Raw genomic sequence first — 72,089 nt, forward strand, 5'->3', positions numbered from 1 at the left:
TCCTGTTGCACTACAGTATCTTTTAGCAATTAGCATTATCCCACGAATGCTGCTTGTGGCTGAAGTGGCCACCGTTAAGCAAAAGTGACATGGTCTTCATTCAGTGGAGAGCGTGCGTGCCCCGTGATAGTTTCTGTGCCGAGTTCAAAGACCAAGCTGGGGACAATAGCTGTCTTTGTCCAATGGCTGCTTATGAAACATTCCAGTGGAGGCCCAGGTGGTGTTAGCATGTGTTAGCATGCTCAGCAGGTCAATAGAGATGACAATAGACTGTAACAAACATGGTAACTCCACCGTGACAACAGCGCTTTAGAGATGCTCACCTGTTGATAGCACCGTCACACTCTAAGAAATAAATCCGTAAAAGAACAGAAAAAGTTCCGGCAGCTCATTATCCGGACTTTGTCCTGTGATTCAAAAACGTAAATTTTGTGTGTAGCTTCAGTTAGAAAACAGAACATTTTCTGTTATCTTAAACTGTCACATACAAAGCTGCTCAGTAAAGTTCTAAAAAAGAAATCTGTTATACTTTTGATGCATTCAATGCTTTTTTTCCAGCTTTGATGCTGGCTGATCCAATAACTTACTGCTTGAAATGCAGACGGATGAAATTGTGTTGCTTTCGCATCCAAGGCCGCCAAAAGTTGTCGGAGCATAGATAAAGGTCCCGTAATGCAATTCAAAATGTAAATAAACAGAAATACAACTGTGAATCACATTCTATGGACAATTTCTGTTAAAAAATACAGCCATACAACTGTTAATACACAGATATTTCTTAGAGTGAGGGTTCCATAAACACCACATGTGATAATAATGAGCCATTCACAAGTGTGTGTTGGTTCAGTGAAGCTAGCATCCCGTCTCTTGCTAAGCTAGGCTAACAGCCTGAATGTCAGCAGAAAGTGAACACAGGTTCAACTGTCAAGCAGCTCCTTCAAATAAAATGGCAACACACAATAACAACTTCTAATCTGAAACATAAACGTAAACTGATGTCTTTTAATTCCCTTTTTAGTTTCAGTATCAGCTGCTTCTCGACCTCACTCACCGCTGGGCTTCTCCGACTGACTCCTCGCTCTATCAGATGGTCATTGGTGCAAATCTTTTGCAAAGAGGCATCGAGTTAAATGCTCCATATCAGTGCGGTTTTAAAAATGATTTACATGTTTTGGAGCATACTTTTTCTTTCCTATTTCTTGCATCCAGTGTAATCGATCGAAAGCAGGGATCCAAAGGAGCCTGCAAGAGTCGAGGGCAAAAGCTGCAGGACTTTTAGTTTAGACTGACTGTGCAGATTTTTGTTTATCTGCGTGCATGACTGAGAAATGTGAGTTTGCGTGTGTGTGTATGTGTGGGCCGATGCGTCAGGACCTACAGAGTGTGAAATGGAGCAGGGAGATTCAGGCTTCAGCTGCGACATAGAGCAACACACACACACGCATGCATGCACGCGTGCACACACACGCATGCACGCGCACACACACACCTCTCTGTTTCTATCTCTTGCTTGCTCGCCCATCCCAACCAACCCCTGGTCTTCCTCTTCTCTCCCCTTCTCTGCTTTCGGTTTCCTCTCCGTCTCTGCTTCTCCCACTCGCATTTCCATCCCCTTCCCCCTCGTTTTCTTCTTCTGCTCCTTCCTCTCTTTCCCCCCTCTCTTTCCATCTCTTAAACTTCTTCGATATCTCTCCGTCGCCGCTTTATTCCACGGCTTTATCTCCCTGGATAAAGCTCTCCCTGCTGTGGAGTTTGTTTTCCCCTGCTCTGCCTTTATCTTCCGTTTGGATGCCGTGTATGTGCAGCAGCATGGTGAGAGACAGCATCCCCGTGTCAGGCCAATGATGGATTAGAATACTAAAATACTGGAGAGAGAAAGCAGACACACTAGACGCTCAAATCTGACATGCTGTGTGTGTGTGTGTGTGTGTGTGTGTGTGTGTGTGTGTGTGTGTGAGTGTGTGCATGCTTTCGTGTGTAGATCTACTGCATGGTAATAGAACAATAAAAACTATGCTTCTCTTTCCAAGCACACGTACACACACACACACACACACACACAAACACACACACACGCACACATCCTCCCTCTGTATTCCTCTCTAACCCTGCAGTCTTCTCTCTCTCTCTCTCTCTCTCTCTCTCTCTCTCTCTCTCTCTCTGAGTTGATTTAACGCATGGCTTCTCTGCTTGTTTATTTCAGTACATATTAATGTAAATCACGGGTGTCCACTCCCTCTTCTCTCTCCCTCCGCTGTCTCCCGTTCTCGCTCTGTCCATCCCTCTTGTCGTCCTGCCACCGGGTGTCGGCCTGACGACAAACAGCCGAGACAACAATTAAAAACGAACAACGGGGTCCCGGTGAAAGGCCGCCAGCTCCGGCCACGCCAATCAGACACCCGCCCTCCCCTGCTGATCTCAATTAACCCCCGCTATTGGCTGCGAGGAGGCGAAGCCAAAGCAAGCTGACCTGTTCCAGGCATCATCATCCCTGACCACTGCCCTGTTCACACTCACCAAACTGTTTTTGTTTCCTCCACTGAGTCTGCCTTTTTATGTCTCAGCCCAGACTGCTGACTTGAAACTAGCTAATGATGTCTATAAAACTAATCACTTATGAATATCAGTGAGCTCATAATGCAACGACAGTTTTTTTTTTTCTCTCTAACAATATAGCAGTTCATTGCAAAACAGAGCAATTCTCACAAAAGCTGTAGCAAATGTAGGTAGGTTAGGCAACAGTCGTTAGTAGAGGTGTAAATCACAAGGTTTATCACGACACGATGCTATATTGATTCTTTGGACAACGATACGATATTTACTGATATCTTAAAGTCTGTCACAATACAATTCCGATTCTATTGAATTCAGCGGCCTGTGATCGAAATGAGACGATATCAGATAACACAGTTTATCACTTTAACACAGTTACATTTATATCAACTCAAAAAAAAAAAATAACAGTATGATATGAAATATGATTTGACAATTTTATTGCTGAGCTCTTCTAGACATTTAAAGTTCAAAACAAACGTCTCGAATATAAAGTGGGAATCTAAAATGAAGGGGCATCTTACAGACGATATTTTCACTTTGTATCGACGACATTGGATCGTGGATCATTGTATCGATATATCGATCCAGATTGATGTATTGTTACACCCCTAGTCCTTAGTCCTGGTGGGACTGAGAAAAAAAGGAAAAACCTGCTGGAAACATGTTGCATTATCTTACAGAACTGGCAAAATCCTTTCTTTGAACTACAGTAACGTATTCTCATCAATGGTCCGTATGATATCTTACCAAATTAAGGCGAACGGTGAATGTTAGACCCACATGACAGACATTCAATTAGAAAAAAGTTGGGTTATTTTGGTTTTAGTTTAACCTGAACCCCATTTCCCCATGCATTTGTGTCTAATAGACCAGTGGTTCCCAACCTTTTTTCCTTGGCGTCCCCCCTACTTATGTCTAAGAAAAGCTGAGCCCCCCCCCCCCCGAAACCAAAGTTGAGGTAACTCTCGAGCTAGAGCCTTACATTCTTTTTTGATACAGAGCAGTTATCAGCACTTTGAAGTTTCTCCGCCATGTTTCATTCATAAAATAGTGATGCCGTGGCGGCAGGAAAAACGAGGATACAACAAAATATATAGTTTTCATATAGACTTTTGTATACATTATATATTGTAGTGGATTATCATAATTTGTTTAACATGTGCAAATATTTTTTTTTTTACCTCAACCTCAAACCAGATAAAGACTTACGCCCCCCCCCTGTGATCTTTGCCGCCCCCCCTAGGGGTGCCCGGACCCCAGGTTGGGAACCACTGTAATAGACTGATGTGACCAAAACTCTTTAAAATTGTTGAGCAAGACGGACTGGCGCAAACCGAGTTGTAGTCTATATCCACGACATTCCACTTCCGGGATTGTTCCGTTGCCGTTGGAAATTCCACCGGATTTCACTCATTTCAGCCAGATGTCCGTCACCTTCCTCTTTCTTTGTGTTGGCGTTCTAAACTCCGATAGATTTCTGAGGACTATGGTTAACTGCTCCACAGATCTCTGCCGAGTAAATCCAGACAGCTAGCTAGACTATCTGTCCAATCTGAGGTTTCTGTTGCACGACTAAAACAACTTTTGAACGTACACATGTTCCACCAAAACAAGGTCCTTCACGAGGCTATTTTGCAGCGGCACCACGGCTCCGTCTGGCGCTAAGCACAGCCCAAGACGATTGTGATTGGTTTAACGAAATGCCAATAAACTAGAGCATGGTTTTCCCCCATCCAGGAATGCTGTGTGGGCTAGCCAGACCTTCCTGCGCAGCGCTGTGGAGGAAGGTCTGGTAATGCGAGACTAACCGAGCTGCAATGTAACCTAATGGGGCAATTGTGAAGCCTTGATTTTTGTACACTAAAAATTTTTTTTTTTTTTGGCCAAGGACTAGCCTGGTTGACACCAGTGTGGGTCTGGGGAAGGTTCATTCACAGCCCATTTCCAAAGGGGCGTCACCAACGGACGCCGCTCAAATGCTTCTGGGCGCAATTGGATAGACCTAAAACCAATCAGAGCGATGAGGGAGATGACGCTTCAAGGTTACTGCGCTATCATCATTGTGTAAAGCCTATCTCAACGGTTGTGATTGGTGCCTCGATTTTGGAATAATTGGAAATGGGCTTGAATGGGCTTTTGGCCAGATGGACTTGCAGAGCAAATCTCAAATTTGCTGGAAGTTCGTCAGGATTTTCCCAGGCTAGCTACCGACCGGCTCAGATTGTAATTAAAAGTGTTCTGACAACAACATCGAGCTCATGATGATCAACCCGAAATTACCCGTTAAGTACTGTAGTACTCCCGGGACACGTACTCCCGATTGAACGTTCTGTGTTTTAGGACCCAGCTCCTCCCTGCAGGTTTTTCACTCTCCGGTCATAAGAACTTCGGCCAATAGCAGTCTCTGCCTTACAGCGGAAGTCAAAGTGGGGCAGACAGTAATAAACAAATTGATTACATACACATTTACAGTGCATTACTTTTGGTCCCTCTATGCAGGAACGGTTCATGAGAACAGCCTGGCTGGCTACAGAGTGTGTGTTCATGGTAAGGAAGGAACATGTGAATGCAAAGACACACCGATGTGTGTTTATGATACACACACAACACTTGTTATATATACAGTACAGGCCAAAAGTTTGGACACACCTTCTCATTCAATGTGTTTCTTTATTTTCATGACTATTTACATTGTAGATTCCCACTGAAGGCATCAAAACTATGAATGAACACATATGGAATTATGTACTTAACAAAAAAGTGTGAAATAACTGAAAACATGTCTTATATTTTAGATTCTTCAAAGTAGCCACCCTTTGCTTTTTTATTAATAAGGGGAAAAAAATCCACTAATTAACCCTGACAAAGCACACCTGTGAAGTGAAAACCATTTCAGGTGACTACCTCATGAAGCTCATTGAGAGAACACCAAGGGTTTGCAGAGTTAGCAAAAAAAGCAAAGGGTGGCTACTTTGAAGAATCTAAAATATAAGACACGTTTTCAGTTATTTCACACTTTTTTGTTAAGTACATAATTCCATATGCGTTCATTCATAGCTTTGATGCCTTTATTGAGAATCTACAATGTAAATAGTCATGAAAATAAAGAAACACATTGAATGAGAAGGTGTGACCAAACTTTTGGCCTGTACTATAATTTCAATTTATCCATTACATAAGAGAGCAAATGACTTTGGTCGGATATTTGAAGGTGCTCCATGTGTCTCTTGTGTGCAAGTACAGCTAAGTGAGTGAGAAACAGAGATGTTTGACTATTTCCTTACTATGAATGAATGTTTCTTTGTAATCAGTGGCTGGTGTTAGACTGCAGTGCCTGGTTGCTGCTTGTTGCTTAGTTAAAACTCCTCCTCGCAGAACAGCAGTATTTACTGCCAAATGTTCAAAGAAATGTCTTCACTTGCTCTCTATCTCTGTTTCACTGAGTGACAGAGGCTTTGTCAGAGGGGTGTGTGTGTGTGTGTGTGTGTGTGTGTGTGTGTGAGACAGAGGACAGGAGAAAGAGAGGTCACAGTACACTGCACACCTGTTACTCTCTCTCTCTCTCTCTCTCTCTCTCTCTCTCTCTGCAGTTTGTTTCCTCCGTGGCTTCAAAGAAAACCTCCTTCTCCTCTCCTTTTTTCCGTTTCTTATTTTCCTCCTCTTTCTCTCCGCTTTTCATTTATCCTTCTTTCATCCTTGCATTCCCCTCACTTTCTCTTGGTTTCCTTCCATGAATTCTTTCATTTCTCTTACTTCTCTTTTGTTTCTCCCCCTCTTCTGCCTCCTCTCTTTTCCCTCTCCTCTCCTTCCTTCCTCTTTCCATCCCTCTCTTTCCTCTCTTTTGTTTTTTTTCATCCTCTCCTTTTTTCCTTTCTCCTCTTTTTGGTTCTGCCTCTTTTCTGTCTCTGTCCTTTCCTTCTTCCTGTTCTTTCATCATCTTCTCCTTGCAACTTTCTAATATATCTATGTCCTACTTTGACGTCCTTCATGCTTCCTCACTTCTCTTTTCTTCGTCTCCCTCCTATCTGTTTCCTCTTTTGGTCTTCTATCATCTTGTCGTGCTTTCTTTTCCATTCCCTCTTTCTCTCTCTCTCTCTCTCTCTCTCTCTCTCTCTCTCTCTCTCTCTCATAGTTTCCCTCTTCTGTCTCTTGCCCTCCACCATCACAGGCATCTACATGGAAGTTGATTTTCCAAATTCCAAGAAATAGGAAAGAGAAAGAGAAAAAACAAGTGTCAGCAAAAGATTTATAAGACAAAGAGAATCGGAGCCGGCGATTCTCTCTGCTGTTTGTGCTCCAGGGTCTTTTCTCTTCTCACTATAGCGCACTATTTCTATCACTGCCTGATACCCAACACACACACACGCACACACACACACACACACACACACACACACACACACACACACACACACACACACACACACACTCCTCTCCCCAAGGAGTCTGTCAGATGATAAAGAGATGTTGTCAGGGACTGATTATCAGCCTCCGTGCTAAAAACAAGTAAAAACATCAAACACACAAAGACCACACGGGGACTTGGCCTTATTCTTTTACCTAATTTCTCCTCCATTCATCTCTCTCTCCCACTCCTTATCTAAGTCTCTTCATTTTGTCTCTGCGTCGGTGTCAGAAGTAGCGCCCGCGTGTTTTTTTCGCCTGCTGGGGAGCTATTTGATTTGTTCTGCCGTTTTAGAGCTCATATTGTTTCTGGTGTGTTGTTTTTATGATGACGGCTTTATTCATATCGCTGCCTGTGGCAGCTCGGGTCCCGAGCCCGAGTCACCGGGGAGGGAGATAGGGACGGGGATAGAGCAATAAAGCAAGAAAGAGCTGCATCGGCTCAATATATGGCAGGCAGTATGTGTGCAAATGTGTGTATATGTGTGTGTGTGTGTGTGTGTGTGTGCGTGTGTTTGTGTGTGTGGCTATGCTGACATTGTTGGGAACTGAAATTATAACAAAAAGCTTTACCCAATTTTCTCTGCAGTCTCTCTGCCTGATCCTGCACGCGCGCACAAACACACAAACACATCACACACGTGGCACTTGATGTTCATTAAACAATGAGAGACGAGTGTGTGATTTGTCATTGGTCATGGCTATAGAACAGGGACGGGAGCAGGGAGAGGAGCATCGCTCCATTCATCACCTTGATGAAGTTAGACCGACGCATCATATATCAGTGCCCATTCCCCCCTTCAGTCATTGTAAGGTTGACCCAGAGACAGGTTGGTTGCAACCAGTGTGACAAATCATCATCCATCAATGAGTACATTTACATCCACACTACTATTTCTAATAATATTTCGAATATGACAATTTTTCCGAATTTGATTCAGGTCATGTAAACAGCATATTCTGTTTGGATATTTTTTTGGGCCTTTTTCTGAATATAGCATTTTCTGATTAAGACTTGTGTGATCTGTCGGTATTATTCAGGTTTTGGAAGCATTCTTTGGACATGTATACAGTACATTCAGACCGTTACTGTACACAAACCAACCAGCCAACAGTTTGCAGGGCTCCGGTAGAGATGCACAGCCAAAAGAAAAGAAGGAGAAACCCAGCTACTTTTAAACTTTATCAAAGACTTGGATATCAACATGGTTTTTGGACACGAGCCGGCCTTTTCTAGAAGCTGGTTTCAAAGTCCTCCACTGCTGGAACACTTTGAAAAATCCTATTTTTCCATGGCTGCATATGAACGGGAAAATTAGTGGAATATTCACTTTCATTAGCCATGTCAACAACTCAGTCGGAATATTTTCTTTTTAGAATAAGGTTCAAAAACAAGAATATTACGTGCATGTAAACATAATCATTGAGTTAAAAAAAAAGTCTGACTGCACTGTACTACTGTTACTATGGTACATATTGTAGCCTTTTGCTAACAATTTAAACCACACATTAACTGCGCAAGCTATGCGTCCCTTTTTTCATACTTGCGTCTGGTTTAATATCATTTGTTTTATTGTGTTGAACTGTCAGCGATTGCAGCCATTTTGGCACCAGTTTGTGTCTTTGGGAGATATCATTGCTGTCAGAAATGTATATTCACTTCTGATGATTAGGAGGCTGATGTGAGCAGTTTTATATTTTTCTACTTAGCTCCTGCAGTTAATATGTGTATGATATGACAAGCCAATATATCATCCTGCTTACACACCTTGGCCTGTTTGTCTGTCTGCTAACAACTGAGCAAGCCACGCAAATGAACATTGTTCTGAGCCTATGACGGGAGCTGCTACGTTATGCTCGTTGGTGGATGGCTGCATATGACACCTACCACGACTAGGCCTTTTGTTAATTCACCGCTGCAGCTGCAATCACACTACGTTGTACAAAGTGCCATTTTCAAAACAGGTTTAGGAAGGAAGCAAGGACAGAAGTGAGGACTCAAGAGGATGCTACTGACAAAATGTGAAGTCCATTTCTTCACTATGTGTCCTATGATTTTACAGCAATCAGTCCAGGATTGTTGGCAGGTCCATCATACGTGAATGTGAACGTGTGTGTGTGTTTGTGTATGTGTGTGTGTGTGTGTGTGTGTGTGTGTGTGTGTCTTTTACGTCCTGGGTTCTAGCCCCAGCTGAGCGAGGCCAACAGAAGCAGGAGCAGTAGTACGGCGTCAGGAGGGCTGGCGGTGACGGATGCAGCCCCGGCTGTCCCCGGGGAGCCCAGATTGGAGACGGTGGCCCTCTCCGAGTACAGCGGGATGACGTCAAACTGGTCCCCCTCATCCCCTTCCTCCTCTGTCTGGGTCAGTTCCTCCTCTTCCTCACTCTCCACCAGCTGACAGGGAGAAGACGCTGTTAGTAAAAATATTTCTCAATATACACCTTTTCACAGTTAACAATGTCCCAATGTCACTTTTTTGGACCCCAAAACCAATCCGATTTAAAAAATATGTAATATCTGCCAAAACCAAGTCCCATTCCGATACTTGTATTTGCATAGATAATAGCACATTGTTTTAAAGTAAACAAAGTAACAAAAGATGTCTTCAGCTTAATACATTGCACTTAGTGCAGTGGTTAGATATGCCAATGTCGGCTCTGATCCGATACTTTCCGATCCAATCAGGACATCTCTAGATACAAGCGTCTAACAACGGTACGGAAGTGTTGACCCAAACTCTCAGATGGTAAATAGTGAAAAATAAGATTGAATTCTTTGGGCAGATATTTGTGCCAGACACATAAATCAAATTTGGTAATTTAAAATTTTTATTACATAATTTTGAATTTTGAAATTGAACTTGCATAAGAAATGTTTCATGCTAATGAAAAGGTAAACAATTCTTTTGTATTTTAGAATTTGAAATTAGGTTTTGAGACTGAATTTGACCAAACAGAATTTGGATTAGCTAATCTGAATTTAAAATGCACTTTTATTAAAAATGAAAAGGAGAAACCAATCGAATGAAATGTAGGTGGTGTAAATGAATGTCTCGGAGACACTGTGAGCAGAGATTCAACCGATTCATCCTAAATTCTTAATACTAATACTTTATACTATTTAAAGTGATTCACGGTGGATGGTCTGAAACCATTCTTTATGGCGAGTCAAAGTATTGTTGGGGCCCTAAGCAAAGTTGATTTGACCCCCAACATACCCTTAACTCAATATTGAAACCACTGACAGGAATAGAATAAAGTATCATGCTAAAAGGAGCACGTACGATATGTACACGCAATTTGTTTTTTGTTTTTAGTTAGTAATTTGTATGGGAAGTATATTATCATTATGTAAGATAGCTTAAATTAAAACAAAGGACTTTTGACAAATGTTTGCTCTTACGGATGGTGGCCCACAAGCTAACGGGAGCCTTCGGTCTAGCACCTAGTTTGCTCGAGGGTCCTTCGACCTGGGAAGGAGCTGGGTCTGAGCAAACACATTCCCCCTTCCATGGCATCAAAAAGCGACACCTGGTCGGGTGCCTTTGACGTTTGTTAAATACGGCAAAATACTTATTTAGCATCATATTTAAACGCGCACAGTGAGGACTCTTGGTGTCCCATTTTGGCGCTCCGGGTCGGGACGTAGGTTTAACTGACATGCGGCACAAGAATGTTACAGTTAGTTTTAGGAAAAGATAGTGGGTGGGGTTACAAAATGTACGTTTCAGTGACATGCGGGACTAACCTGGATGCCAGCCGAATTTAGTTTGGTTAGAAGTTTGGTCTGGACTTGATCCGCTGTGGAGCAACTATGCTCGAGCCAGAGTTGTTCTGAGCAATGAAATTGTCAGGGCGGGCTTTATACGATGATGGACAGATGATCAACAGTAACATAATCAACCACGTCACCTCGCTTGGGTTGAATTTTTTTACGACAAAGATGGCTGCCATCGCGTCTGTTATAGAAGATACCGACAGCGCATTCATTTTAAAAGAGGAACAGAGAACCGAAATCATGTATGTATATACATTGCCGCACTGTCTGCACCTCTGCCTTTGCTCTGTCGAAGCTTGCCTTTGACTTGCAGCTTCTGTGACGTATGTCTCCATTGCTCTCATTGGCTGTAGGTCTATCTAATTAAGTGCAGAGGCATTTTCTACCCTGGTTCGGTTGAAACACGCCCCATAATCATAATAAGCCCAATGGAGCAGCATCAGACTCATATTCTGACTAGAATCTGAGTATGACGACGTCAGGCTAACATGGGACAAGAACAGGACATGAATCCCGGTCTCCTGGGTGAAAGTCCTGTGTTGTTTGACCCATCCACCCCCCCAACCTGCCTCCTTACGAGGATTTTCGGTCTTTCATACTACTCTCTACCGTTGTCTCTCTTAATACTACGTCATCTTACTGCGCCACTGTCGAGCTGTTGCTCTGTCCGGTACGCTCCATACAGACGCCGAAGGGGGACAGGTTGTCTGCGCAAGGCACGGTAGAGTTAAGTTTCCCTTCAGCTGCGATAGCATTACCAGGGCTCAATGTAACCAGGGATTCCTAGAGCTTAACCCAATAAAGGATGGATATTCTTTGTTCCAGTTTGGCGATTTTCTGGCTGAGACTGAGACCACTTCGCTGTTGTTTTCCAGTGAAATGGTGGATATACCCACAGATGTCATGTGTTTTATCACATGTTAGTGCGTGATCATCCATCCATCCATCCATCTTCATCCGCTTATCCGGTATTGGGTCGCGGGGGAGCAGCTCCAGCAGGGGACCCCAAACTTCCCTTTCCCGAGCAACATTAACCAGCTCCGACTGGGGGATCCCGAGGCGTTCCCAGGCCAGGTTGGAGATATAATCCCTCCACCTAGTCCTGGGTCTTCCCCGAGGCCTCCTCCCAGCTGGACGTGCCTGGAACACCTCCCTAGGGAGGCGCCCAGGGGGCATCCTTACCAGATGCTGAACCACCTCAACTGGCTCCTTTTGACGCGAAGGAGCAGCGGCTCTACTCCGAGCTCCTCACGGATGACTGAGCTTCTCACCCTATCTCTAAGGGAGACGCCAGCCACCCTCCTGAGGAAACCCTTTTCAGCCGCTTGTACCCTGGATCTTGTTCTTTCGGTCATGACCCAGCCTTCATGACCATAGGTGAGGGTAGGAACGAAAACTGACCGGTAGATCAATAGCTTTGCCTTCTGGCTCAGCTCTCTTTTTTTCACAATGGTGCGATAGATTGAATGTAATACAGCACCCGCTGCACCGATTCTCCGACCAATCTCCCGCTCCATTGTCCCCTCACTCGCGAACAAAACCCCAAGGTACTTGAACTCCTTCACTTGGGGTAAGGACTCATTCCCTACTTGCGTGATCATGTATTTTCCTAAAACTACGCACATGTGTTGCTATTAAACATGATGTCAAAGGTATCATGTGTGTCCATGTGTGAGTCCATTTGAAGTCGTCATTTAAAAGTTCAAAGCTGTTGATGAATATGATTCACTGCAGTGTTATGGCTGATGAATGTTGAGGACGCCCACATGTTCAGATTCAATGATATGCACCAACATCTGGAGGAGCCCAAGGCCCGTGCTGGGTTATTGTGTGCAGATTGTTCTTCTATCGATAACAATACAGCACTCTTGTCATTTGGTTGAAATACTGCCTCCCATACCTGCTCGTTTCACGTTTGTGACTGACATTTTTTGACTTATTTTGAACTTTTCATCATCTAGTCTGACAGTTGCAGTTGCTGTAAACACGGCTGTTGTCTTGCTCTCCTTCAGGGCACACAAACCCATTATGGGTTGGCTTATCTCACTTTTGTAAAGTGATGTGAAAATCACTTTGTTCATTAGCAGTGAAACCCATTCTAACATGAATGGTGTGCAGTGTTTGACAATCATTTAAAATGGGATGTTAAAATTAAGAGCACCTTCTTTCAAAAGCTTAAACTTTTCTGCACTTATTCTGAGTGATTATCCTGTGCTGAGAGTCGTGTGCCCTTTCCTTTGATCTGCTACTTTTAGAACACATTGGTGGGGGGCAGAACAAGCCTGAAGCACATTGTTAATATTTCTTTGAAGATAATTGGAATGAAGAAGACAGACTTGGGGTATTTTAAGGAACAGCACTTGTCCAGGGAACTTAAACATATACTTATTATATACAGTGTTGTTACAGTACGTTGAATATTGGTAATGTGTTGGGAGTTGTCATGTTCAGTTGCTCTAATAAGAATACAGTACTGTACTGTATTTCATTGTAAGTATTAATATGCAATCAGTAGATACTGATCTGTGAAAACTTATTTCCCCAGTGGACAATACAGACTATCTATCTATCTATCTGTATAAGGAAACATGACTGACAATGACAATGTGACTGGATCCGACATCGTCTTCAAATCTCAAATAATTAACTTAACCAAAAAGGCCATTGTTGCTCTAAATTATGTCATTTTCATGTGTTATCTCACTGACTGGAAGGCACACTGGCAGTAAAACAAAAACCAATGTCTGCAATTGCGAAAATGTACAAACTACTGGTATTCACAATCACAATAAAATCCTACCGCGCTACATGTTTGACTGCATTCCTTGTTAAAATGGAACATGGGAATCTAAGAGCAGTCATCTGTATTACTGAGTGTGACTTTTGTTTTGCGGCCTGAGCGCTACTCAGCATTGTGAAGTGAAAAACTTTCAAATTCTGGGAAATTGACTCGAGATAAACAAGGCGCAGCTCCTCGGAGAGACAAGATAACAGCTGAGAAGATGTGGGGGGGGGAGTGGGAGGCTCGAGGATTTCAAGACTGAATGAAACAAGAACAGAAAGAAAGGAATGAATGAATGGGTCAAATGAAAAAAAGGATGGAGAAACTAAGGAAAGGACGGAGGAAGGGAAGTGGGGGATTTGGGGATGGAAGAGAAAGAGGGAGGGAGACATACGGGCATGAATAAATTCCTACTAATGAAGCCTGACTGATGCACTGCTTCCAACCAACACCTCATCTAATCCGCTCACTGGGAGAGAGACACAGATGGACAGAGAGAGAGAGAGAGAGAGAGAGCGGAGGGAGCAGGGCAACTGAGGAGGAGAGAGAGTTGGAATCCCCTCTTGTCTGGCGGCCCAGATTATCTCTGGCAGCGAGGCATGCTGGGAGCCAGGGAGCCACAGCCACGGCAGATTGTGGTCTGGCCAGGGTTACAGTAGCCAGGACGGCGATTGGATTGGACCACACTTAATGGTCAGTGTTGGACAAGGGCAGCCAGGAGCTGTGCAGCTCTCAGAACATATGTGTTGACGGCAGATTTGAGCATGTCTGCGTGTCTGCTGTCTGCACATTACGGAGCTGGCAGACTCCGACACAGTCCAACAGGACGGAAATCAGAGCACTGCTGGGCCAGGACTGGTCTGCGTGCCACAGGCTGTGTGGAGTCTGGTCAGGACTGTTGGAACATTTGTTTGGTTGAAGGTCTGACCCTGATCTCCTTGCCACTCCCCTGCTAGGAACCAAATAGCAGGAACATGTCTGTAGATTATGAATTAAAGGATCACTTTTGATCGTTTGAGAGAGGCTGCTTTCTGTGTCTATGCCCCAATGATAGGGAACACCCTGCCAGTGGAACTGAGAGAGGCTTCCACACTGAACACTTTTAAAAACAGGCTAAGAACCCTGCTTCTTACAAAAGTCTATGAATAACTGAGTTTGTCGCTGTTCAATGTTAATCCTTGATTTGTGTGTGTGTGTATGTGTGTGTGTATGTGTGTGTGTGTGTGTGTGTGTGTGTGTGTGTGCGTGCATGCATGTGTGTTCTATACATGTTTTGTATACAGTATATTTTATCTTATGTCGCTTTTGTACGAAGCACATTGTGTTACATTAACTTGTATGGAATGTGCTATAGAAATAACATTTTATTGATTGATTGATTGATTAATTGAGACTGCAACATTTTCAAATCTAAGCTGGCTCCATCTGAAAATGATGTGTAGAAAAACAACGTCTAGAGGTTTTCAGACTGTGAAGCTGTGCATGCAAATAAATTCCCCCCTCTGTACTCTACTCAACAATGGTACAATTTCCCCCAACTATAGTGGCACACTGCCATATCTATCTCCACATTGTTGCGGAGGAAGGTCTGGCTACTCCACAGATACATTCTGGGATAGGAGAAAAAAAAAAGAAATGCATTGCAATTCTTGAAACCAATCACAACCGTCTTGGGCGGCGCTAAGCTCCAGACACAGCGACGGTGTCTCTGCAAAATAGTCTCGGGAAGGAACTTGTTGTGGTGGAACATTTGCTACCCGCAAAAGACAACTTCTCATACAATATTAAATGAAGTTAACTGTTGACACACTACAGCAAGGTGAGCTATTTGAATTTAAGCTTTTTATTTTGTCTCATTTTTTAGTATCTGACATGTACACAACGGTAAAGATCTATAGACGTGGAGCTGTTGGCAGCGGTTTTCCATTCACATTGCACTAGTTACAATTGTATTGTTCATAAGGTTTTGAGCTAAGCTATTGGAGCTAGCGTCACCTGTTGTCATAGTAATGGTAAACGGTCAGTAAGCAAACTTAATGAATGAAATGATGTGCAGGATAAATAAATGAAAACGAGCGAATGAGGCATGCCTACAATGCTGCAGAACAAACAGCTGTGACCACTGGGTCCTCGATCGTGTCGGGGCGGTAAAGCCAGCACTGTTGTTTTCAGCAAAAGCCCAGGTATGCCACTGTGACATGACGTCAAGGACCTACTATGCTATTCACAACTGTTTGAACAGAGAATTCCGTGAAATGAACACTTACACTTACATAATTGCAAAAGGGCTCTCTAATGTTTTCTCAGTTAGCCTTTTAAAATGATATCAGATTAGTAAACAGAATGTGCCTTTGGAACATTGGATGAATGGTTGCTGATAATGGGCAATGTAGATATTGCATTAAAGATCAGCCACTTCTTTCTCCAACAGTCGAGAACCCTTTTGCAATTATGTAAGCACATAATGTAATGTGATAACTGCTGCGCTGGTTAAAAAAAACAATGCAACTGATCTCAGCTGGTATTCTGTCTGGAATGGAGTGGAATAGAAATTTAGAAGTGACGGCAAATTTTTGACCGGTAGCGTATGTTGACGGAAACAGTTGGGATGTATGAAATGTCGTGTCGTTACTGACATTTAAGCGCTACGAAACTAGAATCCTCAGTCTTGTACCAGGTCTCCATGGGTGATTTGGGCCCTGATTGTAAGACGTAAAATGTGTTTCAAGTAAATATCAGCGCGGCTCCAGTTTTCATTTGAATTGTGTGTTTCGATGACCAGTTGAGTCTTCTCTCAGCTGTTGCTGAAAGATTGTGAACATGGCAAATCATTGTTATATTTCTATATATCAGGCATTGCCCAGGTTACAGCTGTTTTTAATTGTGAATAACTTAAACTGGATTCACGAGGCTCCCATTATTTGGACCTGAAAACACTGCTCCTGTTGGATGGAACCCACTGGAGAATCTTTCGAAGGCTTGCCAAAGTGTTCTGATAACTCCTGCTCCTCTGCTGACTCACTATTGTGTTCTTCTAGGATGTCAATAACAGCCTGATCAATCAAAACTATTACTCAACTTATCAGTGAAAATAAATACATTTCACTCTTTAAAACTTGCAACTTCCCTCATAACATTTCCCAAGTTTTTCTACACAGCTTTTATATTTCTATTTTCTTTTATATAAAAAAAAAACTCCCCTATAAATAAATAAATCCATTTTAAAACGTGTGAGGTCACCCCAATCTAAAGTCACTGGCGTGCTGCAGATGCCCAAGTAAAGATTATAAATATAAATGAATACTACAATATTAATCTAAATATCAAAAGGTATAATTGTGGGACAATGGACATGTGGTAGATTATTGGTATCACATAGAATCGACACATTTTAAAATTTGAAAGACGTGGCAGACAAAGAATATCTGTAAAACTCACATTGTGTTGTCACAAACCAAAAGTGAAAAGTAACGGTAAAATAATGAAACAGACAAAAAGCGCCGGCGATGGAGATAAAACCAACACGAGAAATAAACAGCACACTGTGTGACAGTGACAAGATGAGCCCAAAGCAAAGATAATAGAAAAGGCCGGGGGTATAAAAGTCTGAAAGGTAATTTAAAGTGCGGAGGCGATGAGCGTGTACTCACGATGTTGTTGTGTTCAGGCAGGTGGTTGTTGCTCAGCAGCTCATCCTCCTGAACCAGCGGGGAGGGCCTGGGAGCTGGGGGGGGGGTGATGTCTGCCGGCAGGGAGCCGGGGCTCCCCATCCAGCTGATAGAGTTACCTGCACAGAGGAGACACAGCCCCATCAGTGCCTCTGTGGGTGAGTGTTTGTGTGTCGTGCGTGCGTGTGTACGTGCATATGTGTGTGTGCGTGTGTGTGTGTGTGTGTGTGTGTGTGCGTGCGTGCGTGCATCTAGTGGGCGTGAACCTACATATCTATTTGGCAGCTTTATTGTTCGAGCTGTCGGCAGCTTGATAAACAACCGAGCTTTATGGGAAGTGCATCGACGCATCGATCCACGCTTTAGTGTTTGGACATACAGACTCAGTGTGTATCGACAGCCGTATTGACAGCTGCTGTGACTGAGTGACAGCTGGAGGGCTCTCCCTGGAGCTGCAGATACACACCGTCAGGCTGGTGTGAATGCTGAGGCTGAAGCATGTAGCTGACATACGTATAAGGAGGCAGAGTTGGGTTCATGCTGGGAACAGTGCTGCAGGAAGCAGCCACCCAGACACATTTCTTCATTTCTTCCCTTTGAGCTGTTCCTCAGAGAATCTTTGATGGTGACACATTCATTCTGTTTTCAGAATTCTGGTCCTCAGATATGTACATTGTTTAAAACAGGGTTTACAAAACCAACGTGGATAGCAGTGTTGGTGGGTTGTGTTTTAAGAGCAGATGGTATAGGCAAAAACATCATTCTTCAACTTTAAGGTTTTGGGCTCTTTATCTTCCATAACTTCTTTCAGACTGGTGGAAAGAATACATTTATTTTATCAAATGTTGTCTATTTGTGGGTATGTAGATTTTCTCCTAAATTCACCAACAGTTAGCATTAGACAATGCCTCATTTGAATAACATAAACATACAATCTAAGGAAACTTGTTATACAAAACATTATTGTTAGCTGGGGAAGTTTCATGCTGATATCCGTTAGTTGAAATTTTTTCCCCTGTTGAAGCTTTTAACACACAGGGCTTTATTCAGATATCACTCACAGCCTGATTTATATAACATTTATTCACAAAAACATGCAGAAAATAGATTTTTATTTTATGGCTGTTGACAGTATTTTCTGATTTATGGAGTGATACGAACAGCTATCCAACATTCCCTCATGTTTGGTGGATGGCTTCCCAATCAGTAGTTTCTCTATCAAAAGGCAGTGTCTCCCCTTAAACGTGATCTAAATTCCAAATAATTGATGATTATATTTAAACCACAAATAATTGATTGTTGTGTCTCTGTAAATTATAGAGCGTGGTCTAGACCTACTCTATATGTAAAGTGTACTGACATAGCTCTTGTTATGATTTGATACTATAAATAAAATGTAATTGAATTGAAACCATAAACAGTTATATAGTTATCAAAAAATAATTTACTTTAATTAGAAAAACTGATTGCATAAAATTAACTTAAGCTAACTCCTTAGGACACGTCTTTAATTAAATAAATAACAAATGTTCTTATATTATTTATTCCAAGAGTGACATAGAAGATTGATTCAAGTCTCATGTCAGTACAGTGCTGGAGACAAGATGCGGTTAGCTTAGCTTACAATTAAGACTGGAAACAGCTACCACCGCTACCATCAGCTCTAAATCTCTCTGATTACCATGGTGTTTCTCTTTATATTTAATATTTACACTAGTCTATATCCACAAAGTTACACTTCCGGGATTGCTCCGGTGCCGCCGAAAATTCCGCCGGATGCCCTTCATTTCGGCCGGATGTCCGTCACCTTCCTCTTCCTTTGTGTTGGCTAAGCTAGGCTATCCACGTATCAACTCGCTCCTTTTTTACATCGACCAACAGAATGAACATGTGCCAGTCGTATCCGTTATTTCTCACCACATTTGTTGCTTGAGGGCGTTTTCACACATACCTCGTTTGGTCCGGACTTTCGGACTTTTTAGTTTGATCCGAACCAAAATTACAGGTGTGAAACCTCCCCCGGACCGCGGTCCGGATCAAAAGACCAAATTTTGGTCCGATAAAAAGAGGTGGTCTCGGTCCGGACCAAACTGAACCATGGTCCGGTTCGTTTATAGTGTGAAAGCATTTTTTGGATGGTTCGGACTTTTGGACCAAATACAAAAAGCTCTGGCAGGCTTTCCTTGTGTTACAAGACCAGGGAAGCTCCTTTAAGGTGCTTAGTGAGAGAGAGTGACGGTGAATGCGTTCAGAGAAAACAGCTGTCGGCTATCAGAGCAGAGAATACATCAGCAGTTTATTTGTTAAGTGGTAAATGTACAGCGTAGGTTTCAGTTTGTCTCTGAATAAATGCTCCAGAAAGAAAGTTCCCGTGTCTTGCTTCTCAACATCACAACAAAACAAAAAGGGCCGCGGCAGTAGGGGGAGAGCATCAGTCAGTAGGGGGAGAGCAGCAGTCAGTAGGGGGAGAGCATCAGTCAGTAGGGGGAGAGCATCAGTCAGTAGGGGAGAGCAGCAGTCAGTAGGGGGGAGAGCAGCAGTCAGTAGGGGGGAGAGCAGCAGTCAGTAGGGGAGAGCAGCAGTCAGTAGGGGGAGAGCAGCAGTCAGTAGGGGGAGAGCAGCAGTCAGTAGGGGGGAGAGCAGCAGTCAGTAGGGGGAGAGCAGCAGTCAGTGCAGTCAGTAGGGGGGAGAGCAGCAGTCAGTAGGGGGAGAGCAGCAGGGGGAGAGCAGCAGTCAGTAGGGGGAGAGCAGCAGTCAGTTGGAAAAACTCCGACACACAGAGAGGATATGAGAGGACGAGGAAGCCCTTCAACAAACCAATCAGTTAGAAGTATCTGGAGACGTAGCTCACGTATGTGATGACGGCAGGACGTAGGTTGGTCACGTATAGATCTTTAGTGCGCTTGCAAAACTGCAGTGTGAAACCACAATTAACCGGATCAAATGTATACAATGTAACAAAAACATGAACCTTGATCCGGACCTTGGTTCGGACTTTCATGTGTGAAAACGCCCTAAGACTCAAACACTTGCACTTTCTAATCCCATTTACTTTGTAGTTCTGCTTCTATGATTAGATTCATGTCCAAAGGTTCACCTCCTCAGTGCAGTGTGGCTATTTATGTCTGATTTCCGCCAGACATTTTAATAACTTCACAATAAAAACAGCAACGATAGAAATGAGCGAGGGCCCTTATTGAGTCCCCGCTCTTCCCAGTCTATGTGAATCAGTGTACACAAGTATCCATCCACAGTGCAGTGCACATATAGAAGAGTCCCGATGGCATTTAAATTAGATTTTAGTCAGCCACCAGTTCTCATCTCTTGAAATACTTCCTGGCCCAGGGTCGTTGATACATGATTATGTGGTCATTTGATTTAATGCAGATTTATTGTGCTATAGTAATGCATACTCCAAAACAAATGTGCAATCAATTACCACAATCAAACTGACACACTATGAATCAAGGGCTTAGGTGGCCCCTCGCCTACACTACCCTAACGCCAGCATCCTCCCTTCACCGCACATTAAAGACAAATATAAGTAGCCAATTTTTTTTGCCCTCGTTGCTTTGTGGTCAACTTTTGTGATCCAGGCTTAGGTCACTGATGTGAAAGCCCCCTTACTGCTTTACATTCCAGTATATTTTTTGACATATTTTGAATGTTGTGTTATCTGAGGGCTTATAAGGTTAAAGTCGGTTATAAAGCTCAAATGTGCTAAGTCATCATGAGCACTGTGGTAGGGAAATAGGTTTAATAATTTACCTCTCAGTGGCGTGATATTTTGAAGGGGATGTTCTGTGTTGTGCGCTGTGATTGGTGGCTGAGTGGGTTCAATTACTTTATGTGTAGTGTTGGAGCGCCTCAAATGGACTGTGACCTTTACTTTGCCAACTCACATCTTTTTATGTTATCATGTCATCTAAACATATCCCTTATAACCCTGTTCTCGATGCAGCAAGAGAGAGTGTGTCCATCGGCTGTGTGCTCTCCGGGCTCTGCAGGGCTTGTAATTGGTGCTGAAAACTCTTCAGACACATCATCACATCATCGCTACTCAAAGATACCACAATGTCATCTGTGTTTTCCTTGTCATAGGATAAATAAAGGTATTCCCACCATAAATTGGTGCATAAACGTGTATCGGAATGCAGGAAATGAAGTCTTTGGCGCTCAAAATAACGCTGGGGGGAGGACACCCACAACCCACACTAGGGCTGGGGCGATATGCAGAAAATCAAATATCACGATATTTTTGACGAAATACCTCGATATCGATACCACAACGATATTGTAGTGTTGACTATTGGTGCTTTCACAAAATATTTACACAATGAGATTTTTGATAAATAATCATCAGTAATGTGGATATAATGATTAAGTTGGTAAAGGCAAATAATAGAACAGTTACAACAATCGGGTAAGTTCAGAAAATGACATCACTTTACGGTAATGCAGCCTTTAAAACCAGTAGAAGACACCACTAATACCATATTACCATATTACGTTATTACGATATCCAAAATCTAAGATGATATCTAGTCTCATATCACAATATCGATATAATATCGATATATTGCCCAGCTCTAACCGACACTATATATATATATATATATATATAAATATATATTGTATTGTAGTGTGTACAGTAAACACACTACAATACATTAGACTACACCACTGTAGTGGAGGTGTAGCAAAGATGTAGCCGTGTGCACTCACGCAGGCAGCTGTTGTGGGTGAACATGCGCTGCAGTCTCAGACATTCCTGCCACTGGTTGCCGCTGCCTTCGCAGTTACACCACAGCGCCACGTCTGCAGAGCCGTTGCTGATGTAGTTGGGTGTCATGATGGTACCTGCAGGTCAGAGGGTCAGAGAGGGCGCACGTTAGCTTCGGACAAGTCAGAGGACCTACGCGCTTTACTTTAAACGTTAATGCTTATCACAGTATTCCAGCGATGTTAACACGATCTCCGGGAGCACATTTGGCCAAAAAGCCCTGGAGGCCTCTCCTGGCTACTACTTTGCTTTTTTACTTTGAGCAATTTGGGAGGAAATCAGCTCGCTTTATGGCACGACACAGACAGAGGATTGAAACAAAGCAGAAACACAGCCTGTAGAAAAACACGATGCAGACTCTGACTTTTCCTCGGGGAGCTGAAGGGACATTTTGGTGTTTTTCTGCTCAGTGCCAACCTGGCAACTTTTTAGAGGCAGAACGCCCAAATGTGGACAATACGTTAAAGCCTGGATGAAGCTGAGGTTGCAAACACCACGGCTGAGTGCGACACACTCCCAAAACAACCCACTTTTACGTCTTAAAGAAACAATTCCACATTTTGGCAAATACTTTCTTTCAAAGTGGGGAGACGAGTGAATTCCTCTCATGTGTGAGCATACACACTGGCAGCAGAGGGAACAAGCAGCTTTGCTCCGTCTTATGTTCAAAAATACACCGGCCAACATAAAGCTCACATACTAACACGTTTGATCTCATTAATTTGGTCCGTACACAAACAGAGATGATATAAACCCACCTGTAGGGCGCCAAATAAAAAGAAATCCTACCAGTAGTTTTTCCTTCAGGGAAACATTTCACTGCATTCTTTTGATTACCTCTGGCAGCTACCCTTTTGTAAATATGTATTGTGCATGTTGTTCCTTTAAGAAGATGATCCTGATAGAGAAGTCATCCATCATTGTCAGCGCGAGCAGAAAGCCACTCGGTGCCTCTCTGTCCACATCTCTTGTCAGCTGCCATGCGTCTATCTCGCGTCTATCTCGCTGCTGCTGCTTCTTCTCCCCCTCTTCTGCTCTGCGTGATCACCTCAGTCACACTCTTTCTGCCTCTCCACCCATCACTCCCCTGTTCCGGCCATCTATCCTTCCACCCATCCACTCCACTCCATTCTGTACAGACCCTCTTATTTGGAGATTTGTGCTTTATTAGCTCTGTTTGAGAGAGAGTCTTAGGACATTAATATACTGTACATTCAACCTTTCTTTTTGCTGTTGGGTTCATGCAGCTGTCACTCATGACGCACATTTTAGGTTTAACCCAAACTTTTTTGTCATATGTCTTCATTTCATCACATCTCTTTATCAGCATGCCCATGTCATGTCATACAGCGAAACATATCACTGATGGTATGTATAAGAGCCATGTATATTATGTTTGTTTATGGTTTAAATAGTTTTCACATATTACGTAACGTAGGATGTCATGGGGGTTGGTCTCACAATAATCAATCTATTCATACACCTGGACACCTGCATGGCGGAGGCTAGGTGGGGTTTTTGCATTTTCTGTTGACCGCAAGTTTTTCCACATTTATGTTTAACTTTTTGCAGTATTTTCAGGCAACTGTATTTTGTTTATTAATGTTTTTTCCCACTTTCAAATGAACAATAAATTCTCGAAAGCATATCTCGGAGTGGATCTGAATTATTCAAACGGCGCGTCATACAGGTGATTGTTCCCTGACTCAGCCTCTCGGCGGCTTATGGAGGTTGCAAAGAAGTCGCTACAGTATGGATGTGTATTAATAGACATAAAAGAATTGGGAAAAACAGTGAAAAAAAATCTAGCTTGAATCAGCCTGCCAGTCCAAATACACTAAATACAAAATACACAACCTCCATGTAATGATCTGGCCCTGGTTTAAATCGTTAGCTAACATGACCGCGGTTATTGTGGATGTATTGTTGACATACCTTAGTAGCCTAGTAGCTCAGCTACTTAGCTTAGTAGCTAAGGAGCATAAGAGCTAGACTTAGCGACGATAGACTGACTAGTCCAGCCTTACCATTTTGATAATTTGATGATACATGAATATCTTCCATGCAGCTAGTCGTTGATTGGGGGACGACAACATGAAGAAATGGATTGAAATAAACAGAAAAGTTTTGAAGAGCTTTATTGGTAGTTTACTCCGTTATAAATTATTATCGGTTCTTGATACTATATGTCCTCAGTGGCACACACCGGCAGTAGCCTGGTCTACAGTAAATCAGCCAGCGGGCTCCAACAGCATCATGCTTTAATTCCTGGTTGAATGTGACAGTGACCATGGGGTTAGATTGGAGCATGACCGTCAGTTGTGATCACTATTCTGTCCTTTAAAATCAATGTTTGCATGCTGCCATCTTGACCTTTCGATTGGTTACCATTATGTTTTCTTTGATCTACTTATAGGTAGATAAAACATGTAATGGTGCCCAGTTTTCAGATGGTGATCAGAAATCCAAATCACTGCCTAATTATAATCCGTAGTTTAACCCTCCTGTTGTCCTCTGGTTATTTGACCCATTTTCAAAACGTTTCTGTCCGAAATGTGGGTTTCTTTCAACCAAATTGTCAAAGAAAGTAACGTGGATGGTTCTATTCAACACTCTGCACAAGTCAAATAAATGATCTGTTCTAGTTTCATTGAATTTTGGTGTTTTATTCAATTTTATAGCGTTTGAAAAAAGCTTAAAAAATGTCTGAAAAAGCTTCCAAAATGCAGGAAAAAATTCGACAAAAACATTTTAAAAAAGTGACAAAACATCGGGAAAAGCAACAAGTGTTGCAAAAAAGGTTGCAAAAAAACTTTAGATTAAAAAAATGTTGAACTAAGTTGCATGGTCGACGGGAAGACAACACAAGGGTCAAATGCCCAAGGCCTTTTCAGGGGTCTGAATTACGAGTTCTAAACATTCTACAGACAAACTGGATAACACGCCAAAACTCTGGTGGAGGTAAAATGCAGTCTTCTATTTCATGTCATGCTCATCATTCCTCCTTTCCCAACTCCACCCCTCCCCCACCCCCCCACCCATCGTACCGATGAGTCCAGCGTAGGCTCGGAGGCACAGGCCTGCTGAGTCTTTCAGGCAGCCGCTGGCCGTCGCAGTAGACGGCTGGCAGTTATTGAGGAAATCAGCCAGTCTGGACCTGGCAACGACACAGACAACAACATCAAACACAAGAAGTGGGCAGGACATCTGGGTGTGTGTGTTTTGGGTGTGTCTGCATGTGTGTGTGTGTGTGTGTGTGTGTGTGTGTGTGTAAATGTGGGCTTCAGTCCAGCACCAATGTTGTTTAAAGAAGTACTGGCCCGTTTTAGTGCTTGTACATATTGCCTTTTCGCTGTCCTTTCATCATTACTTTCCGCTTGATACTTTTGCTTTAGATCCACTGCTCCTTCAGCTTCTGTCCACGTATATAAGACTGGGGGACGTATATGCATTCACAAGGGCAAATACCAGCTTGCCATATTGTGCCGATTTGTTACATCCTTCAATTTGTTTCAAGTGTCACTGTTTTCACAACTTCATTTCATGAGCAATCATCATCATAAAAATCCCATCATACAAGCATGAGTGAAATTTAGGTGAAGTCTATTCATTGCATGCAATATAAATCCATAAATCCACTCACAGAAGAAAAATAAATTGAGAGTAAAATGAGAATGTAAACATCTCCACAAATGGGGTTAGAAAATAATTAATATTATGATTTCATTATTTTATAACAATGTTGACTGTACCATGCCATTCTAAACAATTTGTTCTTGTACGTCAGGTCTGATACATCAGCTTTACCCCTGAAGTAGCTCTCCATTAGCCATATGTGTCCTCAGGTATTCAGCACTGCCTATTCCGCAGACACTGCTGTGACCAGAGATGAACTGCAGTTACAGTTTAGTCATGCAGACCTGATCCAAAAACTCTGTTCACATGTATCTGTGGTCAAAGGCATTCAGTGGCTGGATGATGTTAACCAGTCCGACCCAAAAAAAACAGGATATCAAATACGTGATCTTTCTTCTACTAACGCTATGAGGCAGCACTGTGGGCGATCAATTAGCTCCCCGGCAAGAGGCTACCAAAACCTCATTGCCACAACAACAGTTTCTTCGCCTATGCAGTCAGCCTTACCAACAAGGCTCCGGACCCCCACTGACAATGACTCTTAACCCCCTCCTCCCCCCATCCCTAGTCACTACACTTGCACTAACCTTCATCCTGGACTTTACACCTGCACATTGCACTTTTTATTCCTTACAAATGTTGCACTCAACCCATTCAGCCTCTTTTTTCTTATGCACCAGTAATTTGGTATGTATATATTTGTTTTTCTGTATTGATTGTTTATTTTATATTCATGTTTAATATGTATGTTTGTCTGTTACCTGCACATACCGTGCAATTACATACCTTTGCTGTCAACTGTAAGATAACTAATCAAACCGCCCCGTGTCATTTAAAGCCTATTCGGTTTTATGATGTAAAGTTGTTATGAGTTGTGTGGCTGCGTGTCTAACCTGCACAGGTCGTCCCGGCGGCAGAAGCTCTGCTGGTGGAGGCAGTTGGGTTGCAGCCCCTCCATCTCCTGGTAGGAGCAGGACGGGACGATGGTTTTCCTCCTCCTCTCCCCACACAGGGTGTTGGTGCAGGGGCAGAACAGGACTCCCAGGCTGTACTCCTCAGGCACCCGCTCCAGGAAGCGCCGCAAGGCCCGGTGGCACTTGTGCTGGTTGCAGCGGTTGGTCCCGGGAGCCCGTTTGGTGCAGGCCAGCACGTACTCTGATCGCAGAGAGCCACACTTCTCGTACAGGCCGCAGTCCTGTGCCGCCTTCAGACACTGGTTCTCACCATCCAGCTGCATGTAAGATGAGGCTGAGAGGGGGTAGGGGGGGAGTCCAGTTAGCCAAACACGAAACACCTGTGTGTGCAGAAAGTTGTGAAGAGGGAAATGGAGGTGCCGAGCCTCGTCCAATAGTTGCTCCAAAAGCTTCCATAGCCGTCCCATACAATACACTGGACTCGAAGAAGATTAGAGGGAAGTAACTCACAGAATGGTATTCTAACACCATAATAGGGTGATTTACAGTAGGTATAAATTCACCTTCTGCAGACTGGGTAACAGACGCAATCCCAGAAGAAGAGAGTAACAGTTTGTTTTATCACTTTGGTACTATTATCACAAGCAGGTGGTAAAACCTCACAACTCTCAAAGCAGATCATCAAGATGGCTCGTTTTTTTGAAACTTGTAATGTAATGTTCTCATGTTCCATTGACTAAGTGCAACACACAGAATAACACAGTGACTCTTTCACCACACCTAATCAGTGTGTCATCAAAGACAAAACCTTTCATGGGAAGTAACTCTCTTTCACAATGTAATGCTCACAATACTTTTGATACGCTTCTCTTCTGATTTGCATTAACACATTTCACCAACATTTAATCCAGCTGCTCTAACAGTAATAGTTAATCACTGAAGCGTTTGTTAAACCTATAGATTTGAAATTGGTTTGACAGCTATATATGTGTATGTATGAACATCTTCAACCCAGTCTAATGGCAGTTCGTGAAATGGTCACTTAATTTAATCTATTTGATTTGTGTACACAAACACGTTTATCTCGTTTTTTGTTTTTTTTTCGTGATGGTCAGCATGTTTTTTTAAACTAATTATTTCAATGGGAAGCATCTTTCATGATGACAGCACAATTCTCAATGAGAAGTTACATAGCATTAAGAGCTACTAGAGTATGAAAGCCCGAAAATCTGCATAGGGAGGTTGGTTGGGGTGGTGGATGGGTCAAACAACAGAGGACTTTCACCCAGGAGACCGGGAATCATGTCCCGCGTGTCACGTTACCAAAACCCAACCGTCGCTTTCTTCTTTTACTCAACCCAAACGTCCTGTTCTTCTTTTCCTAAACCCAACCGTGCCGTTGGTGTCCCACGTCCCGTTGATTGCGTCCCACGTGTCACGTTTCCTAAACCCAACCGTCCTGTTCTTCTTTTCCGAAACCCAACCGTCGCTTTCTTCTTTTCATGGATACCAACAGTGAGGCCAGAGAGTATACTATATACTATACTATATAAATACTGTAAAAACACATTTGGCCAAATGATTGTAGAGGATGGCTTCATTTATCACAACTTGATTACGCATAGGATAGATATTATGTAAATGTTAGATTCTGTAAATGCTGGGTAACGTAAGGGTATTACCTAATGTGAAATTAATATTAAAGTAATATGCTACTGTAGCACCTACAGTATTTTATATTATTGATCGACCGGTATATTACAGACATGCCTTAATAGTTGTGTTAATCACAATACCGTTGTTTGAATTACATAGCTCCGTGTGCTACTAACGTCATCCTTCACAAGCAATCTAACATTAGCCCAGCATATTCATCTGAACACACCTAAAATGTCACAATACAGCCAATTAAAAGAAGTTTGTAATACTGGTTACATAGATATCGTGTTTTATTAACCTTAATTCTGTTTGCCATGGCTATATTTTATTGACTTGCAAAGTAGCTATCCGTTGCTAACATTAGCTAGCTAGCTAATTTATGTCAAAAAGCAGTAGCTAACTAACGCTACTGCCAAGATGTGGTTTGATTTTAGGACAGTGTAAACACATGACAACACTTGACGAGTCTTATAACACCTCTAAGGTCTCTAGTAAAATCATATCTTGGCAGAAGTTAGCTAACATTTCTGCTTTTTGAGACAAATTAGCGTTAGCAATGGATAGCTCCTTCGCAAGCTAATATAGCAACATAATTCAGGTTAATAAAATACGGTAATGTAACCAAAGTATTAAAAACTACATGTGGCTATAGTGTGACAGGCCTACTGCTGTTCAGTTTCGCATTGCGATACCTAACTTAGCTAGTTACAGTGCTGTGAGATGCCTGTTCAGATGACATGTCGGCTGCTGTGTGTGAGCTAGCTAGATTGCTTGTGAAGGATGAATCAAACTAATGTTAGACACACAAGGAGATATGAGTCAAACAAAACAACGGCATTATAGTACACACAAATATTAAGACATTTCTGTGATATAGCTAGCAATAATACAAAATACAGACCGAAATGTGTTTTAATCCAGTAACATTAGTCGAACAGCTCGAACAGTCGAATTTGCTGTACCAACAAGTGTTGACTGAAAAAGACTGTTCCTCCTAGATTTTTTTTTCCTGATGCCTGATTGTAATCTAATTGGAGACGAACAGCCAATCAGAATTGACCTATTGATTCTGCGATTGGTTGGTTTTGTGGCACACTTGTAACCAAGGGGGTAAGCTTCGCTTCAGAACTCGAACCTCCTATGGCGCCATTTTGATGCTACAAAGCGATCACCTCCCGTTAGCATTCCATTGACTGCCATTCATTTTGACGTCACTTTGACAGTGAATAACTTTACATCTGAAGCGTTTAAAATTTGTCCATTGTTTATTTCTAAAGAAACACGACAATGTATATAAGGCGCCATTACCTTCTACCTAACGTTATGGCTCCGTAGCAGATGTTTTTGTAAAAATAGGCTAACGATTGTGTCATAACCAAGCCACTTACTGTCGCATAGTAGAGGAATTACCGTAGGCTATAGTACAGGAGAAGCTCACAGGCAGTTTCGACTTACGTTAGCTGTTTAGGTTTAATACTAATATTAACTATCATTTTAGTTAGCAATAATTAGCCTGTGCCCATGTTATCTTCTTACATCTACGCTTTCCGTCTCTGCAAGATTGGGAATGATTGAGATTTCTCTTGGCACAGCTACCAGAAGACTTACAACTTTCAGACAGGTTGCTCACGTCACATTTACGTTGTCTCTGTCAGTTGGAGGCTGTGCAGTAACACTCAGCGCTCACCGGAAAAGTGCTTCTAATATACTTCACTGGTATTTTTATTTTATATGTCAATGCTTGTAACGCTGTGAAAATCTGAGCGAGCGTGTCTAGAGTTGAGCGCGCAGAAAGAAGAGGTTGAGAGGCTTCTACCTGCGAGCAGAGAAAGACATGCAAATACATTTATTGTGCACGAAATAGGTTTTTGTTTACTCAAACTAAATTCTTTTTGCGAGAATTTCTGTTCAAAATGCAATGTAATGTGCTTGCAAAATATAGTTCTCTGTGCTCAAAACATACAATTACTCGCTCAGGAATGTGACACATATATAACGCCATACATATTGATTTACATGTCTGAGGCTCAGTGATTCATCACTGCTGCACTGTGATAGAGACGTCATCATAATAGAGTGGTTCGAGTGAGTCTGCGTGTGTGTGTGTGTGTGTGTGTGTGTGTGTGTGTGTGTGTGTGTGTGTGTGTGTGTGTGTGTGTGCGTGTGGTTTGTGCGTGTTTGTGTGTGTGTTTTACCTGCCACTAAGGAAGCCATGCGAGTGTCCATCATTGTGTCGTCATAGGGAGATATTTCCAGCTCGTCCTCCCCTGGAGAAAAGGAACACACAAACATTGGCAAACAACTGAGTGATCACTTGCCATGTGAACCACAGAAGCTTGACGAAAGGAACAAATGTAGACAAACACTGTTCTCAATCAAACTCCATGTGGCCTCCTGAAATGCACTGGAACGAGGTTATGAGTGTAATATCTGGAATGACGCCATTACAATGATTTGAAATGTTTTCCCACAGTGAAAGAAATGGTGTAATGAGTTCACTCTGAGGCCGGTAAATTTAAAAAAGGTATTGTCCAAATTGTCATTTTTGAAAAGTTGTCCAGTTTAAATTATTGGAGAACAACTCAATCTATGTGGCACAGTACAAGAACTACTTACTCTCCTAAAACAGAACTCCCCGAGGGAAACAAGGTAGCTGCTTAAAAATCTAAACCTGTCTAAAACTGTGCTCAAGATTTCCAGACACAATTCAAACCTCTAAGTAAATAGATTGTGATTGACTGCAGTATACACAGCATTGGGTAAGATGTACGAGAATGGACAATTTGTACCACTTCAAACTACTTGATATGATTTATAACTCTGGGTGAGACTGTCTTCATGCTATTTATCAGCGTCAGACACATTAAAAGAGGAAAAGCTACTGGTTGTTTGTCAGTTTTTCTGACCTGATGTGCTGTAAGTTATCTTGTCTCCAAGATACACTTTTTCAGGATCTATGAACAGGCAAGTATTTAGCTAAAACTGCAGAAAAATAAAAATGAGGCTGGTAGGTTTGATCCCAGTTTTTAACGCAAGATGCTGTCTCTGGTTGGTAATGTCCCTGAAAACAAATATTAAAGATAAGACTTTATGGAGGTACGAGTACGCAATGACACACAGAAGAGTAAATAAACGGCGATACAGGAAAGAGATATGAAAGTGGTGGAAAATCCTGCAATGATATGAAGATCATGGGTGTAAACATGAGTCATCTGCAACATCAACATGTACAGAACATTCAAAGCACCCACAATTTTAATGCAGTCATAATTGATTGATAACTGGACCCACTATCATGCTGCTCTGTGGAAATGATTCTGTGATAAATCTTCTATTCCATGTCTAAATGAAGTTGTCAGTGCATTTTAACAGTTCGCTGTATTGAAATCATATTTACTTAAAAAAAAAGCTGATAAGAAGAAGAAAGGCAAGGCAAGGCAGCTTTATTTGTATAGCACATTTCAGCAACAGGGCAATTCAAACTGCTTTACATAAAACATTAAAGAGCGGTTAGAAAACAATTAAAAACTATTTAAAAACAAGAATAAAATTTACAGTGCAGTATAATAATTTAAAGAACTGAGAGATAAAATACACAAATAAAAGTTACAGTGCAGTATAAGAAATTACTGTTATTTATTTTTCAATTGAATTGAATGACGATTCAATGTGATTGTCATCACAAGGCTAAGTTATTTTCTTCGGCAAACCTTGTCAAAAACTCGGAACAGACTCGCAGACCGTCTCTTAATAGCGGACTCGCAGACAGTCTCTTAAATACCACTAGATAAAAGACAAGAATAAAATTGGCAGTGCAGTATAAGAACTGAGAGATAAAATACGTGAATAAAAGTTACAGTGCAGTATAAGAAATTAAACATTAAAGAGCAGTTATAGAATGTCATACAGTGTCATCAATGCCACTTCAGTATAACAAATCAACAGTTATTTAAAGAAAGACAACATCAAAAAGATAGGTCTTTAGCTTTGATTTAAAAGAACTGAGAGTTGCAGCGGACCTGCGTTTTCTGGGAGTTTGTTCCAGATATGTGGAGCGTAAAAACTGAATGCTGCTTCCCCCTGTTTAGTTCTGACTCTGGGGACAACAAGTAGATCTGTCCCAGACGACCTGAGAGGTCTGGGTGGGTCATAGTGTAGTAGCAGATCAGAAATGTATTTTGGCCCTAAACCAGCAAAAGTATTTTGAAATCAATTCTTTGAGGCACTGGAAGCCAGTGTAGAGACTTCAGTACTGGAGTGATGTGTTCCACTTTCTTGGTCTTAGTGAGGACTCGAGCAGCAGCATTCTGAATCAGCTGCAGCTGTCTGATTGATTTTTTAGGGAGACCTGTAAAGACACCGTTGCAGTAGTCAAGTCTACTGAAGATAAAAGCATGGAGAAGTTTTTCCAAATCCTGCTGAGACATAAGTCCTTTAACCCTTATTATATTTTTAAGGTGCTAATAGGCTGACTTTGTAAGTGTCTTAATGTGGCTGTTAAAATTCAGGTCTGAATCCATGACTACACTAAGATTTCTGGCTTTGTCTGTTGTTTTTAACATTGTCGTTTGAAGCTGAGTGCTGACTTTTAATCGTTCCTCTTTTGCTCCAAAAACAACCACCTCAATTTTTTCGTCATTTAATTTAAGAAAATTCTGGCACATCCAGTTGTGGATTTGTTCAATGCACTTAGTCAGTTGTTGTATTGGACTATAGTCCCCTGGTGATAAGGTTATATAAATTTGTGTGTCATACACATAACTATGGTAGCTTATTTTATTGTTTTCCATAATTTTAGCCAGTGGAAGCATGTAGATGTTAAACAAGAGAGGTCCCAGAACTGAGCCTTGGGGAACTCCGCACGTCATATTTGTATGCTCGGATGTATAATTCCCTATAGACACAAAGTAGTCCCTATTCTTTAAATAAGACTCAAAGCACTTTAGTACAGAGCCAGAAATGCCAACCCAGTTGTCCAATCGGTCTAGTAATATGTCATGGTCGACCGTATCAAATGCAGCGCTGAGATCAAGTAATACTAAGACTGAAATTTAAGTTTAAGTGGATGTCATTAAAGACTTTAACAAGAGCCGTCTCAGTGCTGTGATGTGGTCGAAAACCCATCTGGAAGGCATCTAAACTGTTGTTTAGTGACAAGCAAAGGTTGAGTTGTAGAGAAACCGTTTTTTCAATGATTTTACTTAAAAATGGAAGGTTTGATATCGGCCTATAGTTGCTCATTAGTGACGTGTCTAGATTGTTCTTTTTTAAGAGTGGCTTGATGACAGCAGTTTTCAGGGCCAAACAATTCAGACTTTTTTGAAAAGGCCTGTTGGTAGAATATCAAGGCAACAGGAGGAGGTTTTCAGATGTTGTATAATGTCCTCCAGGTTTTTACGGTTAATCATATGGAATTGGGTCATATTGGAATTTGTTTTGCCTGGACACTGTAACAGCACAAACTCTGTATTCGATATGGAAGCACTGACTGTTTGTCTAATTTTCAGAATTTTGTCTTTTGAAGAAAGTGGCAAAATCATTGCAGGCCTCGGTGGATAAAAGCTCAGATGCTACTGGTACTGGAGGGTTGGTTAACCTATTGACAGTAGCAAACAAAGCACGTGAATTACTACTGTTTTTGGCAATAATGTCCAAAAAGAAGGGCCGCCTAGCATTCCTCAGTTCCAAATTATAAATGCGAAGTCTCTCTTTATAAGTGTTGTAGTGGACCTGGAGATTAGTTTTTCGCCACCTGCGTTGTGCTTTTCGACACTCTCTTTTTTCTGTTCTTACCAGTATGACATTTCTCCATGGAGATCCTTTCTTACCAGATACAGCTTTGACCTTAGTGGGAGCAATGGCATCAATAACATTTGTAATTTTACAATTGCAATTGTCTACAAGCTCAGTGACTGAGACCCCTGAGAGGGTGGGTTTGGAGGAGAAAAGCTGAATGAATGATTCACTGGTGTTTTCACTGATATACCGTTTTCTGATTACCTTTGTTTGGACACTTTTGTGCATAGAGATATTGCCATTAAAGAAAACAGGAATGATCAGAAAGGCCTCCCCCTGCACCCCCTGCTGTGCAGTGGGCTCCGTGAAGTAAAACCACCCTAACCTTTGCACATTCAGAAATGTTATCCTCCTTAAACCCTTTTCCACCCAAACTAGCGTGTATATCCAGGTTTTTGGAACGTGGGAGAACCCAGTAAGAATAGGCGATAGTGTCCTTTCCCAATACCAGTGGAAAAGGTTGCCTTTCTGTTTATTTCTAGAGTCAAGTTTGACATCACGAACATGCCAGAAAACAGCTTTAGTAAACAGAAAGCAGCATGGAGGCCAGTGACAACATTACAGTGGTTACTTCTTTTTTGTATCGGCTCCTTATTCAGTCTCTCTTTCAAACTCAGTGCCAATCAATGAGGAACGATGTCCGAATGCTGCTTTGCTCCGTCAAAAAAAGACCTAGCGCATATTGTTCTCCACTTCTGGGCCGCACTGCGTTACGGCCGGTGGAATCACAGGCATTGTCTGGAGTGGCTGTGAGACCATTCAATATCGATTATGAATATTGCAATATAGAAATTAATTTCGATATTTTTAAACATATGTAAAAGTACAAAAGTTACGGGAAAACGCATCAAAATAGATGCATAACAAATTAAACAAGTTTTCTTACAACACAAGGTTTATTTCAACTGATGGTCATATTGGACTGGTACAACATGAATGAATAAATAAGGACCATGTCTACAGAACAGGACATGTTTTACTGGTTGGACAGTATAAAATATATAAAGAGAACAGGACATGTTCACCAAAGATATTAGGATTTATCACCACTAATGTAGCTAAAAACAGCCCAACTGGTCGGCCTCCCCCGGCTGAGTGCTGACATTGATTGATTCCAAAGACAGAGCTGTGTGAGTTTGGGTTAAAATGAAGCAAAACATGAAAGCAGTGCTCAAAGCGGATGTAGATAAGTTATGTATGTGTTGTTGTCCTCTATCAGCCAGTATTCGGAGATCAGAGCCATTCTACGTGTTCAGGTAGACAACGTTATTAATCTTGGATGACATTATGCTTATTAATTAATGCAACTTCCGAAATAGCGGACAGTTTTACCATCACATAGTGCTGTGTTTGTTATGTGTGGATGGTAGTTGTTGAAACATTGCCCAGCGCTAAAGGTCTATAATGACTGTAGCACAGTGTTGCTTTAGTCTTCAGTTTGTTTCATTTCTCATTTAAAAAGAAGTTCACGAGAACGAGATGAAAATATCAATCTCATATATCATGAAAACAACACAACAGCACCTCTGTCGGTGGGCCAACCCCCAAATCACCGTGAGCCTTGATTGAGCCGTGTGAGAGCCGTTTGTTGCTGCAAATGATTCAAACACACTGAAAAGTTCAAACTCAATGAAGAATGTAATGGCATGTAAAGTGTTTATGTATGTAAATCCTATTCTAGGCTATATATTTATGGTAATGACACGCTAGAGCAGCCTAGCAGCGTTAGGAACTGAAGAGTGTGTAATTACACTAATGCTCCGCTGACTAATAGGCCACAGGGGAGGACCAGTCCGCTGGCTGCTGTTAGCTTACTTACTGATGCATGTGTGTGTGTGTGTGTGTGTGTGTGTGTGTGTGTGTTCACAGTGAGGTCTTCTGCCTGGACCTCACTTTTACATGAGGCTGGTTTGGGATCATGACACATTTTATGGCTAAAGTAGAAATGAAGCAGGTCTGCATTAAAGTGTTTAGTTCCCGTGCTGCTATAGAAATGATCACAGGTTGGTTTTCTCATCTGCTGCAAGATGTTTCTCTCTATAAGTGCAACAAACAGCATCTGGAGCTCCTCGGTACACCTGTGCAGATAGGTTTCTATATAATGTGCACAAGGCATCTTTTCAAATGAGGGGACACAAACTTTAGATATTTACAGCGATGGAGGATACATTTCTTATTGTCAACAAACGTGAGCAAAACCAAAAAATTATTAAATCGATCCTACAAACAGATATTCTCTGTTCAGTGGATAAACTGTTGCGCTGGGTGACACACACACACACACACACACACACACACACACACACACACACACACACACACACACACACTGTAGTTTACTTTGACTCAATCTCTCACACACTGTCCTGCTGCCAGAAATACTCACTAGACAGTGTTGGGGAGTAACGGAATACATGGACCGGCGTTATGTATTCAGAATACAAATTATGAGTAACTGTATTTGTCGCACTGAATGCATGCTCTTGGGGAATTACTGGAATTGTTGGGTCTTTGTAAATTATAGAGTGTGGTTTAGACCTACTCTATCTGTAAAGTCTCTTGAGATAACTCTTGTTATGAATTGATACTATAAATAAAACTGAATTGAATTGAATTCCGTTACAATTTAAATAGTTGGTATTTAGAATACAGTTACATTGTTGAAATCAATGGATTACATGACAATACTTCTCTGTTTCACGAGTTTATTCACTCTGAATAAAGTAAGGCAACGGCATGCATATCCCAGAAGCCCCAATATCAAAATGAAAAAATTAGCTATTTGCGTGATCATTCACAATGGAGTCGGAACCGGCACGACAGAGCCAGGGCAGGACTGCGTTTCTATCTTGGAAATTCAAACAGCATTTCACATTAAAGAAAGAGAAGGGAAAACAAAATATAACTGTGCAGTGCAACCTCTGCTTGCCAGCAACCAACCTCCTTTCAGCGTCCAAATTACTCCACCTCCAACCTGAAGAAGCATCTTAAAGTAATTATTTATTTATTTTTATTAGCCAGGGGTAGTCGTCTGCTGTAGTTTTACGGGTCACCTTGCACCTTTTATAGTTGTATCGTACCTGCTTAGTCGATGTGCGACTTTACATTCTCCTACGTGCTGATTTACTTGCCCCAGAGCGGTTGAAAGACTGACTAGCCCCGTTTGACATGCTAGCTAACGTTAGCTAAAATTAGCTCATGGTAGCTTGGACTGCGGTTAGATTTTTGTAGTATGCAGTTCGGGACTACAAATACAACAATCTATCTGCTTGTTTACAACAGAAGAACACAACAGACTAGGCCTGTTTAGTAAGCAGGATTTGATGGCCGCATTCCTACACTTATAAAATGCAATTCAATGTGGAAGTAATCCAAGTATTCAGAATACGTTACTCAGATTGAGTAATGTAATGGAATACGTTACAAATTACATTTTTGGGCATGTATTCTATATTCCTTAACGGAATACGTTTTGAAATTATCCTTCCCAACACTGTCACTAGAGCAATGTGGATTAATTTACAAATGCGTCTGTATGAGGTTTTTAATCACTGAGCCCTTTTTAAACATGATGTTTGGGACTGAGAGCCACAAACGAGCAATGGAGTAACACATTATTGGTTTTGGTATTTTATATGGAATTTTAAAAATAAATAAAAAAGAAGCTCAGATGGATTATTCCAGTGTCTCACCGTTAAAGCTGCACTGATACTGTTAATAATGGGGTTTTTTTTCTCCATTGTGCACATGTTTGAGTTGTTATGGCTAACTTGTTAGCATAGAGTAAACTATTCACACATCCAGCTGACAAAGAGCAACATTAGTTATGTTTGTGTCCACCTGATGAAGGTCAGCCCAATATTCTCTCTTTTAGCAGTTTCTAGTCTCCACCAACTAACAAGGGACATATCTGTTCTCTGTAGCTGCTGAATGCTCCACTGTGTTCACCAGCTGCTTTCTGACTGTCTGTCTGCTGTTTGGAGCTCATCAAGTGGAGGACAGAGTGCCTGAGCAGGTAGAGGACAGAGTACCTGAGCAGGTAGAGGACAGAGTACCTGAGCAGGTAGAGGACAGAGTACCTGAGCAGGTAGAGGACAGAGTACCTGATCAGGTAGAGGAGAGAGTACCTGATCAGGTAAAGGACAGAGTACCTGAGCAGGTAGAGGAGAGAGTACCTGATCAGGTAGAGGACAGAGTACCTGAGCAGGTAGAGGACAGAGTACCAGAGCAGGTAGAGGACAGAGTACCTGAGCAGGTAGAGGACAGAGGCTCTATCAGAGCTGGAGAGCTGTGAGACTGAACCAACAAAAGTTCAGGTCATTAAACCAAAACACTGAGCTGAAAGATGCTAAAAAGCTCCGTAAAGCTGAGCAGTGGTGGTATGTAACTGAGTACATTTACTCCAGTACTGTACTTCTACACTACAGTCCAAATGTTGAGGTACTTGTACTTTACTTGAGTCTTTTCTTTTCATGACACTTTCTACTTCCACTCCGCTACATTTCAGAGAGGAATATTGTACTTTTTACTCCACTACATTCATCTGACAGCTTTAGTTACTAGTTACTTTACACATTAAGATTTCTGCACCCAAAACACATGTAGTTTATAAGATCTTATTTATTATAAATGAAACTAACCAACAACATAACAGCCTACAAGTCCAGCTGAGATGATTAGACCATTAAACACACAGCTGTTTGGATCCTTTACACTTTCTAAAATGGGAGGATTTTTCTGCATCGAGTACTTTTACTTTTAATACGTTACTTGCATTTTCCTGATGATACTTATATACTTTTAATTAAGTAAGATTTTCAAAGCAGGACTATTACTTGTAACAGAGTATTTTTGCCTTGTGGTATTAGTACGTTTCATTAAGTAAATGATCGGAATACTTCGTTCCACCACTGAAGCTGAGGCGTGACTGACCTGGCAGCAGGCGAACCCTCCAGTAGATGCGCAGGCACTGCTCCTCCTTGCGGAAGCCACGCTGGCACTTGCAGGCCAGGAGAGCGGGGTGTTTATTTAGCAGAGCGTCCTGTCCCTCCAGGCACTCTGCAGCCACCTGCTCCCCCAGCGGAGACACCTGTGCGTCGGCCGCACACAGCTCCAGGCCCCTGTACAATGCCTCACAGCGGGGGTCGACGGCGCACACTCGATGGGCTTCAACACAGTCAGTGGGGGAGGGAGGGAAGGGGAAGACCGGTGCTGAGGCTGGCAACACACCTAGGAGAGGACAGAAGAGACGGAGAGAGACACGTTTAAAGTCTAGGGAGGGGGTGACCTATGATGTTCTAGAACAAGGGTCTTCAACGTTTATAAGCTAAAGACCCCTAACCTGAAAGAGGAAGAACAGGGACTCCCTACTACATACAGTACAGGCCAAAAGTTTGGACACACCTTCTCATTCAATGTGTTTCTTTATTTTCATGACTATTTACATTGTAGATTCTCACTGAAGGCATCAAAACTATGAATGAACACATATGGAATTATGTACTTAACAAAAAAGTGTGAAATAACTGAAAACATGTCTTATATTTTAGATTCCTCAAAGTAGCCACCCTTTGCTTTTTTTGATAACTCTGCAAACCCTTGGTGTTCTCTCAATGAGTTTCATGAGGTAGTCACCTGAAATGGTTTTCACTTCACAGGTGTACTTTGTCAGGGTTAATTAGTGGAATTTTTCCCCTTATTAATAAAAAAGCAAAGGGTGGCTACTTTATAAGACATGTTTTCAGTTATTTCACACTTTTTTGTTAAGTACATAATTCCATATGTGTTCATTCATAGTTTTGATGCCTTCAGTGAGAATCTACAATGTAAATAGTCATGAAAATAAATAAAAGAACGCATTAAAGGAGAAGGTGTGTCCAAACTTTTGGCCTGTACTGTATGTTGTATTGAGTTGCACATTAAAGGTCCGATGGCATGAACATTTCACTTTATGAGGTTTTTTTAACATTAATATGCATTCCCCCTGGGGTTGGGACGATTCATCGACTACGTAAATGCGTCGACGCAAATAATTTGCGTCGACACGTCACTAAATAAAATAAATAAATAAAACTCACACGCAAATTAATTAATGTCATGCGGAACTAACGTAATGTGGAACTACTGTTAGATACGCGGGTTCTAGGGGAACCTAATCTGTACCTCCGCATTAGTTCTGAAGCTAGCCGAGCTCCTCATGACGGTCCAGTGAGTGAGTCAACAGTCAACAAGAGTTCCCTGCCGGCCTCTTTAAGATCGCAAGTTTGGCAAAATTTCGAGACAGTATGGCTGCAGCCTGGAGCCTCCCGTATCATGTCCTCTTGTCTAAAACTTCAGTCTTCGGGTCAGTTCCAGTAGTAGGCTACATGCGAGAGAGTGGTGGATAAGACGAGGATTGTGTGTTGCCGTTGTTCAGCAGTTGTTGGGTATGTGTGTGGAAATACGTCGAACATGCTAACGCATATCCGACGCCATCAACCAGATGTGCCAATCACTGGAACGAGACAAAAAAAACTGTCCAACTTCTCCTCCCTACAGTGCTTAACCAGCCTTTAAATACAAATAATTAAAGTTAAATTAAAGGAAGAAGAGCTTGAATGTTAAACAAGAGTTTGTTCATTATTTTACCTACTACTGTTAAAAAAAGCAAATACAGGCTACTCTTTTTGCACTTGCTCTGTTTACTTTAAGTTTTTATTTTTGTATTCCCCCTGAAAGTGACTGTATTTTGTTGTTGGATTGATAGCTACATCTGGCTTCAGGTTGCACTACAAATTCATTTTACTTGAACAGTGCAGTGGTAAACTATTTTAATAAACAGAGATTTGAACCTTATTGAAATTTATTTTGTGTAAATTGATAATAATTGAGCATTGGGTAAATAATCGCTAATTGAAAAATTGATAGTTAGATTAATCAAAAAATGAATCGTTAGATTAGTCGACTAATTGAAAAAACAATCGCTAGATTAATCATTTAAAAAATATTCGTTTGGGACAGCCCTAGTTCCCCCAGCCTGCTTTAGGTTTCCCCAGTGGCTAGAAATGGTGATAGGTGTGAACCGAGCCCTGGGTATCCTGCTCTGCCTTTGACAAAATGAAAGCTCAGATGGGCCGATCTCTGCTTTGCCCGCCCAGAGAATTCGGCCCACCCATGAGAGAGAGACAACATGGCTTTCAAACGAGCAAAGTGGCAGTTGGTCAAGACCACACCCCCACCCTCCACCTTCACCCCCCCTCTCTCCTCCTCAATAGCTACAGACACAGAAATGGCACATACTAAGGAAAGCTCATTGTGGGACTGGCTCTAGTGGCTGTAATTCTGCACCAAGGCTGAATTTCAGGAAAGAGACTTCAGATACAGTATTAGGGGACCATTAAGGTCTACATAAAAGAGACTTCAGATACAGTATTAGGGGACCACTAAGGTCTATATAAAAGAGACTTCAGATACAGTATTTGGGAACCACTAAGGTCTATATAAAAGAGACTTCAGATACAGTATTAGGGGACCACTAAGGCCTATATAAAAGAGACTTCAGATACAGTATTAGGGGACCACTAAGGTCTATATAAAAGATACTTCAGATACAGTATTAGGGGACCACTAAGGTCTATATAAAAGAGACTTCAGATACAGTATTAGGGGACCACTAAGGTCTATATTAAAGAGACTTCAGATACAGAATTAGGGGACCACTAAGGTCTATATTAAAGAGACTTCAGATACAGTATTAGGTGACCACTAAGGTCTATATTAAAGAGACTTCAGATAGTAGTATACTATGTGTGCATCACATTAACTTACAAATAAACCAAGAGGAGAAAACATGAAGTCACAAGGACTGACAGTCAACTCATTCATTGGACAATTTTGGTGATGTCATCTTGCATCATCAGCGCTGCATGGACCCTCGGGTGGAGATCCAATAAAATCCTGGCTACTGACAGCAGGTTGAACTATACTTTAATGTGTTTATTCATTCGATGACGTCACACCCGGGCTCGCCTCTGTATGCAGTCGCTCATTCAGCATTAGGGACAGACCGATTATCGGCCCTGGCTGATTATTATTATATATATATATATATATATTTTTTTTTTGTCAGTTTGCAGATTGTCTGTATCAGCATTTTAATTGCCTGATAACCGATAAAGTTAATGACTTGTGTCAGTGTGCTATTTTGGCTCGTCTACAGCTCTGTGTCTGTCCCTCTGCTTCGGTTTCACCCACCACTGAGTCGGACTACATGTCCCGCCCACAACACTATCTGACTCTCTGTTACTGTCACCATTGTGAGTGACTGTGTAGTGTTTCCTGTTTTATTTTGTAGTATTCTGTTTTCTCCCTTGTCTTGTCTTGTTTTACATCCTGTCTTGTGTTTTCCCGCCATTGTGATTGTGTGCCCCGCCCCGATCTGTTACACCTGTTCCTATCCCTCGTGTCCCCTGTCCCTGGTTTTACCTCGTTGTCCTGTATATTTAGTCTCTGTGTTTTCTTTGTGTCTCGTCGGATCGTTGTTCTGTTCTGTGCCGTCTTGGATTGTGGCGTCGTGTTCTGCCGCGCCTGTTCGTGTCGCGCTCCTGTGGTCTTTCTTCCTGGCCTGCTTGCTTTTTGGTTTTACTTTTTTGTTCAGTTTTGGTAAGAAATTCTGTATTCTAGATTTGGGTCCAAGCCTCGCTAGTTTTTCCCGTGAGTGTTGAGAGTTTCTCATATATTAAATCATTGCTTAAAGCATTCAAACTAAGTTTTGTGTTGGAGATTGTAGCATTCCAAAATCTCAATTTTGACCTACTCACTGGTTCCAAGTATCGGTTTTATTCGGTATCAGCCTTGAAAAAAACTGTATCGGTCGATCCCTATTCAGCATTTCTTTTCTGAACAGAAGATGCGTTATATGATGCAGAGCCACCACAGCACTTTCTCTGAGAAACTGAAACCTTTGCGTTTTTAGTTAAACGATTACTTTGCGAGCACAGAAATAAATATAGCTCCCATAAAAATGTACAAGCATTGTAACTGAGGGCCGTCCACAGCCATCAAACTCACCAACATTCTCTTGTAAAGTCATTTTTCCATCTTTCTTGTTGTGATCCCGGCTGTCTACAAACGTCTCCATCTTCAGCCCTAGATCTTACAGAATAGGCAAAAGGTCCCTAACATCTTAAATCTTACGAGATCTCACTTCCTTTACAGTTTCTATTCTTATGAATAGATTGCAGTAAGGTGATAGTTTAGGTATGAATTCATGCTCTGATAGAGCTTGATTCAATCTTTGGCTGGAAGCAGACCGAGACTCTCCTTTTTAAGCATTCTGGCTGTGATTGTTGTTCCACATCAGACTTGCCAAACAGGTCAGAGAACACTGAGGGCCAGACGTCACATGTTGCTTCCACTTATCCAATTTTAGCTCTTTTTTTCCCAACCTTTCTATTTCCTTTTCACACTACCACACTACAATACATACTCTTCAGCCGCGGACGTCGTTCTAAGCTAGTTTTTATTCATTACACACAGCCTTTGGATTGTGTGGAATCCAAAGTTTCTCTAAGAGGAGCTGTTGTTTTCTGAAGAGCGGCTGCTTCGTTTTGCAACCGCAGAAATGAGAGGCTCCCCTGGTAAAATCCAATCGCTGCTACGCACTGGGGAAGTGCAGAGGAGTTGTGTGAGGACAGCAGAAATGTCATACGGGGAGGAGAAATAGGGGAACGGAGAGACGGATGGAAAAATGGAGAGGTGGGAGCAAAGGAGAGGGCGAGAGAGATAGAGGCAGAGACAGAGAGCGAGCAAACCAATGCGAACCGTGATGGGTTGGACACGCGCACAGCATGGGGCACAATCAGCATGCACCGCCAGAAAATGATGTTCTTAGAATCACACAAAGATGGGCACATATGCACAAACACACACACAAAAACACACACACACACACACACAGACACACACGCATGGCTGCCCTGAGAAGGACGCTTTTATGTGTGTGTCCTGCTGGGAGAGAGACTGGGAGGCACAGAACCCATCATTACTACCAGAACACAATACTGCACAACCACAGGGGTGTGGGGGGCAAAGCAATCTGTCTAAGACACACACACACACACACATATACTCGCATAGACTTGCACACACACACACACACACACACACACACACACACACACACACACACACACACACACACACACACACACACACACACACGCGCGCGCGCGTCTCGGTGTCAGAATAAAGTGGCTGAGAGAGCATAAACAGCTTAACATTCAGTGCCGGATCAGTAGACAGTATGTAAATTGAATACTGAGTGTGCTGATGAAGGGCTAACCACATACATAAAACATTGTTGGTTGAACAAACAGCCTTTGTGGAGCGCCACATCCCGACACTCCGCCACAACTCACTTTCACTTTGTCCACACAGCAGAGCAAGCGCTCAGCGTGGCATCATCAAACTCGGACAATCATTTCCATCTCTGCTGCCCAGGAAACGCTGCCTTTTCCCCTTTAAACCCAAGGGTCCTGTGGGTTCACGACAAGCTCGACTCACACACATACTGCCTGCCAAAATCACACACACACATACACACATACACCAGTGCAGAGAGAGTCTCAGAGCAGCGTGTCGTCTTACAGTATGTTCCTGTGCAGGGTCATCGTAGTCTTCCAGGTGTCAGCTCAGAATAACACAATGCACTGCTTCACACTTTCAGACAAACGGCAAAATGTGTTTTTGGATTTCAGAAAAAAATTCCAATAACCTGACTTCTGCAGTGGTTGGAATAAAGAAACAGTCCTGAGATCAGCCGAGTCAACACATTCATATATAAGGTATAGGTTGGGTATAGGTTGCTAAACTGAATGCACGGTTCAGCTGACATTTTGAAATAAGGCTTCAAAAATATGCATCTGGCATTCAGAATGAAAGTGTGGAATTATAACTCTGTAAAAAAATTTCAAATAAATAAAGGACAGAAAAGCAAACATCGTACCAAATGACGAAAGGAGCTACAGAGATCAACTCCACACCTCCGCACCTTTTTCAGATGTCAGATGTCAGACATCTCACAGCTCCCTCTGTCACTGTAGAACTCGACACCTGCAGACACTCTGGTGTGTAAAATGGGTGGACAATTAAGCCAGTGACAGCATGAACACAGCTGTGTCATTTCCCTTGGATTGTTAAAGGAATTTGACATTCGAAGAAATATGCTTATTCGCTTTATTCCCGAGAGTTAGATGAGAACATTCAAACCTCCTTCATATCTGTAGAGCAGGGGTCTACAACGTTTTTTAGGCAAAGGAACCCTTAACTGAAAGGGAGACAGAGCAGGGACCCCCTATTACATATATTGTATAAAATGAATTTGCATATTAAATTGGGCCTACAATAACGTGTAGGGTGGCCTAAAGCTTTTATACATATTTATTTTGCATAGAATACTAAGCTATTCAAATAGCCTGATAATTGTTGGCATGATTTCATAACTCATGTTTCAATGTTAAACATACATGTGGCACACATCTGTGGATGGTCTTAGTGACTACCTTGACTACAGGCCAGAAAAGCAGTGGGGACTTATATTTGCTAATAATATGTTGGATTTATGTTAAGACTTTTGAAAATTTGAAAATACTTTCAGAAGTTAACAATAATTTGGAGGCCCACCCCTGCATTGACTCTGAGGACCCCCTAGGGGTCCCGGACCCCCTGTTGAAGATCTCTGGTGTAGAGTAAACGTGAACCTAGGGCCAGCAGCCGGTTAGCTTAGCTTAGCATAAAGACTGGACACAATAGGAAACAGCTAGCCTGGCTCTGTCCAGAGATACCAACACATCCACAGCTCACTAATGAACACGCTATAGAAAATGTTCATTTCCAACACATCTAACGCAGAAGAAAAAGAAAAAAAAAGACCTACTGTTATTCATTTGTGGATATGTATCCTCGATAGATCATGTAATACTCAAATCAGCGTCATTCTACGCTACACAGACGAGTGACTCTGGCTCTGTCAGTGCAGACAGCCGCCACCGTCTGCTGGCCGTTACGGTTGGAATACACTGAGGAAAGTACAGGAACCATCTGCTGTACATCCACTGCAAAAAAACAATCTATATACAACACCATAAGTGCCATTCCTAGCCAGACAAATGAAGTGAATCACACAATATCCCACTGAATACACTCAATCATTTGCATTCTTACATCTGATCATGTAATCTGAATGAGCTCTTACGTTCTATGGTTTCCTTTCCATCTGAATGCTTGGGAAGTGAGAAGCAAAGGAATGCTACAGAGGCAAACGCAGTCACAGTCTGTGTGACCGACCCCCACTGAACCAAAGGGAGCGAACTGAAAATCTCCAGCTTCAGCCCTGGATCTTACAGAATAGGCAAAAGGTCCCTGAGATCTTGAAAGGAATAAGGTAGCCAGCGTTGCTGTTGCCTAGTAATTGTAGTCGTAGGCCCCGTTTCCGCAGGAAGTCCGAGCCCCAGCGTGCATGTTGCCAACCCAAAGGGAAGTGAACTTCTTTTAGCTAAAGCCATGGGCGTAGGTTTTGTTTCAACATTTGGGAGGGGGACACACACACATTATAACTGGGGGGTATGGGGGTCCTCCGCCAGAAAGTTTTGAGCGTCAAACACTTAATTTCCTGCATTCTGGTGATTTATATGCCACAACTTTTGCCTTTTCTGCACAAATCACATCCTTTTTGCTCTACGCCCCTGTTGTGTTCTTTAACCCCCCAATGCAGCACAAGTAGACTTCATGTTTTACAGTTCCTGTTTTCCATCAGATCCGTTTATAGATCTGGACATTCTCGAGCGCACTTGAAGGCAGCTTCATTTCACGGAGAAAGAGAAGAAGAGACTTGCGCTGCAAGGTTAGGATGGTACGGTCCACTGTAGGGGTTTCTGAAATCGTTGGGAAACATATTTACAGGTTAGAAGAATATATACATGTTCTTTGCTACCTGAACGGTTACCTCTTTTAGGGTTGTCCAATTTTGAGGGTTCTAAATGTACCACTTCTAAATATTGGGGGGGACATATCACCTGCAACCCCCCCTGGATTTCTACACGTATGGCTAAAGCTAACGTTGGCAGTAAGCCTTTCTCCTCCCAGATTACATATTCAGTCAGAGGAAGCTAGCCTGGGAAAACCCTGATGAACTTTCGGCAAATTTGAGATTTGCTCTGCAAGTCCGTCTGGCCAAGAGCCCATTCAAGGCCATTTCCAATTTTTCCAAATCAAGGCACCAATCACAACCGTTGAGGCGGGCTTTTTTTTCACGATGACTATAGCGCAGCGACAGCAAGCAGCTTTTTGTTTACATTCAACATGACGGCCACCGAAATGCAGCAACCCGTTGATGGCGCCTGTAGCTGCTACGTCACCCGGATCGTTGGTCTGATTGGTTGAAGGACTATCCAATTGCGCCTAGAGGCATTGGTGACGTCTGTTGGTGACGCCCCTTTGGAAATGGGGTGTGGATGAAGCTTGCCCAGACCCACTCTCAGTTACAACTGAGAAGGGTCTGGTGTAAACCAGGCTAAGAGGAAGAAGCTCTTCATTGATGACATGTGGATAAATAAATGAACGTGCCTCCATTTTGGTCGATTTTCCCCCCAAAAAACAGTTTGTCATCTGTAGACGGCAGAAGGGAAGAACACACAGTGTGTCTGCAGGCGGCAGGCAGCACTCTCCATCAGTTTATCATTGTTTTCCCATTGAAAACAATGAACATAGAGTGTGCCATCTGCTGCGCAGCGCCACTGCGTGATACGCACCAGAGTCTTTGAGGAAACACGTCGGGTTGTTTGCCATGGACTCGATCCGGAGAGCCCAGGTCACGTCTCTGACCAAGTGTTCCGGAGTTTGAGGCAAATGAGACGCTTCATTTCCCATGACTCACACTACAGCTAGCGTCTCTGAGCAGCTGCTACAGTAGCAAATTCAAACACTCAGAAGTCCAATACTCCAAAATAATACAAAGTCCAAATTTGCTTAGTGTTCATTCCGAACACACATTTGAGAAATGTCACTAAAACACAGACCTGACAAAAGGAATATGCCATCTTTTACTGAACAGACTAATGAAGAAGGCTGACTCTCTCCCGGGACGCCCCTCCATCCATTAAACTAACAGAAAGCCTTCCATATAAAATGTATATGAACTGTGCAATATCAATATTTCCTATGTGCAACAATTCAACCGTTCAGTCTACTAATGATATTTTGCATTTTACTCTTTACTTATTTAGTATATCTTGCCTTTTTACTGCTGCCTCTTGTTATTGCTAACTCTGCGAATGTTCCCGCTGTGGCACCAATAAAAGATTATCTCATCTTCTCTTTAGATCCAGTAATTGTAGGCCCCTCTTTGGGTCAGAAAAAAAAAGGAAATTACATAGAGTTTCCCCGCAACAAATTTCTCAGCGCTCTGATACATTGCGTGTGAAGGACAGATGGACAGACAGGTACACCAGCTCATCGTCCAACAATGACGCAGTTCAGTATCAATAAATCATCTTCGCATGGAAATATAATCTCCATAAACACACAGAGATACAGTGTATTTTACAGCATGTGCCACAGGGTTGGATTTAATGTGAAAGCTGCTGGATTAGTTCACAGCACAAAGCACCACGGAAGCTAATCCCCTTCTATGATTACAGCTGCACAGTGTCACTGCCTGACCTGGTCACAACACACTGCTCTGATCATCACAAAGATCTTCCTCCTACTGTACTGTTTGCCACAGAAAGACTCGGATCCAGCGGCGGTGAGGAGACAGTGCAATGGAGTGGAAGTGATGCGTTTCACATTGTCGGTTGGTTTGGAACAAAGAGAGGAGTTCCTGTTGGGTGGAAAGGACCGACAGCCATCGATATGAACGCACGTTGAACATCCAACAAAGAAAAGTGTAGCGAGCAGTGTTTGCATCAAAGAGACAGACTCAAGACATAATAACACAAACTGTGACTTAAAAATCACACGTCACTTTCAGATGGAGAGAGTCGACATTTTGGGTAATCAGCAAAGGAACAGGAAACAAGTTTAATTATTAATTAGCACTTTACTGTAAAGCTGTGTGTGTGTGTATACTTCTCCGTATTAAAGAAGTGACAACCCTAATGTCAATTCTAACTCAAAATCACACCTATTGGGGGCCGTTGAGTCATCATCTTGGGTTTCCTTAGAAAACAAAAAGGACAAAACAAGCAAAATCAGCTTGTTGTATTGCATTACAGATGTTGGACAGCCATAGAGAAACTAACGTGACCCAGTACGCCTTGCAACGGAGACAGAGTGTGATCAGAGGACATCTAACACTCCCTATTCTGCTTCCTTATTAACAGCTTAAGTTGAGAGCCAATCATTGGGGTCTGGGTGACCTTTTAATAAGCAAATAAAAGTCATCATATTGGTCAAATTAGTTCTGCAGCACCAGGGTAGGTCAACCAATCTAATAATAAAAACATGTGGGAGCAGCATGTGGAGCAGCTGCAGAAAATCAAGAATATGAGCTGCGCTTCGGTTCTCCTCTCTGCCACTTTATGCCCAAATACGAAATGAACCACAATCATTTGAGAAGAGAAGAGAAGTCAGTGTGTCACCTGCACATTTCACAGCCACTCGGAGGCTTTGAAGCACTCCACACGCTCCACATTCCCATTTCCCTCACTTCCCTGTTTATGAAGAACTGACCTAACGGAGGAGCCTTAATTAGTGTAATTGTGATCGGAGCAAAAATAATGGAATAATGTCTGCATGGTTGCAAAGGTCTGAGACAGTGATGAATGCCTCCCACTTTACAAAGGAACTCCTGCCGTGTCCTGGTGCACTAAAGCAGCTGCTGCCTCCTGTCCACGTGTTGTCGCAGAGTGGGACTGTGGTCCGTTAAAAGGCTGGGAGAGAGGCCCTCAGGATAACTGTTGGGGGGGGGGTTGTGATGTCAGGCTTTAAGACAGACTGTAACGCTCCGTTCACACATACGAACCCATACACCAGAGACGCAACAGGACGCCAACTGTCGAGAACCGAACCTGGGAAAGCATGCTGCCGGTGCCCGTCTCAAAGGCTCAGACGGCTGTAATGCTGCAAGGGGTGGGGGTGGGGGGGGGAGGGGTCATGGAGGGGCAAACGTCTTCTGCACACAGCAACAACACGCAGTCTCACTCCCATCGTGTCAAAATGCAACACTCGGTCAGGTGCCTTTGGCATTTGTTATTGGCGCTTGGTTGGAACTCTTGGCGTCACTGTTAGGTTTAGGCCGGTTACACACTGGACGCGTCACGCAAGCGTGTCAGCCGCGTGGCGTGTCAGCCGCGTGGCGTGTCAGTTTATATTTCGGCTCCCAGGTTAGAGCTTACACACTGCCCTTCGTGAGACGCGCGTCTCAGGCGCGGCTCGAGATGCGCCTGAGACGTGTGCCTGCTAGAAATAGAACCGACGCCTGTTTTTCACGCGAGCGTGTTGGAAGCGTTTCCAGGCAAAATAGAAATAGGAAAATATGTTTATATGTCATTTAGACACAAATACATATTAACAAATTACATGTTGATGTTTGAAAGCCTCTAGGTTTTGATATAAATGCAGATAGGCCTATATGAATGTAATTTTTTTTTTTATCAATTTTCTAATAGTGCACCAAAATGAAATATTCTGTAGCCTATTTTGTCTATGTCCATGTCTATATTTATGTTTAACATGGTATTTCATTTTATCAATGGGAAACATACATGAGTCCAGACAAGGCTAGCAGCAGCGCCACGTCAGACACGTTTCTGGTGTGTAAATCCACGCTGCTGACACGCAACAGAAACGCCACGCTCCCGTGACGCGTGCAGTGTGTAACCGGCCTTAGGAAAAGATGGTGGGTGGGGTTACAAACTGTACCTTTCAGTGACACGCAGGACAAGATCAGGACATGAAAACCGGTCTCCTGGGGGAAAGTCCTGTGTTTTTTGACTCCCCCAACCTGCCCACTTAACGCGGATTTTCGGTCTTTCATACTACTCTCCACCGTCGTCTCTCTTAATACTACGTCATCTTACAGCCTCGGGGACGAGCTGCTGCTCCGCCTGCTGCGTTTCATACGAAGGCCAAAGGGCGATTTTTGGGTGGGTATCTGACGCTGAGAGCCACTGACCGAGCGTCAGAATCTCACAACTTGGGAGTGAGAAGGGGTTGGGGATGTCGAGAAGGGGCAAACGTCTTCTGACACATGGGAGGGAAAACCAGTTGTGCTCCTTTTCCTTTACTACAAAACGGAAGCGCATAGTTGTTCTCTTCTCCACTCAACAACAGAAATGTAACCACACAAAAATGAATAAAGCTGAGTGTCAGTTACTTCCGTGTGATATCACTTGAACTGACATGTATGCTCGCCAGAGGACGACATCGTTGTGTTTTGGTTACTGTGAGCTTGCCGTTAGTGTCCTTCCTTAACATATCTTAATCCCGCTACGTCATGTAAAGCTCCATGAGCAACACATTTGCTCATGTCTGTCCAAAATGTATCGACGGGGTGTGATGAACAGCCTCACAGCCCCACATTATAATGAAGTCCCTTTATTCTTTAAGAGTCATTTTTAATCTAGATTATATTTTGAAAGATACTTTTCAATTTAACTTTTGGCTTTGAAATACCAGCTTGACAAAGACGTCTACTTTCTGGGTTTATCTGGAGCTTTCAGAGACATCTAAAAATGATTTTGTATTATAAAACTGGCTGAAACAATAAGTCCTATGTTTCCTAATGTTGGTTTTGTTCCTTTAGTATTTATTTGCCTTTATTACATATTGACAAAAAATCATGGCTGATGGCTGGTGAAATTGGGGGCTTTGACAGGATTGGTCAGGTTTCACCTTTTAAGGGTATTTGCATATAACCCGATGCACATTGTTTTACATCAAAATGTTCAGAACAAACTCAGCTTTCTGTGAGGCCTAAAGTTGTCATAGTGCAAAATGTAAAGAGATGCTTTGGCCCTAAAGCTGAAAAGTTGAAGTATGCTTTTTTATTATTATTATTATTATTATTATTCAAATAAACTTGAAATGAGTTTACAGAAGTCCTCGGTTCACAAACCGGACGACGGCCATGCAAGTCCACCGATTATACACAGCGAGGCCGATGACCAGTGTCACAAGCTATCTTCCCTGTCTCCTAATTCATCGTGTGTGTGACTCATGATCTCGCAATAGAAATAGAAATTCCCACAGCGATACATCAACCAATGTGTCCCTGAGCAAGACACTTAACCCCTAGTTGCTCCAGAGGCCTGTGACCTCTGACATATGTAGCAACTGTAAGTCGCTTTGGATAAATCTAAATGAAGTGTGATGTAATGTAATGAAAGGACGCAAAAAGCAAAGATTCTGTCAAGTCCAACAATATCCAAACGACATACAGTATCTGGGCTGTATCATCGCTGAAATATGAATAAAGGTAGTCAAAAAAAAAAACAATTCCATGGACGCGCCATGCGTTCATCGACCGCAGAAGGTTTGGAATATATCACATGGCTCGGTTTTCCGACTTTGACTCTGACTCTGTCCTACTGTCAGAGCAAAAGTACAGAGTAGAAACACATTCGATTTTTTTCCCCCAACATATTTAGGATTTGAAGAACCCGACTAAATGTGTGGGAGGGGTCCTCCTGCCAACCGCCTGTGGGATTGTGGGTGCAGCCACAGATCTGAAGCCAGTCTCTGACACATCTGTCAACATGAGAGCAGATGGGCCTGAGGTCATGCCACAACTGACCTGGGATCAGCCCTGGCTCTGAGCTCCTTCAGGGACCGCTGACTGCTGTCAGACACACTAACACACGCATACAGCACTCAATCTAACGCCTTTGCACACTTGACACACACACACACACACACACACTCAGCCACACACACTCAGCCACAGAAGCAGAAGCCAACACACCATCTGCCGCTCCTGTGTTAGAGTTCCAAATTCCAGTTATCAACTAAACACACAGAAGACCTCCAAACTACCCCCTTGGATACACCATTCCCTCTGAGAAGAACACACACACACACACACACACCTATATATTAGAGGGAACCAGGTGGACGGAGGCCAGGTGAGCTACTCATTTTTCATTAAATGGCACAGAAGGAAGATTCATTTCCTCACTCCTTTAACCAAGTTCATCCACCTCACTTCTAATCCTCTCCATCTCTCTCTCTGTCTCTATGTCTCTCTCTCTCTCTCTCTCTCTCTCTCTCTCTCTCTCTCTCTCTCTCTCTCTCTCTCTCTCAAGCTTCCGAGCAGCTTTTTACACTCATCATCAAAGCAGGTTTATGATGCTCATTTCTCTGGCCTCATTGCTCTTCATAGACGTCATCGTATGTCACTGGAGATCAATACAGATAAGACAATCTCTCTCTCTCTCTCTCTCTGTCTGTGTCTCTCTCTCTCTCTCTCTCTCTGTCTGTGTCTCTGTCTCTGTCTCTTTCTCTCTCTGCCTCCTGTTGTTCAAAGCACACCACCTGCAGAGCTGTGGAATCATCAGCAATATGTGAGCACAGTGAGATACGCTTTCAAACACCTGACACGTGTGTGTGTGTGTGTGTGTGTGTGTGTGTGTGTGTGTGTGTGTGTGTGTGTGTGTGTGTGTGTGTAGATTAGGTACTTTCAAAAGTTAAACCAATATTATGTATGTATCAATACATCAGCCACCAGTGTCTGTCTTTTTATGTAAAGGAGCATTCCGAGCACTAAGTTCATTGTGACTCAACCTGTGGAAACAGCTGTTGAACATCGTCTGTGGCTCCGGACCAGTCCTCTGCTCTAAAGGTAAAACGAAAAATAGGAAACGGCCGTGACCTCTTTCCACCATATGACGTGCCAGCAGAATAAGTCTGATTCTTACATAAGTTAAAAAGAGTCAGCGTTGACTCGTGGTTTCACACAAACAGCCGTCTCCTGGGGGAAAGTCCCGTGTTCGTTTGACCCATGTTTGACGCAGGCCTGGTTACTCTTCATACTACGTCACCTGACTTGTGTTGAACCAGAATGCCTGTGTCTGAGCTTTGTCCGTCCGGCAAAGGATGACAAACACTGATCAATGATATTCCAAAGATACCAAAATATGTCAGGCTGAATTTGGGGTGAAATGTGTCCATGTGCATGGCGTTGTGAAGCCATTCCTCAGGTTTCCCTCAACATAAAGATCATAGATCACAGTTTCAATGAAGAGCTGGAAGCAGCTGATACAGATGAGTTTGTGGGACAGGAGGATGTTTCTGAATTTAAAGAGGTGCTATGCAGTTTTGGCCATTTCTTTGCTGTTTTCTCACTTTTTGCTCGCAGGTTTAATAGATATTTGCCAGCTCCTATGTTTACTTGTGTAAAAAAAACTCCATCGCTACCTTGTTAGCCGGTTCCTGAATGGGCGTATGTGTGCAGTGCCGTGAAGCAAGACCTGATATCACGCGATACCTCCTGATGCCGAGGCCGAAAGTTGCAAGGGTGGTTTTTATGCTCACAGGCGCTAAAAAAAAAAAGTCATATAACCATTCCAATGACTCCGAAGCTGTTCAGTTAAGGTAGATTAAGCTAAAAAAAAAAAACTGCATAGTTCCCATTTAAAGCTGCACAATGTTAGTTTGGAATCTACTTTCTGTAACATTAAATACTCACGGATAAATAAGCAACAATCACATTTAAAGTTAGGGGGGAAAAACATCTTTTGGTCATAACAGTTGAACACTCAAAAACTAATCAGCGTCATTTGGGGTGCAGTTTGATCCCCATTTGATTGCTGAAATGTTGCTAAATGAGGGTGCAAATAAGGTGCATGGGAATACATACACAAGTCCCATCCACTACAAAGAAGTGAGAAAAAAGCAGACAAAAAAATCTCCATCCTATTCTAACTTTGGCTGAGAATAGTATTTTATGTAAGACCCGAACACTGTGAGTGGGGCCCTGAGTGAGACGGGTAAGGGGAGAACTGTATGAGATCTCAGGGAGAAGGTAAATATTCCTGTGGGCACCACCCGTCCAAAGGATCGGTATCAGTGAGTCTTCAAACAGCCAGTAGTGGCGTCTGTCACGCACCCTCCCACCCCTGAAAATACACACACAAACATGCACACCTGCCTGTGCGCCGATAAGACGTCAACCCCCGCCGCTCCAAATGTGTTTGCACACCGGCATCGGTTGACTGCACTTCCTCATTGAGCGACGAGAACAATTTATTCTGACGCGCCACTGAATCGGAGGGGGAATTTAGATTGAGATTGGAAAAAAAAAAAAAAAAAAAAACGAAGGAAAATCAGACACAATCTGAAAGCCTTGAGGGAGAAAGCAAGGGGGTGGATGGGGGGATAAACCTGAGGCAGAGAGACAGCGAGATATATGAGCCTGTCACTCAACATTACGGTGTCACTACAAGCTGGACAACCATTAACAGGCTAATGAACACAGCGGGTCGTGCTGCAGCACAAACCGGCCTCACAGAGACAACAACTGTGGGGGAATTTCATTAGTGCTGCAACAGCAGGGGACAGAATCCACGCACTCCCAACCAAGGGAACGTCTGCTGAGGGGCGGGGAGCAGCTCAGCTGATATGGAAAAATGAGGACTTTGATAATACATACACACGTGTTTAAGAAGAAAATACACACATAAATAAGCTCCGAAACTGATGCATCTTTACAGTATATTCACTGTCACAGTAACCTACCAACTATATTACCGGGACCAGGAGCGGATTTGTGCTTCTGCCCATAAACTAAGTAGTCTACATAGTTTGATGGCTTCTTCCATCTAGTCCAGTTATGAATCAAAAGATTGGATTAAAGATTTATGGCTTTTCGGTTGTTACAATATTGCAGTTGATGTGATATACGATCGGGTCTGCACTGTTTATTTAAAACAAAACGATAAGATGCTCTAGCCGTTGCACTTACTGCCCGGCCCGTTAAACGCCCCGCCCCCTGGATTTATGAGGACTATGGTTAACTGCTCCTCAGATCTCTGCAGGGTAAATCCAGACAGCTAGCTAGACTATCTGTCCAATCTGAGTTTTTCGTTGCACGATTAAAACAACTTTTGAACGTACACATGTTCCACTATTTAGGCTATTTAGCAGAGGCACCATGGCTCTGTATGGAGCTTAGCACTGCCCCAAGACGATTGTGATTGGTTTAAAGAAATGCCAATAAATCGGAGCACGTTTTTCTCCCATCCTGGAATGCTGTTTGGACTAGCCAGACCTTCCTCCGCAGCGCTGTGGAGGAAGGTCTAACTGTGCGAAACTAGGCTTGCCCTGATGAAGCCTCACAACCAGACAAGACCAACGTTCGATCGGAGCGCCACACGCTGGCACATCTCTCTGTGTGTACTCTTACATTTAACGTGGACACTGATTCAAGATGATAATGTATTGACATTATAGGGACTATGCACATTAATCAACATTTCTGTAAATGCGCCAGTGTTAGCCGGACGGTTCATTTTCAACTGTAGTCCTACTAACCTAGCATGCATGTCTTTATGGTGAGGGAGAAGTGCTAACCACTGATCCACCGAGCCAATTAATTCAGTTTATGTCGCATGTCTCTCACAAACCTCTGTTCCTACCCACATTGTGTAAAATGCGTTGACCAATCTCCCATCTTCATGCCTTAACTTCTTTATTGTAGGTGACATAAAGGTGTCTGACCCAATGACCTGGCCCTTCACACTCATGGTTCATCCACCTTATTCTGACCCCTGTGATTTCCGGTAACAAGTACTTAGCAGTTTGTTTTCCTTCTGCTCAGTCACGATCTCTCCCAACGTCAGAGAACAACTCATCACTCTTGTTTCCTAGTCCAGCTTTGGTCAATCTGCTTCGGTACAGTGACCCCCGTACCTACTATCTGTAATATGTCGCCTAATAAAGTCATAAAGAGCGGAGATGCTCACAAGTCTCTGAGCTAGAGTCCAAGTCTAGTCTCAGGTTCCTGGTGGGTATAATGAGTGTGGTATTACCTGCTGCGTTCCATCCAGGCTGCCCAGAACACTGCATAGCTATACTGTATTTAAGGAATTCAAAGCATGTAATATGTTATTATGACTCCTTTATCTATTAGCATACAGAATCAGTTGTGATTAGTTGTTTGATATAATCAGTGTAAACAGGCTATTGCAATATGACAAAAAAACACCAAGAATGTTTTACTTATAAGTTAATAACTCTACTTGAACATGAACTCACAGTACAGTACAGACCAAATATTGACGTACTCAGGGTATCAGGAAGCCCACAGAGCACAACCATGTAATGTGAACTACGTCTACAACTATTGACAGCCTATGAACTACTGTAAATCATCACATCCCCCAGACTATCACACCCAGTGTAATGTGAACTAAATAAAACTGTAGCGTCATATGATCAACAATAAACCTGAATGCCTAAACAAACGCTCATTCGTCTCTTCATAACATCTAGCGAACGTCAGCCGGAGTTCACCTCCGTGGGTCGAGTCTAAAGCACGAAGCAAGCTAACGTTGGAGGACCATCGCTGAGCTAAACATGATTGCTATCCTATCAGGGTGTGTTTTGAAATCAGATGTGGTTGAGCCAGAATCCTTTACCTTAATACCGCATAATTACGCAGGTAGGGGAAGAACATTCAGTTCCTGCACCTTGAGTCCGAGTCGAGTCTGAAGACTTTTGAGGACAACATCGTGTGTGCGACTTAAGTGCGACTCGAGTCCGAGTCTCAAACTCAAGTCCCCCATGTCTGATGAAGAGCCATTAACTTGGCGCCCTTTCATGTCTATGCTGTCCTGTTAAAATAAAGGCCTAAGAATGCCAAAATCTTAACAAAAACAAAAAAAGAGCCATGGACACTCGCTAAAATGCCACACTAGCTCTTTGGCTAAAACTGCCTTGACACCTGTCTGTGACTCTGAACACACTCAGCCATTTATCACCACAACGTGGCTCACTATTGTGCTGTAAACAATAGAGGCGTTCTCTCCGAGTGCGTTTATGGAGCTGTAAAGTTACAAGCTTTGAGAACACAGGCTCCTGGACACTAAACACACACACAGAGACAAAGGAAGAGAGGTAACAGTTCCACGCTCACACCACACACTCAGTTACAGAGTGATCACCTACCAGCAGCACGGATGTGTTTTCCGTGTGTGTGTGTGTGTGTGTGTGTGTATAGATATAAGAAACCATTTAACGTAACTCGTCATGGCATTAAGGTGATTTCAATCTTGAAAAATCCTTTTCAGCTGCTATTATCATAATATATATCTATTGGAAGACACAAAGGAGCAATTCAAGCGTCCTCTCGCCATCATAATAGTCACGACTCTAACAGGATGGATCGTCTTCATTCAAAAAAAAAAAAAAAAAAGGTCTACTGTCGGTCCAGAATAAGGTCGGACGGTTCTACATGTACTGTAAATAGATACATATTCTGTAAAGCTACTCTATTGACAATAACCAAGGAAAACCTCTCTGAGCATCTGATAGGGCGTCTAACCTGTAGGCAACTCTAAAATCAGTCAACTTCATACCCGATACCTGATATGCTCCTTAGTTTTCTGGAAGACAATCTGCTTAAATACAGCTGAAATTGTATGATGTATTGTTGTTGTAAATGTGCTTGTTTCTATGTGTCTAGTGCCTGTCTTTATGCTATCTGTTGACGTATTTGCCATGTGCATGAAACAGACTGTGAAAACAAAATCTATCTATCTATCTATCTATCTATCTATCTATCTATCTATCTATCTATCTATCTATCTATCTAACTATCTGTGTTCTGTCCAACTCAGTTTAAACTCCTTGTCTCATCTGCAAATTGGACACCATATGATATTTAAAAAAATGAGATTATTTCAGCACTACAAACTGATTTTAAACATTGGATATGTAAAATTAAAAATAAAAACCAATCAGAGGAGCAGTTGGAGCTTCTATAGATGTCTCTCTGAGGGTCTGACAGCTTTCAGTCAGCATGTTGGAAAGTTTGCGTGCAGCTGGAAGGGCGTAGCCTGCTGAGACACAGCACGGCAGCCAAAAAAACGAATTATTATTATTGAGACACAAATTATATTTGAAATACTCAGCCATATGAGACGTTTTTTTTATTATTATTATTATTATTATTATTATTATTATTATTATTATTATTATTATGATTATTTTACTCTGCTGAAAGGTTGGGAGGAAATAAAAACACACTTCTTTTTTTATCACCGTGGCTCTAAGACCGGAAAATTGACCAAACGAGCCAGAAAAATGCACCTCGGAGTGATGGAGGGATGACAAACAGAGGCTCTTTACTTTGTGTGTCCTCTCCATCCTCATCTCTATCCAACTTGCGAGCCCAGGGGCCATCTAGAGACAAACACGCGAGTGTTGAAAGCCTTTCTCCCTTTTAATGTAACAGTCAATTCACTGAACGTACCTGAGATGAAAAGAGCAAGCACAATCCCGAGGACAATCATGTTGGCCGTGTTCGGGACACCGGGGGGGAGAGGGGGTGGGGGTGAAACGGGGATGTGGGACGGGAGTTGGTGCGTCCTCGGCCGGTTCCAGCAGCACCGCTGTGCGCCCCGCTGCAGACTACATTCACCGCACCGACGCCGTCCGTCCGTCCGTCCGTCCGCTCGCCTTTTGTTCTCTGCGACGGTAAAGTCGCTCAAGTTTCAAAAATCCCCAGAAGGTAGGAAAGGACCGAGATCGGAGAAGTCTCGGAAGAATGTGTCGGAGCAAAGTGCGCGCCACAGAGGCAGCCTGTGAGTGCGTGCGAGCGTGGATGCGTGCGCCAAAGCCCCGGCTCCACACCGGAAAAAAAAAAATCAGCTACTGGACGGAGGGAATGTGAAGCGTCACCGGGCTGAAGCTGTGCCCGCGGACAGTCATCACGACGCGGATCCGCTGGGAAGGAACGGGGTCCCGGTACATGGTGCGATGATCCCGCTGACAGGCGGAGGAGGCTGGCTGGCTGGCTGGGGCTATTAACTGGCAATATCCCTCCTCTCTCTCTCTCTCTCTCTCTCTCTCTCTCTCTCTCTCTCTCTCTCTCTCTCTCTCTCTCTGTCTCTCTCTGTCTGTCTCTCTCCTCCTCCTACCATCATCATCATCACCACTATCACCTTTAGGGACAGTATAAGGGATGAATAGCCCTACTATCTTCATAACTGAGTAGTCACATATTTTAGGTAGATTTTTTCTTCTTCTTTTGAAATCTGCACCCAAAAGCAATACTCATTCTCACTTATGTATAACTTATAAAGCCCCAGCTATTTTGTATTGCCTGTAATTATAGTGTGTTGCCATTAACCCAGAGATTTTATAGATTTTTTTTTTTTTTAAGAATCTGGCTGCCTCCCAGCAGTTTATTGGAATAGCATGTGTAATGGTTTGGACATTATCGAATGCTTCTATGTGTGTCACTCTAAGTTTCTTACAAGATAAGCAGTTATTATATTTATCTGAATGAGTTTATTCATTTTTTTTTTTTTAAATTGCATGATGAAATGCTTCTTCACCTTTGAATTTTCAGAAATTTTATCTGGATAGATTGTGATCACATTGTGATGGCATGATTCAGATATTATTGCAGATATATGCTGTTAAGCCTTTTGCTCATTATTAGAGTATTATAATATCTAGTGATGTCCAAATGAAGATTTGGGAACCATTTTCTTCATTATCTGAGCCTATTATCTATTAACCCACCTCAGAAATGCTTCATGACGCTTCATTTGGACATAACTGGTAATATCTGAATTGTGGGATCACAATGACAGATAGCCAACTTCAATAACTTCATAAACCACAAACACCAAGCGTTTCAGCCATGTGCATCACGTTTTAGTGTTCCCTGGAAACAGTTTTTTGTGTCGTGAGCCTTTTTTTTTCTCAAATTTCGTCAAATTGGTGAAGATGTTTCTTCATGTGTGTTGTGTTAGGGCCACCGTATGTTTCCCCTGCTTCCAGTCTTTATGCTAAATTAGGCTAATTACAACAGACAAACAGACATGGGATTACTACAAATTGATTGATACAAATAAAATGTAATTTAACGTATGAGGCAATCCATTTTGTAGGATGTGTCTTGAAATTTCTTGTGTGTATTTGTAATTCCATTTCCAAGTTTGAGCACATTTTAGGACAGGCTTGTGTCTTTTGTATGTATGCCTATTGCTCAGCAGTGGTTTCAGTGCCGGGAGTGCATGGTGTCTGGATTCAGTGCAGGTCTGCAGGTGTGGAGCGGAGCTGTGCGTGTGCACTGCTGGACTGGATGATTGTATAAATGGAGGAGAGAGGAGCTGGAGGAGACACTTTAATGGTTGGCCAACCATAAATAGCAGTAACACACAGGCAAAGTGCAAGTACACGTGCATCAACACTCACCCAAATACACACACTCTGTGTGCTTACATTTCCTCACATGCAATTTCTATAATTGGTGATGGACGCAGCGGAGATGGCACACAGTTTAATGGCTGAGCATCTGCAAAATGCTAATGCCTGAGTGTTGGATTAGTCTCAGTAACAACTAACAACAGGAGAAACAAGATAATAAAATTATAATTTCATCCAAACTATCGTTTTTTTAATATATATATATTTTTTTTATTGTTGCACAGAATCATAAGCATGAGATCATAGACAGCAGAGCCAGGGAGCTCACAGCCACAATGACAGCAGAATGCTTTTGCTCATGTATTTACAGCTTTTTCAGCTCCACTTACAAAATGCAAACTGCAATCAGTGAGTCCATTTTAATGACACATGCGCACACACACACACACACACACAACCCACAGACGTGTTACAACCTTGTCCCATCAAGCAGATTACATGGCTCTGTGTTCACCCCCAGAGGTCATCCAACCTCATGCCCTGTTGGGCAACAAGCTGCTCTGCTAATCAGTGGAGAGCCTCCTCTCTCCAGGGAGAGACATATGGTGAACAGCACTGACATCACAACATACCAACAACCACTGTGACATCACAATAGAGGCTCTACACTGGCACCACAAGTCTCTTTGTGACCACATCTGGCTCCACTATGGAGGTCTACTGCCAAACTGGCTCTATACAACATCAAGGCTACACAAATTCCACCAGACATTTAGTTGAGACATTCACGTTCTGCACAGAAGCATCTGTATAACTTTGGGGATCCTGTGATTTTTGATCGAGCGCCATCATCGGGTCAGATTTTAATTGGTCCAATACTGATTTGTGACCAATAGTGATCACATACGAACAAACATATACGCATAAAAGAAGTGGACGTATGCTGAGGCTCCTTAAACCTGCATTCTATCTTATTCATGTTTTGCTTCATTTCAGTTTTAGTTAAATGGGCAGGGATTTAAATAAATGTGCTTAGCTCATTACAGCAACTGCCCTGCTTCTTTGTGTTGCAAGTTTTGCACAATATGACAACAAAGCCATTAAACTTTCCTCATGAATTAAGAAGTTTGATCGTTCAAATACATTGAAATTATTGGCACAACACGTTACTAGAATATTGGGCCATCCTCCCAACTTTTTTTGTATTTATTTTATTTTTTGCTCTCTCCTAGATAAGGCAGAAAAATACAGTGTGCAAGCTCAGTGAAAATGTCTTTGGAGCATACAAGGTGGGTTAATTTTACTTTAAGAAAAAGTGACATATTGAGTAATTTTAAGTTTCTTGACACACAGTCAGCTGTCCTGTCCTTAGCTAAAGTTTCTGCTGAAATCCATCCAATCAGCGTGATCAGTGTAAATGTGCCCCGTTTCCTCGTGCTATTGGCCTAGTTGAGTCTATGAAACAACATTGCCATGTACGTTGCTTGAATACTCACAGTGCAGCAAAGTAACCACTGACACAGAGGATGCAATCATCTGCAATCTTTTTAATTCAATTATTTTAATGTATTTGTCATATTTATAAATGATGACGATGTTGCTGTCCTTAAACAATCTCATATGTAACTGCAGAGCAAGCCGCTGAGCACAGCTTTGGCTGGGGAAAAGATTTCACGGACTATATTTAACTTGTCTCCGGTCCCTCAATAAACCTTCCGCAAATGACACTGCTGATGAATAAATAGTCACTGAAAAGCTCTCTGAAATAGTAGTTATATATTAGTATATTACCAAATGCAATTACAAGCTAGCAACAGAAGTGATAGACATAATATAATTTTTTTTTAGAGCAAGAGCAGGCAAGTGATGAGGGAGTTTCCAAATATATTCCACCATCCGCCAAGCAGTTTGGATGAAGTACACTGGCCCCTAAAGGATCACCCCATTTGAAGACAATCAGAAAGAATGAAGAGCACACAGTCACACATTTTGGACATTGATTGTGGGATCATGTGCTGTAGTTCTGAGTGAAGTAAATGAAAGTGAAGCAGGGATAGCCTCCTTGTCATTATGGGCCTACTTCAAGTGTAAAACACAAAGCCTATGTAAGCAGTTATGTAAGCAGTTTGTATCATGTCACTATTCTGACTGTAACTCCAAATAAACTGAAATGTTGCGACATAAAAAAGAAAAGAAAAAGAAATGAATGCAATTTGAGTGCTTTGACTTCAACAGCATTTGGTCTGAAAGACCCTTTAACTAGCGATGTGACATTCTGTGCCGAGGCTAAGAAGCATGTGTCGAGAAATCCCGGAAGCTGTCCGGGAAGCGTGTATCAAGGTCTGTTACGTTTTAGACAAATGACAACATTGATGACATCAGAAGCCTCGCTGCCCGTCCGTACCACGTGACCGGTTTGGAAAAGTGGTTCCGATCTACACGATTTTATTCTACATCCATGATCTACACACGCACATTCACCGCCCTCTTCCTGGTTAAAGCACTGCCACTTTCCAGTTCTAGAATACTAATATTGCCCTTCCTGCTATTATTATATTATGACCCAAAGGATTGAGTTACACATGTTTGATAGCCGCATTCCTCTCAAGGATATCCGTTTTTTATACAGTTATGATAAGGATAGTACACCACCAAAAGTGGCACAGTATATTGATATAAATGGATTACGTGGAAATTTATGTTTTCTCCATTGTTATTTCTAAGTCTTTACCGGCACAATATACAGTCAAAAACCATCTCTGACACAGTGTATCACAGCTCACATAGATTATCTGTAAAATATGTAGGGTTGGGTATCGTTTTGGGTTTTTTCCAATACCGATGCTAAAACGATACTTTTAAAACGGTCCCGGTGCCTAAACGGTGCCTGAACCGGTATATAATATATCTATATATATATTATATATAATGTATATAATATAAAATATAAAAAAGGAGCACAAAACGACAGTCGGCAACATTAAAGAACGGTTTGTTTATTGCTAAGGCCACATGGTCAAAATAAAATGATTAATAATGTAATAACAGTTACTTATAACAATGACTTATTTCACCAGTAAATTGCAACAAAAAAAAAAACACCAGATGGGAAAATTATATTTTACAATAACTTTGAATGCACCACGAGACTGGAGAGGCGAGTTTCAAGTGTTGTTTTTCCGACAACGGCAGCCGCGGACTGTTACGTCCCAGTGTTGGAATCCTCTACAGTGAAATACAGTCACACCTTTACACCATTTTAACCATTTTAACCATTGGGTTTAATCCAGCTACTAGCTAACGGTAACGTAGCGTCCCGTGCAGCAATGCTTCTGAAAAAAAAAAAGTCAGACACCGAAATGAGGAATCAAAATTTCCGTTCTTATTTGCTCTCATTACTACCATTTACGTCAGAACCGGTGCCCTATTGGCCCCGCATTTTGGTACCCAACCCTAAAAATATGTGCCTCTTTTACACCAACAGGCGGCGTTGTGAGAAATGAAGTCATTTGCGAACCCATTTTGCATCATGCTTCGATGCTTTATGAGGCATCATCTCGACATCCATCACTACCTTTAACTATTCATCACCTGTTACACATGCTTACACATGTTAACCATGAAGTAATCGGACTGTCCAATCCATTGTTCATCTCTCAGGCTGTTTCCATTGGTCCCATCACAGGATACAGCCTAATTACAGAGCTGTAGCTTGCATTGCCAGCTGAATGGAAACCACAGTCCATGTATTACTGAATTAATCAAATGTTTTCCTTGATAAGCTAACAAATATGGCTTTAATGGGAGAAGAGCGGTTCATTGGGCTGGATCCAGACTACGGCAGCTTGTTACAGTGATTGCTGCTGGAGTGACTGCAACTCAATAAGCCTGAATGGAAAAAAATTTGATATCAAAGTGATGTCAAATTCCCATTGCTAGCAGCCGGGTCACTGAAATACAAGTTATGTAACGTGTGCGCTAATATTCAGTTATTTCATGTGGTTTATCTATAAAACATGCCGCCCACTCAAAACGTCTAAACAAATGTTCCCAACAGGGAGCTTCCTCCTCTGCTGTGACACGGCTTCTTGTTTGCCGCTCCTTGTCAAGCCTTCTGTTTGATGATACTGATCAAATAGATGATGCTTCTGCTGCAGACAATAAGCCTAATAAAGTTATCAACATCAAATACACTGTTGATTTTCTTTTTTTTTTTTCACATTCATTCCGGAGGCTTTGTTTTATTTTTGTCTGGGTCTATGACAGGTCAATGAAAACATTGCTGAAGTTTTTTTTATATAAAATTTGCACTTTGATGGAGTTCAGTCAAATAATTATGCTCAGACTCTTTGGGTTCAGTAGCACCACAATCACTCTAAACTTCTACCATAATATCTGTGATAAGATATTCTGAACTCCAGTTTCAATTACCAGCTCTTCCAAAGATTTCTAATTCATTACTGACCGCCAGGAAATTGAACCTGCTCCGGGGTCATAAATACACCTCAGAACGGAACTTTGGTCACGTGTCGGCAAGTGGTTTTTTACCGTAGGTAAGGATAGCCAAAAAAAAGGCCACAGGACAAACAGAGATGCAGATATGTGTTACTAAAGTTAAGAATCTTGCATACATTTAAGATGTATTCAAGATGTATCCATAAGCCCATCACTACTAAACCTTTACATGTGTCAGTACCTTTCTTGGCTGTCAGATATGTTGAGAAATGCAAAAAATGTCCAAATGTCAAAAAAGTTTCGTTCAAATCACAGCATGGATTTTTCTGTGGCGTTCCTCAAGGTCTCGATGTCTTAATGTGGTATTTTGGAGGGATTTCTGACCATTCATATCAATTCTCGAGTTACATTTAGCACCAAATCTGTGTAACAGGTATCGATGAGACATAATCGAGCATGAGCATGGCCATCATACGATTACACTGAAAACAAGTTAGACTGAAGAGCAGCTGTTGGTGTACAGGGAGGAGAGCAGTGGGGAAAGGACGCAGCCTTGAGGGGAACCGGTGCTTTGCGTTTGGGTTTGTTGGGAAGTGTGTCTGTCTGCTCTTTGCTGCTGAGCAGGTAGTGTACAACGGATTTATCGGAGCATTCTCACTGAAAACAGCTGCTGCTGCTGCCGGAAACAGAGCTGTTGAGATTGGTGAGGGTGAACCAAAATACTACGAGGTGAAGGCTGTAAAACAATGAGCTGAAAGATCCTAAAGGCTCTATAGAGCTGTAGGGAACTGCAGAGTCCAAAATACACTTTGACCACAGACTGTAATGTAGCATCAGTGAAGTCACCCATTGGTTTGTGGACTACCGTTTTGAAGCCAGCAGTTTGCATTTTGGCCGTCACAATCTTGGTATTTTAGTGACCATATTTGGACGAATGGGCAGGACGGGAGGATGATGCTACTGAGCCAGTGTCTCTACGGTTTCAATGATGCTGTGCTGAATGCTAGAGAGGGATTTTCAACCCTTCTGACGCAAGTCATCCAGCAGAGTTTTACTGGCGGGTAAACACAGACCTCGCCATTCATCTACATGTACGGCAGAATAGAAAATCTGCAGACTTTCTTGTAAGTTACCAGCTAACGCTAGTGGTAGCTAGCTAGCTTTGGTTGACAAGAGGCTACCAAACACAAAAAAATACTTTTTTAGGCAACCAAAATGTTCCAACTTTGCTTGAGTAACAAAAACACAGTGAGAGATAAAAACACAGACAACAGCCAAACACAAGTTCAGGTCCATTTTAATGTCCACAGTGTTAGCATGGTTAGCATTGTTAAGGCTTTGTCCGGATTGACAGCTCCTAAAGCATCCCCTGCTTTATCCTCTATTTTAAACCCTGATTATGACAACAAACTCATCATGAAAATGTCTACTGAGGTAATAAATCAAGTGAGAAGTAGGCTCATTTTCTCATAGACTTCTATAGAAACTAATAGAAATCTTTTTTTTGGAGCCAATGGAGTCGCCCCTTGCTGACAATTAGATAGAATGCAGCTTTAAGGAGCTTCAGCTTTGGCTTCACTGTTCAGGCCCGGAAGTTAGTCATGACATGCTATGACAAGAAATGTTAATTTATTGGTGGAAGAATTAACTGAAAAAAACATTATTTTAACCAATGATGACCGATCATGATCATAATTGCCAAGCAGATAAATAGGTTCTCAAATATTTCTTAATATAAATATCTTACAGCTGCTTTTTTTTCTAAAACTGTTCTCTTCCTGAGATTTCTTATGTTGACCAGTTGCCAGAAACATATTTTTCAGGCCTTTTTTTAAATCTAGTCTAATGTGAAAAGAAGGGTGTTAGGATACTCCTCAGTATTTCGCCCTGCTAAGCTTCTTGACGAATAAAGAAATGCTCGCCATCATTTACAGTCCACTTTATTTTGTTTGTGAGTTTAAATGCTTTACGCCATAGGACATGTTATCCATTTAGAAAGCGAGCAGGAATCATTCAGCAAACAGCATGTAATCTAAATTCATGAATTACAATAATTGACTCGTTCTTGACAGCGTAAGACAGCTTCATAACAGCTTCATATTGCAGACTTTGAACATTCCTGCAGTTCTGTCACACTCAGGACAGTTATTGCAAAGCATTTTGGCTGTGACAAAGTTCGGAGCAAAGAAACAAACAGGAAGTGGGTTTTTATCAAAATTGCTCACAAGTCCTAATAGTACCTGTGAGAAGTGTTCACGGCTTGACACGTTGTCGCTGAGCTGCTGGAGCAGCTTTATTCTTTATCTGAACAATTTGCACAGTTTGACAAATGTTTCTTTCTTTTGCTGTTGTTTAGTTCACAATGCAGGGGATTGGAGAATGTAGATATGTCCCAACACAGTAAAATTATAACATCCAAATAGGACTATTCAATTCCAGCCTAGACCACTTTTTTGACATATTAAAGCCAATCTCTGGTGATTTCCTAACCCTACATTTTTGTTATCTAAACATAACTAGTTCCATTTCACAAAGTTAAAAACAGCGGCCGTTATGTTAAATAGAATGATCACATGATCCGAACTGGCATCGCGGTCACGTGTTACAGTAACAAGTTAAAAAACGGCCATTGTGCGGCAGTAAAAAGACACGTTTTTTTAGTCGTGCAACAGAAAACTCAGATTGGACAGATAGTCTAGCTAGCTGTCTGGATTTACCCTGCAGAGATCTGAGGAGCAGTTAACCATAGTCCTCAGAAATCCACCGGAGTTTAGAACGCCAACACAAAGAAAGAGGAATATAGGAATATAGACTAAGAAGTGGTTTAACGGCCACCACACACGCTTCACATCCTGCAGCTTCTGGATGTCTCTTGACCCTTAAAGCAGATTCTCTGGTCTTGCTGTGCGTCGTGAGCCACTCTTTCTTGGTTTACAAAAAGGAATTCTTAAGTATCATAAGAGATTCTTACCAGAGGTTCAAGGGTCGAAGAGTGATGTTAGCTGGGTCCAGGAGATGTCTTCCCTCATGGTCCAACTCCTCCTCCTAATCTGCTGGACCCAAGAAATCCAACGAACTTAAAGCAGCTATAATCAATATTTTTACAATAACAATTTACAATGTGTGATTTAATTCCATTCAAATTTTTCAGGTTTCAGCATTTATCATGTGGTAATTTGTTGTTTTTACTAGTTAGCATTTTCGTCATGACAGTCATGAGCTGGATGCGTACAAATGACAGTATTTACATCTTGAATCATGACAACATTAAAATAATGTAACAATGTGAAAGGAGTCTTTGGTAGTGAGGGACCTACAGAGAACTATCAGCATAATCTGCAGGTCCCTTTATCTCTACGGAGAGCTTTATAGAGAGTTTCAGCTCAGTGTTTACCCGTAGCGCTACTGTTCTGGTTTACTCTCAACGCTCACATAGCGTCGCAGCAGGCAGCTGTTTCCAGAGAGCAGACAGACACAGTCAGAGACGAGCTGGTGAACATAGTGGAGTATTGAGCAGCTCAAGAGACAGAGATTTCCCTCAAGAGATGGTGGAGCCCAAAACAAAGAGTTGAAACGGAGACTATTAGCTTTGACATTCATCAGGTGGACACAAACACATCTCCAAATCAATGACAAATGATAAATGATACATTATAATGTTGATCTGTGACTGTAAGTGTTCGCTAAGTTCGCCAGATCAAATAATAAGGTGATAATTTGTCATATGTTTCCACTACCCCTAAGTGATTGATGTTAACAGTCTATGCATGGCAACCATTGATCATTACATTAGCAGCAGTAGTAGCGGGAAAGAGAAGACAGGAGCTGACGTCTTGGCGGTCTGGGGCAGGGTAGCTGACCCTCCAGAGCACAGGTCGGCAACCTTTTTAATATGAAGTTCCATTTTAAAATGTTCTTGTAAATCAGTGGGCCATATCAGCATTAAGCCTGCCATCATCTACGGGGCCCGCTCAGGCAGATTATTTTTCCTTCGCGTCGCATGCTGTGAAGAATGCAACAAGTAGGGGCGGCCTTTGCTGCGTGTCATTCCCCATCTCTCTCCCCCTTTCATATCTATCCACTTTCAATTAAAGGGAAAAGCCCCCAAAAAATAATCTTTAAAAGAGAATGCAACAAGTACTAACTAATCGAAAGCAGGTCTAGGAGTAGGGCGGGTCTTTGCGGAATGTTGACGGGGGAAAAGTCATCAAACTACATAATAGCCTGTGCTCTTGCCAAAGCCTGTGGAAGACGTCATTTGGCATGCGGATGAGAGGACACTTCAACGTTTCCAAAAAAATCTCTTGCACACTTGTTGCTAGTGTGCCATTGGTTAAGCTACCCAGTGCCAATGGTGGCCCGTGTGCCTAAGGTTGCTGAACCAGAGGGCGAGTTCTTAGAAGGTGTGTGTTTGACAGTGAAACTCTGGCAACCCTTCGAGCATTGGCTTCAGCACACCAGCTGCATCCTGTCAGTGGTGCTCGGGTGTAGAAAGGAAAGGATCAGAGAGGAGGGGTTGCAGATCCACGACAGCGTGAAACGAGCACAAATTGTTACCAGATCTCACAAACAATTGCACATAAAATCTCTCCCACTCGACCGCTCCTTATCTCTCGACACTACACCTCTCATCTTCTCTCGTACCCTTTGTTTCTACTCCTCCACCTCTTCCCTCCTTCATCTTCTTATCCTCCCCACTCCTCTGAATGTCTCTCTCTCCTCTCCAGGTTGCCCTCCGCCTCCTCCCGTCTTCCTCTCGTTACCATTTTATAGGCTTGTTAGTTCCACTTGAGATGCCAAATGACAAACAATCTAAAGCCAGTGAGGCGCTACCTTGCTGGCCTCATAGAGCTGTAGAGTCGAAACGAACAGGATATGAGCTGAAACACTCACACGATCAACCCCCGCCTCCCCCGCCCGCCCACCGCCAATCCTCATGTATGAACTGAGACATTCAAACACACACACACACACACACACACACAACCTGTAACGACAAACACAAAGTCATTTTGAACCTTTGCGGACATGTTTTTGAAATAATTCTAGCAATATGATTTCCATTTTTATGTTGTTAAATGTTATATTATATATATTATTATGCTGAGATTCAGTAAAGAGTGTCCCGTTATGGTCAAAATGGTGATTTAGAGGCTTTTCCATCCATACAAGAATTAAATTCTGTGCTTCACACAGGATTATATAACTTTCATTCAAACCATGGATGTACTAAGGCAACGTTTTTTAAGCCAAGGACCCATTAACTGAAAGAGAGATGGAGCAAGGACCCCCTACTACATATATTGTATAAAATGAAGAATAACATGTGGCTTAAAGCCTTCCTACATATTTTTTTGCATGGAATACTAAGCTATTAAAACAGCCTGATAATGGTTGGCATTGTTTTATAAATCATGTTTTAATGTTAAACAGTGAATCATTAGGATGGACTGTATCTGTGGATGGCCTTAGTGACTACCTTACCTATAGGCCAGTAAGCAGTTAGGATTTATATTTGCTAATAATATGTTGGATTTATGTTAAAGGAGAAATCCGGCACAAAATGAACCTAGGGGTTAATAACACTGGGTACCGAGTCGAACCGTTCTCTGGGATATGTTTTCATGCTAATCGAATGTGAACCGAAGCATTGAGAACTTTGTAAGTGCACAGACTGTTTTCCCAAGATGGGGCCCGCATGTATACGTATCTTTTTAATAAACTGTCTGTACACTTACAATGTTCTCAATGCTTTGGTTTACATGTACATACTTTACAGTTCATCAATTTACAAATGATTAAGTTTAAACATCTCCATCAAGATGGTACATCCAGTATTTTGGAGGGAGATTGAAAGGATGTGGCTTGATACTTTGAGATGTTAAAGAAACAATGGGATTTTAATTTCATTGTTTTCAGGGCAGCATTCAGAGAGGGACTATGGGATTAACAAATATTTCCTCTGAGAGACATTTAAATGTCCTGCATCTCAGCATCATTAATAATGCTGCTGAAGAAAATTGAACAGTGATAAAATGCAGAATGTGTCAATCGTTCCCTTGGTTGTTTTTACTGTTATGTGTGTATTCATGGGGACATATATCGAAGATTTGGTTTTCTTTTTTAAAGATTTTTGTATTGTTTGATGGATGCACTTTTACGAATCGTAAGAGAACTGACCAGAGGTGTCAAAAGTATTCACATTCATTACTCAGGTAGAAGTATAGATACTAGGGTTTAAAAAGACTTCTGTTGAAGTTGAAGTATCAACTCAAGCTTTTTACTCAAGTAAAAGTGTAAAAGTA

At 42.2% G+C, this 72,089-nt stretch overlaps 1 protein-coding gene across 1 annotated transcript; it reads right to left on the reverse strand.

Moving 5' to 3' along the window:
• Positions 1-9,141: 9,141 nt before the first annotated feature.
• Positions 9,142-43,093, reverse strand: gfra3 (GDNF family receptor alpha 3). Its single transcript, XM_028588819.1, has 8 exons — positions 43,024-43,093; positions 38,908-39,204; positions 30,375-30,446; positions 26,500-26,854; positions 25,018-25,127; positions 21,913-22,047; positions 17,170-17,306; positions 9,142-9,354 (listed from the first exon to the last, which is right to left on the reverse strand). Exons 1-8 carry the CDS (start codon positions 43,091-43,093, stop codon positions 9,142-9,144), a joined length of 1,389 nt encoding a protein of 462 aa, XP_028444620.1.
• Between the last annotated feature and the right edge of the window lie 28,996 nt (positions 43,094-72,089).

Source organism: Perca flavescens, chromosome 10, assembly GCF_004354835.1.
Source record: "Perca flavescens isolate YP-PL-M2 chromosome 10, PFLA_1.0, whole genome shotgun sequence".
In the NCBI taxonomy this organism is placed as follows: Eukaryota; Metazoa; Chordata; class Actinopteri; order Perciformes; family Percidae; genus Perca; species Perca flavescens.

Coding starts and splice junctions, on each gene's coding strand:
- gfra3 (XM_028588819.1), bottom strand. CDS start 43,093: ATGGAGACGTTTGTAGACAGCCGGGATCACAACAAGAAAGATGGAAAA. Junction 22,048..25,017: donor AGCCTACGCTGGACTCATCG/GTACGATGGGTG, acceptor TCTGACCTGCAG/GTACCATCATGACACCCAAC. Junction 17,307..21,912: donor CACCCACAACAGCTGCCTGC/GTGAGTGCACAC, acceptor TCCTCTGTGCAG/GTAACTCTATCAGCTGGATG.